Source organism: Vitis riparia, chromosome 4 (genome assembly GCF_004353265.1).
Source record: "Vitis riparia cultivar Riparia Gloire de Montpellier isolate 1030 chromosome 4, EGFV_Vit.rip_1.0, whole genome shotgun sequence".
Classification (NCBI taxonomy): Eukaryota; Viridiplantae; Streptophyta; class Magnoliopsida; order Vitales; family Vitaceae; genus Vitis; species Vitis riparia.
Window position 1 is genome coordinate 19,697,022 of NC_048434.1, and position 70,031 is coordinate 19,767,052.

Consider the following 70,031-nt stretch of genomic DNA (forward strand, 5'->3'; position numbering starts at 1 on the left):
TGCAAACGTGGGTCCCAATGGATGTTTATGAGGAACAAGTGCGAGAGTATTTTCAAACATGAATATTTTTTGAAAATATGGTCTTAAAGTGAACAAATAGAATATGTAGGAGAGAGATGGAGACTAAATCGAATATGAATAAATAGTTATATTTTTGTATTTATTTTTTTAAATAACCATTTTTAATAATATTTTAAAAAAATGATATTTCAAAAAGCAAAAAAACATCTACTTTTATGAGGATATTTGAGTCAATAATTTTGAGATGGTCGTGTTTGTCAACACCTGCTCCAATGGTGGCGGTCGATCTCCTGCGCCTGACCCCATTTATTTGATTCACGAGAAAGAAAAAGATTAGGTGGGACTCATTTAATGACTTCGATGCTAAAATTTGATTTCCAACACAAAAGGCTAAAGCGTTTTCGACCCAGTAAAAAAGTAGACTTCCAGAAGCAAAAAATGAAAATAGCATCATTAAATAATTTCCAAAAATTACTCTTAAAATTCAAAACTGTTTTTCATCACTGTTTTCGAAAGCATTTTTCGAAAACATTTCATTCCCAAACAGTAGCGTGGGTTTTAAGGGCTAGTTTGAGCCTTAGAGCCTGGAGGGTGTGTCAAGCCTTAGCTTCAAGGCAAAGCAGTCAAAAATAATTGTTTTTCGTCATTTAGGATACCTGGCCTACTCTTCACTGTAATCCATACAGAGCCTCTTATGGATTGGTTGACTTGTCTACTCACTGTCATGGAAAACTACTAATAAGCTTAAAGCTGCCGACACCGACTCCATATATTATAGGGGCCCCCTCCCCTTTTTTCCGACTCTATAAGTACCCATAGTCCATCTCCACTTCGATCATAACAAATCTAGACAACTTTTCTAGAAAAGACAAAAGGAAACAAAAGATATGGCTCGGTTCATGAGCTTTCTCCTCGCTCTTTCTCTTCTTGCCTTTGTTCCCCTTAGCTTGTCTCACAAGACCAATGGTGGTTACCTCTATCCACAATTCTACGACCACTCATGCCCCAAAGCTCAACAAATCGTGAAGTCGGTGATGGCCAAGGCTGTTGCAAGAGAAGTTCGCATGGCTGCTTCAATCATGAGGCTTCACTTTCATGATTGTTTTGTAAAGGTTCATGTTGTGTGACTGCCTGACTGGCCCATAAACCATACACCATACACCATCCTGCCTTCTCAACATTGCATTACAGTCCAAAGGTCATTGTCCTTGTGGGCTTGGTGTGTTTTTTCCACTACTAACATACTTTTCCATACAGGGCTGCGATGCATCAATCCTGCTAGACAGCAGTGGTGGCATAATCTCTGAGAAGAATTCCGTCCCTAACCGTAATTCTGCTCGAGGGTTTGAAGTTATTGACGATATCAAGTCTGCAGTAGAGAAGGAATGCCCCCATACTGTATCTTGCTCTGATATCTTGGCTATTGCTGCTAGAGACTCAAGCGTCCTAGTAAGTATTATTATCAGTTGTCACATTTTTCAGTCTTGTTCTTGACATGGCACGGCTACCATATTTAACCAGCATGGTGATATTTACTTCTTTTTGAGTGTACAGACTGGGGGGCCTAGCTGGGAGGTGCCACTGGGGAGAAGGGACTCCAGAGGTGCCAGCTTGAGTGGTTCCAACAACAACATTCCTGCTCCAAACAACACCTTCCAGACCATTCTCACCAAGTTCAAGCTACACGGGCTTAACGTCGTGGATCTTGTTGCTCTATCTGGTAAAATTGATGAAAATTTTTAACTACTTTTTTACAGGAACTCCCTGATGATTGTAAGAAGCAGATATGGTTAATTTTCTTCTGATAATTGAGTGCAGGGAGCCACACAATTGGGAATTCCCGGTGCACAAGCTTCAGACAGAGGCTCTACAACCAATCTGGCAATGGCCGGCCGGACTATTCGCTGGACCAGTCATATGCTGCTCAATTGCGCGCCCGCTGCCCAAGATCAGGTGGTGACCAGAACCTGTTTTTCTTGGACTTTGTCAGCCCTACAAAGTTTGATAACAGCTACTTCAAGAACATATTAGCATCAAAAGGCCTGTTGAGTTCTGATCAACTTCTCTTCACAAAGAACCAAGCCTCCATGGATTTAGTAAAGCAATATGCAGCGAACAACAAGATTTTCTTTGAGCAATTTGCTCAATCCATGATTAAGATGGCAAATATATCTCCATTGACAGGTTCCAGGGGAGAGATCAGGAAAAACTGCAGGAGGGTCAATGGACATTAGAATGGGATCATTGCAGTAGATTCAAGTAAAATAATTGATGTAATGTGTGTGCATTTTCTTTCTTCATTTTCATTTTCATGAAGTAACTTGTATCTGTTTAACTCTCATGTATGCAGTGGCTGTTGAAATGTGTTGGGCGTTGATGCCATACTGGTGGGTGCTTATGGCAAGTTTTTTTTTTTTTAGATAAGTGGGTGCTTATGGCAAGTTTTGTATTACTTTTGTATAATAAATGAAGAAGTATGCCAATTTGATTGGCATTTTCATTTGGATTCTCTTTCCACCAGTCCAGGGTTCCTGAAGTATTTTGGGATTGTTCTTTTCAAATTGATTAGTCAAGGGAGAGAGAGCATTAATGTAATTCAAAGGCTTAGTTGATTAGTCAAGGGAAAAAGAGAGCATTAATGTAACTCAAAGGCTTCCTCACACTCAGAAGCTTGCAACAGTTTTGTTCCCTACTCCATTGAGAAATTATAATGGAATAACTAATCCTTTTGTTGACTAACTAAACAAAGCTTCAGCTAGAAGAAAATAAACTACGAATCTTGCCTGAGGTTCGTGGAAATGAAATGAAACTTAGTAACTCATATAACATGCAGTACATGCTCAACATGCTCGAATATTGCAGGGTATTTTTCCCACTTACTGTCTTCTAGGTAATCAAACAGACTGTCAACCCCAATAATTACAGGAATCTGGAGATCCAAAGGAACGTATTTCAAAATTTTCTCAACAACAACCACAAATTTCTAAGGTATAGATCATAAGTGAGGATCTTACAAGAAACATAAAATAATTTTTGGCCCAGATGGAAGCATTGGCATATGAAATATCTATATTGATGCATGTTTTGATATTGGAGAAAGAGGACATTAGTTGCCTCCGATCTTTAAAGAGGACATTGATGTTTTGATGCATTTTTTTTTTTTTCCCTTTTTCTTTTTTGTTTTTCTAAATAGGCAAGAAGGTATATAGAGAGAGTTTTATGGAGTGCCTTCCATTGGTAAAGTTCTATGCAGTGCCTAAGGTTATACATTGGCCAAGGTTTCAAGTTAATTTACAGAGAGTTCTACCCTGAATGGAAGAGTTCCATGCAGTACCTTACTCGCTTGACTTCCAACATAATGTGTGAGAGATATGAGAAAGGTGGGAGGGAAAATCAAAGCAGGTCAGCAAGTAAGGGCCTTTGGTACAAGTGCGCCACCTTGATCTTGGCATCTGAGATGGTTTCACTAAATTTGTAAGCCTCGGCCTTCATTGCCGCCAGCTTATCCTCAGTCAAATGAACCTTTTCTTGTAGTGCTTCCAACTCTTTCTTGGTCTCCTCCATGAGGTAATGTTTTTTCTTTTGTTCCTCTTTCAAGGTGGTAAAATGCTTGACCAGATGCATTGCATCAAGAATCTCTTTCAGCCTCTGATGAAGCCAGCCAACTTCTATCCTTACAAGTTCAAGATCCACAACAATTGCAAGCATGCAATTGATCTCAACTCGTGTGAGATATGGGAGGCTGGTCGTTTGCAATTTGTGGACAATGGCACAGACAATCTCTAAGAAAGATGAACGGGATTGCATAGTTTGCAAGGAGCAGTTTGCAGCAATGTCACCATGCTTCAAAAGAACAGCCCTGAGAATAGGCGCAAATTCTTCCTTCACTCTATATTCACCCACCATTACTGAAGAAGAATCAACTGCAAGAAATCCCACCCCACTGTCACCAGATGTGCCATCATCCCACAAACCAGCCATCTCTGACAGGCTAAGGGTGAGAGATTGGCTTAGATGCACATTCTCTTGCTCCTGATTGTGGGTACTCTCTTCTGGCCTGTTCTCAAAGATATTTGATGCTGTGGTCACCTCCCCTAATGGAATATGCTCTCTGCCATTTGTGGTAGCAGCAAAAGGTACAGGACCTATGGGCGCTGGGTTGCCAATTGCAGCTTCAAGAAGTAAAGAGGCAGGACCACCTGGGTGTTTTTCCCCTGACCCCTGAGTAGAGACTGAGCTTAAGTTGGCATGCTTGTGAAGAACCGTTGTTGCATGTCGTCTGTAGTACGTTGAGGGGGCATGAGAGGAATCCCTTGGCATCTGAGAGAACACCAATGCAATTAATATGGAAGGCAATATAATCAAATATTACAGCATGTCTACATCTTTGACCTTGATTAATACTTGAATGCTGAGAATACTGAGAAAACTAAGAAAACTTTAACAAAATAATGTGAGATACTAAAGTGAATTACAGCTTCAAGGGGTTCCATGGGAGAAGCAGATAAGTGGTTCCCTTCAAACTCCTGAGAAATGATGTGCCTTAAGGAAGCACGCTGGCGGGCAACCATTTTTGCATGTCGAGTAGTGTATCTTGAGGGTGTCACTGGAGAAACCATTGGTGGTTTAGAAAACACCTGTAGAAAAAATACAAATGCATAGATTGTAGTCGCATATTAGGAAATAACTTTAAAGAACTTCCTCTTCCTTAAAAATATATCCCATAGAAACTAAATGATAGCACATGATCAGAGCCAAGAAGTGGAGTACAAGAAAAGAGACAACTTCCACCGATGAAGGAGGCAATGGATGTCTTAGCAAGTGACAAGGATTGATTTTCCTACCGACAGAAGGAAATCATCTCTTAATGTTTGGATGGGTACTGAGTGAGCAGCAGTAGAGTGAATTTCTGTTCCCTGAATGTGAGGAAGGGGTTTTGAAGTAGTACGCTTCAAGGAGTTTTGAATATCCTCAGAAGCTGGAGTGGACCCTTCTACTGTCTTGGCAAGCATATCAACAATGTGGATTTCCGCTTCTCTAAGCGCCTTCGCTTGCATCAAGGAGGCACAGGAATATGGGACTGTCTTGGCATGGCTACTTGGGCCCTTCAAGGGGAAAGCATGAGAATCCATTGAGAGGCAAGAAAAGATACGTACAAGAAGTACTAAAAAAGCACACTGCTTGTTGCATATCAAGACATGTAAGTAATCACAAACATAATGAGAACGAAACAGGAAATCAGAAAAAAGCGAAAAGAAAAGGATTCATGTTCCTACCAACATCGACTTATAACAGGCATCTAACTATTACATGAAAACGCATAAGGTCCATGATATTTCCTGTTTGTGTGAAGGGTGTCACTTGATTTCTAGGAGATCTAAAGATCTGTCATCCCAGTGCATGAGTCAGCAGCAAAGTAGGCCTCTTGCTTCTTAAATGCACATTCACTGCAACCATATGACCTAGTTAATTAATTAGATTCAACAAAAAATGAAGAAGAGTTTTCTCCCATGTTTGCCAACAGACCAACCCTACAAATGGACGTGTGACATGAACTAATGTTGACAGAATACTCAGAAAAGGATTAACAACATTCTATCGCTATCAATAAAAAAATTACTTTTTGTAGCCAAACTTCTCAAACAATAATTAGTCCTTTAAAAACAATAGCATACAAAATAGGAGCAGTCTTTTGTTCAGCAATATAGAACCCACATACCGTAGTCCAAAGCAAATAGGACATCAGTCCTCAGCTGCTGTTTGGATGATGAGAATATAATGAGGAAAAAGAAGAATTAAAGAAAATTTGAGATTGATTCCTTCAAATTTTTTTCTTTACCTTCTGCTTTCCTAGATGTGAAAGTAAATCACACGGTTATGGTGATTAGAGCTGTTGGGTATGGGGAATTTGATGGGGTTGTTTTGGGTTGATAAAGGCAGATGATGGCGGTGGCTCTCTAGTGTGTCCTAATGATTTCTTATAAAATTTCCTAAAAGAAGAAATAAATAACGAGTTCGAACCTAAGCGCTACACATTCTGGTCTTACACGTATTTGGAAGCACTATTTGACTCAGTTTTGGTTGTACTTCCTTTCCCGGAAACCAAACAAAAAAAAAATGACGTAAGGTCCAGATCTTATTTTCCTTTTGTTTTCCTTCCTTTTCTGAGGCCAAACAGAGGAGGCTATATGTTGTCTGTAGTCTCCTTTCTGAAACCCAACTTAACACACAAAATCCCCATTGAGTTTCTGCATAGCCACAGAGCATCAAACCCATTAGAGAAAGACATGCAATTGAATTTTCATCCCTTTTCCTCAGTCATTATTCCACCTTCCTCACCCCCTCTCTTATATCCATCCACACAAGCAAAGGAACAACCATTTTTTCCTTATCACCTTCTCCTTTTACCTTCCGTACAATAAGCAGTGCCTCATTTCTCGTGCATACTTTCTCCACAACCAGCCACACAAAAAGAAAAGCAAAAGGCTTTATTCCTCACTTCCACTCTTTTCTCGAGAACCAAACAGAGGAAAACGTCAAAGCCTTCTCCTTTTCTTGAGGCATTTTAAAAGCTTTGTCCTTTTCCATTCCAAAACCAAGCAGGGGTCCATTCCGATAACAAAGAAAGAGAAAGGTGGGGTGGGTACCTGAGAAAAAGAGTTTGTAAGCAGCTGAGAGTCGTTCTCCTCCTTGATCTTTCCCCCTCCTTGTTCCTTTCTCTTCCTTGCTCTTCTCCCACTCAGCCTACTCCGTTTCATGCTGGTATCGGTCCCGTCTTCCTCTACCTCTTCGCTTGTCTCTTCGTCAAGCATGGGATGAAAACCCAGTGTCTGGCTCTTTGATCCAAGCGTTCCTTGCTTTCCTTTCAGTTTTGAATGTTTACACTTTACAATTAAAACCTTGATAATTTTCTACAAATCCCAAGGCTGGTGAGCACCATGGCTAGATGTCTCATGATCTCATCTCTCAATTTATGTGAATCAATACTTTTACGTTTCCCAAAAAAGAGTTGTAATTGTAAATACATTGGATTCAAAACAATATTAACAGAGAGACCCTCCACATCCGTGGTGGCAGTCCTCGGCAGCCGGCGCGTGTTCATCTCGTATCAAAATTTAGACAATCGTCTGAAAAAACTACTAAAGAGGACGAGATTATCTTTTATCATATCTTCGACATGAATTGATTTTTAATATTATAATCTTGGTTGGTCCTATACTTTCGACATGGGCTTGAAGCCCGAAGTCTAAAGGCCCAAGACTGTAAGGGACGCACCATGGGGCCACACAACCATGGACCATACGCATTGTTCTATAAAAGGTCCAAGGTCCAAGGTTCAAGGTTCAAGGTTCAAAGTTCCAAGGCTCAGGCTGGTTCGAAGGCCTGAGAGGACTAGACTTCACTAGGGTTTATGATGGTCCTCCTTTCTTCACTCTGAGAGTTCAGTCATGGCTTTCCTCCGCCTAGCATTCTCCACATAGTTTTCCCAATATATTCTTACAATAATGAGGTATTTTGGAAGCATTGTCCCTCAGCTGTCAAGGAATCTCAAGCTCCGCATCACTCAGAACCCTACCTTTTGTGATTCGTTAAACCCTAATTCTCATTTATGGAACCGTTTGAATTTTGTACTGAAATACACTTCCTCTGCGCAAGTCCCCTCCGAGAGGGTTTCGTCCATCGTAGACGAGATCTCCGGTCTCACCTTATTAGAGGTTTCTGATCTGACGGAACTTTTGCGCAAAAAATTGGATATAAATGAAATGCCGGTGATGGCGGTGATGATGCCGGGCATGGGGTTCGGGGTGAGAGGGGCCGGTGGAGCGGCGCCAAAGGCGGCAGAGGCGAAGGCGGCTGAGAAGACGGCGTTCGATTTGAAGCTAGAGGCGTTCGATGCGGCAGCGAAGATTAAGATTATTAAGGAAGTGAGGACGTTTACGGATTTGGGATTGAAGGAGGCAAAAGATTTGGTGGAGCATGCGCCGACACTTTTGAAGAAGGGGGTGCCAAAGGAGGAGGCGGAGAATATCATTGAGAAGATGAAGGCGGTGGGCGCCAAGGTCACCATGGAATAAGGCAATCCACTCTCTGTTTTGCGATTTGATTATTTAATACTTGTTCTCTAGGTGATGGATTTGGATTTATGGTGTGGGATTTTGACTGCTATGTGCAGTTGTGCAAAACGAATTTGGCTATAGGACCCACAAATTTATATGAACATTTCTTTTCTCCAGCTCAAATAATTTTCATGTCTCTTCATTAATGGCTATTTATCAGTTATGGACACAGTGACAGACCATATAGGCTTCCTGGTCTCTGTTGTTTGTTGTTTGTTCTACCACATTTCCATGAACCTGTTAACCACTTTATTATGTGGCCAAACTTCTCACCCACAAAAAAGATATAGAAATTGTGTCGAGCACATCGTGTGCATTATTCCTACATTCACTAACACGATACGGGATGGGTTCCATAGCTATGACGAGAAATGTACATGGGGTTCCAGGGCCTACAGAGATAAGCTAAAGAGGCTTTGGATGTCTGCTCAAGGTACTGATTCATGAAAGCCTGTTTGAAATAACTTTGAATTGTCAAAACAATGGATACTTCTTAGCTTATAATTTAGCAAGAGCTTAAGAAGGGACTAAACTCTGCAATACATTCTCTGTAGACTTGCAAAGAGCTTAAGAATTAATATACCTCCGCATACTCTGTATGAAGTCGATTGAAAAAATTATGTAGTTTAATAAAGGGGATAGCAAAACATTTTGACAATAATCTTTTCCTGGTGGCCAATTAGCCAGTCACATATTGGCCTAGAGGCTGTTAACTGTGTGAATGGTCAGTAAGCTCACCTACACTAGCATTGTGTTTGTGGCCTTCTAAGTGTAGCTCACTGGTTTCACTCAAAGGCTGCTAACGACATTCCTATGATTTGTTATTCTTGATTAAAAAAACGATTATGATAAAATGATTTCAAGATCATTAATGTGACATGGGTTGCCTAGTGTGCTTTGATGGTTTTGTAGATTCAAAAGGTAACAATGCCTCATATACACATATCTCTGCCCTGCTGACTTACATACATGCATGTGTAGACACATATATCTACATATTTATTTTACTTTTCTATAAAACTTATCAATTTGAGGAAGTTGTGGTCTCCTGTTTGTTAATTGTTGTCGTGTTTGGGTGCACATTACTTAATGTGTGTTCTTGAGAGAAATTGGATTATTGTAAATTTCTTAATTGAAATTTATTCTATTCTAATCAATTGTTGTTCAACTCAATACAAGAAAACCGAACCACTCCTAGTTGGTCATGGAATTTGCTTGGGCTTTATCTTGAAATGAACTGATGCATCTAACAAATCTTAAAAGAGTTAAAAAAAGGTTTCTTTGTGTCTGCTCTTTACTTTTCTTCTTTAGGTCTTCTACTGGTAAATGGATTGTTTAAAAATATATTTTTTTGATGGGTAAGCTACTCTTTCTTTATATGATTGATTTGCTTAATGAAAATACTGCAAAAATAGTATCTTGTATGTACTTTTATTTTTTGGTTTCTGCAGCTGGGGAATGACTGGCAACCTGATTACCTGAAGCAACCTTAACACCTCTGAATGATACTCTCAAGGGATGGAGAAAATAACTCATTGTTAAGATGATATTGTCTGCTCTAAAGTACCACCATCGGGCCTCCAACATATTGAACCCTTCATGATTGATCTAATCAACAGTTCAATTGGGAAACCTGGGCTTTGTTAGTTGTGATGATATGTGAAAGAATGAGGGAGCTTTTTGGCCGGAGGGCTATTTGTCACTTGTTGGAGAGCCTGTGGCTATTCATTGTTGCATGTTTTAATGGTTAAGATGTTCAAATTCAAATGCCACCTTGAATGGATTTAATAGCCTGTTATGTAACTTTGCACAAAATTAGGGTCGTTAGTGACTTCTCCAGGAGCAAAGCAAGTTTTGGTGGCAATGGCATGTACTTGGCGTTACACTTGAAGAATTGATCCTTTTTCCTCGATCATATAGAATTCCACCGGCAGTTTCTCACCTTGGATGAAGCCAGATATGCTTTGCAGGGGTCATGTTATTCTATTGGGAAGCAATGCATTCCTCTTCTCACACTTAGTACAGAATATGAAATAATTTGCAAATAAAGAATTCACTAAGAATAAGATGATACACATAAGATCATTAATTTAGGCACATAACACAAGATCCATGTTAAAAAGACCCTCCTAATAAAAGGGGAAAACTATAGGGCAGTGGAAGTGTTAATCAATAGTTGAGTATAACGAACAGAGAAATGGTCTTCAACCCAACAAAAGCTGGGTTGACAAAACAATCCCTGAGGTATATCACTCAAGCTTGCATGAAGTTTTGCCAATTTGTAGGATTTCCATGCCTCTTTTGAGGGTGTGACTAAAGCTACCAAGGAGTGGAAGCACCCAAATAACCAAGCAAATCATAGCCAGAAGTGGGGTGTCCACGATGGATAATTGGAAGGTGTATGTCTCAGTGGCAATGGGATGCTGCATTTGCATTGATGGAGATAAGATTTTTAATAGATCAGCATTTGTTGCAGAGATGAGAAGATGGGGCTTAAGTGCTTTGGAAGTAGGGAACACAATAGGGCGGATTTGGGATGGGTAGCTCCTATCCTAATCCCATCATGTTTATATAAATTAATTCTCATCCCGTTTTTATATAAAAATTAAAAAGAACGAGTCGTATCCAAAATAGGTTTGCCCCATCCCATATATATAAAATAATTTTTATTTCCATTTTAATAAAAAAATAAAATGGGCTATTTAGGTGTGATTTATTCATATATATATATATATATATATATATATATATGCCCCCACTTAGTTTATTTTTTTAGGTTTTTAATTAAATTTTAAAGATTTTAATTACATTAAAAATAAATATATTTTATAAATAAATAAAATATTATAAATTTTTACAACTTATTTATAAAAATTCGGAGCCACAATGCGCTTATGTCCTATAGAAATGTCATATGAATGGCTACTTAGAAAAATGCGAGGAATTACGGGAATTTGCAATGATATAAAAAAATAGCCTAAATTGAACAAGAGGTCGACAAATTGACTTGGATGATATTTAATTAGGCTGAATTATTGCAATCTTGATTTGGTCGATTAGTTTAGAGTTTCTTTGGATGGAAGATGGTGGCGCAGACGAAGGGTCCTCTTATGTTTCTTATAAATTCTGATTTCTGCATCTCGTGCGAAAAGCTCAACAGTGAATTGGGAAAATTCGCGCCACATCACTGTTTAGGATCCTGCGAAACGACACCGTTTTCTTTTCTTTTAGAACCTTGAGAGCTACTCTGCAAGCAATTGCCCAGCGCGTCTTCCGGCCCAACAGAATCAAATGTCGGCGTTGGATAGAAGGAAGTGGGAATGGGAGAATGCCACCGCCGGCGCCATCGCCGGATTCGCGACGGTCGCTGCTATGCACCCTCTGGATGTCGTCCGTACTAGATTTGCAGGCATCCATTTGTCTTTTTATATATGCACTCTCTTTATCTTTTACATTTTCCTTTTCGATATGGAGATGCATAATGGTCGATGTTCATATTGGTTTTGAATTGATTTGATTTGATTTGAACAGTAAACGATGGCCGATTGACTAATCTTCCAACCTACAAGAACACTGCACACGCTATCTTCACGATCACTCGGCTGGAGGTTTGGTCTACTTCTATTTTCTGATTCTAGGGTTTTTTTCCCCTTTGTAGCGCAAAACCATGTTCATTTTTCTCTTTCTTTGCTATATAGCTACGTTTATTGAAGTGTGGTGCTTTGCAATAGCCATTTCTGTGAATTCATTTTACCTTGTGATTATCAAACTATACAGGAACTATACCAGATCAATTTCTTGAATAGAGTGATTCTTTCTTCCTCTTTTAATTAATTCTAAAATTTCACACAGCATAAGATATAAGGAATGGAAATAAAAGAGAATTTCACTATTCTATAGATCATGACTATTGCAGAGGAGAAAAAGTACATTCATTTATCATTCTAAGAAAATTCTTTCTTTTTTTCTCTAGGCATTTTTGTGTTGTATATCTCGTGTCCAGGAGAGAATGTTGCTAGCAACCACATCATTCCTTGTTTCAGGGATTGAGAGGGCTTTATGCTGGCTTCTATCCTGCAGTTCTAGGTTCAACTGTGTCATGGGGTCTATATTTTTTCTTGTAAGTGTTAATTTAAGAAGTTTGTGCATTCGGTTATTACTGCCCTTCAATATGTTTTGCTTAATTTTACAAACTAGTGCTAGAGTTTCAATTAAGTGCAGAATGCACACTGGCTTTGAAATTTCAGTTAATCCATGGGTAATCTTGTTCCTCTCCGTTACTCTTATTCTCTTTTATGGTATATTTGGTGTGGGTAACAGGAATGAGAATGGAAATAGGAACGAAAGTGAATCATGATGTCATATAAAAGAGAGGAATCAAAATCCTGATAATATGGTTTTGGTTTATACAAGAATGAGCTTTAATTCATATTCCCATTTCTGATAAGTAATTTAAACATCATAAAGAATGGAAATGAAATGGATTTTCCATTCCCATTTCCTGTTCCAACACTTCAAAAGTGCCCTTAAAGTTGTTTTGTCTTTTGTTTGGTGGAGGGAAGTGTCAAGTACTATGAGTATTATGATTATTATATATGACATCACTGATAAAGATGGGGATCAAATATGGTTTTCAATATTCTTCAAATTGTGATTCTATGAATGTTACATAAATGATATGTTGATTATAATGTGTCATGGTGACATAAATGTCTTTTTTTTTTTCCTTTTCATATTTATTCTCTTGCATATCATTAGGTTTATGTTTGGTTCCTAGAAAGTATAAGGAAAAAAAAAAAAAAAGTTTGGAAAAATGATTTTCTTATGTTTGTTTGTCCTATGAAAAATACTAAAGAAAATAAGATATAATTAAAATTAATTAGAAATTTATACATTTTCAAATTATTTAATTTATATATTGAAGAGTTAAAATAAATGAAATGAGTTTGAAATAGCATATAAAAATAATTTATTGACTTTAAATATATTTTTTATTTTCGTTCACTTTTTCTTTCCCTCACATTTTTCCTCAAATTTTCTGAGAACCAAACATGGCCTAGAGGACAGTTATAGAATTTTACTTTTAGGATGCAATTATCTTTCATTGCTTTGCTTGGATTTTTTTGTTAATATTTGTTACATCGAATGACGTGATTAGCTCTTTTATAAACATAAAATCTTATTATTTTTGTAGCTATGGGAGAGCCAAACAAAGGTATTCTAAAAATGGGACACAGAAGCTAAGCCCTGGTCTTCATCTTGCTTCAGCTGCAGAAGCAGGAGCTTTGGTCAGTACTTGCGCCTATAATGATCTTATTTGGAAGAATACCATAGTTCCAGCTGTTTAGATGGATTCTATTTCATAATGTTGTCTTAAAAGTGTCATATAAGTTGCCCTGTTGTCCTTACCTGTGTTATCAGTGCTCAGCACAGATACCCACAGGCCTGGTGGCCCCAACCACAGGTGTGCAATATGACCACCTCTAAAGATCATGGCCAAAGGGCATGGTCATATTTGGATATCAAATGCACAACTTACTTAAAGATTTTACACATGAAAGTTATGATCTAAAAGAACTGTATAAAAAAAAAAAATAAAAAAAAAAAGAGGGAAAAAAGAAACCAAAATTGTGGTAAAAACTTTTTAGATGTGTCATTTATCCTGACTATCTGTGAGGGAGTACCAAGTGATGGCATTTGATTGATAATTAACTTGGAGCATCATCAGTATGTCACAAGAAGTATTGTGCCAATCAAAAGGTTTGGTATTATTAGAACCTTTGTTATTAAGGTGTAACTGTGATCATTTTCATTCCTTTTAGTTTCTGAGTATTTTCAAGAAAGAATATTCCAGTAGGTTTCATGAGTGTTACAACCCAATATCCTATTGACAATACAACTTTTTGGCATTCTCAGGTTTCTTTGTGCACTAATCCTATTTGGGTTATAAAAACAAGGCTGCAGCTTGAGACTCCTCTTCATCAAACCCGACCATACTCTGGGCTTTATGGTCTGCTCCACATCTTACATTAACTTGCTAATCAGATATCCATTTTCCTAGTGAGTCATTAACTTTGGCTCCTAGTATGAGAAGTCAAATCAAGATCAATATTTCTTTCATGTTCTAAGATTTGTGATGCATGAATTTTGTTTAATGTTTGGTTCTTAGAATTTGGTCATCGCATTGGCTACTAGTGAGCATTTCATTTCTTTAGATGAGAATTTTTTGGTTTTAATGGAAATGTCCAGTTGAGGACAACTCAACATACTTGTTCTAACATGGTGTTTTGCTACTACTCCTTTTGATTTTAATTCTCCAAATTTTGAATCTCGTTAATATTTTGGTTGGACAAATTTTGTTTCTTTTTTTTTTTTTTTTTTTGGTCTCCTTAAATTGCTTTCGATTGTTACTCATCAATCACTTCTTGTTCATGTGATATCAGATGCTTTAAGAACCATACTTAAAGAGGAAGGATGGAGTGCACTTTATAGAGGGATTGCTCCTAGTCTTTTTCTCGTAAGTTACTGTTATATTTTAATCCTTTTTTTTCCTTCCACTTCTCTATTTTGTTTAGTTTTATTTTTTATTCTGAGCAGTGGTGATGTTTGTTGAATTTTAGAATATGTACATTCTACTCTATAGAGTTTTTTCTCATTTTGACTTTGTTGTTCTACAACCATTTCCTTTGTAGTTGAGCTTTAGTCTTCTTCCAAAATTTTATTTCTCGTTGTTTGGAGTTCTATTCTCGTCTGAATCATTCACTACCTTGTTGCCATGAAGGGATTTAGTCATAAAAAAAATCCTTTAGGGCCTATTTGGAAACTATTTTTGAAATAGTTTTATGTTCTTTTGAATAGAAAATGGTTTTCTAACTTGGAAAACGCCATTTGGAAAACTTTGACAAAAAACAATTTTTTTAAAAATTGTTCTGAAGACAAGTTGTTTTTTAGAACAAATTTGTGGTGCTCTTAGTTTTCTATGGAGTGTTCTGAGCAATCATTGAAAATATGAAGAATAATATTGCGAATTTTTGCATTGTATATAAATGTACAGTACTTTCATGGAAAATAAGTTGAGAAAATTGTTTTTTTATATCTGAACTTGTACATAAAATTTTGTTCTTGAAAACAATTAAGAACTATCCTCTAAAGCCATTTTTGAAAACATTGCCAAATAGGTCCTTAATTTTGTTTCTTTTCTTCTTACCAATCAAAAAGAAAAAGAAATAATTTTTTTTTCTTCTTATTTAAATGGTATTTCACTGGATGAATTGTTCTCTACCGTTTTGTTTTAGAAATAACAAGCTTTTAACCGTGATATGATTATATATGTGTGAAGACAATTATTTATTAAAACTCAGTGTTCCGATCATTTATTAAAAATCAGTGTTTCCTTAGTCTCATAACAGGGGGGATCCATCTTGCTCCACATAGATTTTTATCCCAAGCCTCTTATTCTTGTATCTCAATTATCATATCATGGTAGAAGTTTTGAAGATGAAGTAATTGTAATACATGTGGATGCTGACAATAATAACCAGAACTTGTGGATCTAGCCTAACTATTCCTTGACAGTGCAGACCAGAGAGCGATTGTCATTTAGAGTCACAATTATGTATTTTCTAATTTTGCCTACATATCAAGATTATAGTGCTAAGTTATGAATCTGTGTCAGATATGCAAGCTAAGATAGGATTCAGCATGCTTTCCATTTATGTGAATTCTGTTGTTTGTGTTGCTTCAGCAGGTTTCTCATGGTGCTGTTCAGTTCATGGTGTATGAGGAACTTCGTAAATTTGTTGTTGAATTTAAGTGTAAAGAAAGTAACAAGAATCTTGGAAGTGATGCTAAATTGTTGGTAAGTCTCTACAATCAATACTCATCCCACAGAAGCAGGCTAATCACTAACATGAATGTGTTGGTGTGCGTGTGCGCTTGTGTGTGTTTGAGATTACATAAGTCTGGATTTATATACTACTTCCTCATATGTAAGAAAGTGTGGGCTTATATACTTCTTCTCATGTGTAATAATGACTAGAAGGATGGATTCTTGCCTCAATAAAAAGTGTTCAAATCACTGAGTATGTAGAATGTAGATTGTGAGCATGCAAGAGATGACAGAGTGTGGGTTTACCCACTGCTTCCTCGTATGTAAGATGGATTAGGAGGATGGGCCCTTGCCTCAATAGAAATGATCAAATCACTGGAACACAGAGTAGTAACGAGTGAAAGATGACAAAACTATTGGTTTGTACACTGCATGCTTGTAAGTAAGAATGAATAGGAGGATGGACCCTTGCCTCAATAGTTGTCAAATCACTGGGAACACAGAATCTACAGTGGTAGCATAGATGGGTTGTTTCATATTTGATACATTTAATTTGAATGCAAATCAGTTGAATCCTAGTTCACATCTGTTGTGAATTACTTGGCTTATGTATGTAATTATGTGTACATGTGACCAGTGATGTGTAGCCTTCTAAGTGCATCTATAGGAGTTATAAGAAGGCAGGGTCCTTGCCTTGATACAAATGATCAAATTTTTGGGGACATAGATGTAATGCAGTCCCATTGATTGGTTTTTCGTATTCCATTTATTTAACACAAATCAAAGAGTGTTGAATCCCAGTTTGAATCCCAGGATCCCAGTCTAGTTTCCTGCTTAGTCATAGTGCACTTTTCTGCCTTTCTTTCGTGAATAAACCTAACCAAAATGATATATTAGTTATATGAGTATGCAATGTTTCTTTCACAGGATTCAGTTGATTATGCTGTACTAGGAGCATCCTCTAAACTTGCTGCCATTCTCATGACATACCCATTTCAGGTAGGCATTCCTTTTGGGGCAGTGTCTTATTTGTGGCTTCCCAAAACAAAAATGAAAAATAATAATAATCTAAAGGAGCCTTGTATATGTTTATGTCATCTGTTAGCTGATAGTTGCTTCTCATGCTGTTGGGTTTTGTTTTCTTTTCAGGTTATTCGAGCTCGATTGCAGGTACAACAATGTTCTATACTTTAATTCTTTTACCTCTGTATCAAATCTTTGCAAAATCCAAGGTGGAAAGAAACCAAGCAACATTATTGGTGTTTGTGGAGTTTAGGACAATAATTGAATTTCTGCAGCACCAACTATTAAAGCTATTCCTTGAGATTAACATTAGCATGTCGCTTCTCATCTTCCTTGTTATTGTCAAAATTTGGTAATTTCTCTTTTCATCTGCAGCAAAGACCTAATCGTGATGGAATTCCAAGATATATGGATAGTTGGCATGTTGTGAAGGAAACTGCACGGTGAGAATGAATTTTGGCTGGAAATTTAACCTGCATCTTCTTATCGCCATTGAATGACAGATAAAATGGGTTAGGTCACTTACTTCCGTGCTCTTTCTTAAAATGCTGGGCATGCTTGACAACTTTGGCTGTATGTTTTGTCCTTGGACTCTTTGTACATGAAGGAGCCAAGTTTCTCGAGGCATACAAAATTATAAGCTACATGATTTTGATCATTCTCTTTTGTTTGCAAGCAAGCTAGGCAAAGATAAGGAAGGCTCCCAAGAGTCTTGGGGATCCCAAAGGACCAGAGAAACCTCTTCAAAAAAAAAAAAAAAAAAAAAACATTTCTCTTTGCAAAATTAGATTTATTTGATCACAAATGGTAAAAGAGATTGAATAGCCATTGATCTCAAGTTTTCAGAATTACAATTATGGGACAGACTAGGTTTGCTGTTTAGGGAGTTGAGACAGTTCTCCTTTTAGACCTTTATGTTACTCTCCTTTCCCCTTAATTTTTTGTCTTTTCTTTCTGGGCTTTGCAGTTTTGAAGGTTTTCGAGGCTTTTACAAGGGTATAACTCCAAGCATTCTGAAAAATCTACCCGCTGCTTCAATAACATTTGTTGTGTATGAGAATGTCCTGAACCTGCTGAGACTAAAAAGAAGGAATGACTGAAAGTTGTCTCTCCCGCTCTCTCTCTCTCTGTGTCTCTCTTGTTCTTTGGTCTAATTCTTTGGTAGTGGTTGCCGACTGTTATTCTTTGAGGTTGTGAAGAGGGAAAGATACAGGGTTTTAGCATATTTGGGGCGGTTTTACGAATAGCAACATCAAATTTGGTGTAGGATGCAATTTATCCACGGAAATCTTCAGTAACCGACGTAACAAAAGCACAAGTAGCAGGTTTTGAAATTGTATAGCAGCATATACTGAGGAAACTGGTTAAAGGATCAGTAACAGCCAAATAAACTATGTTGGTGGCTCAGTTTTCCATTTCTCTCATTCAATGGATTCAACGCAGCCATCACAGATTGAGGTCATTTGTTTTACCTTTTACTGCATATTCAAGGAAAGTTGATTGGGTTTCTGAACAAAGCTATTATTTTAACCCTCTTGGTTTCCTCTCTCTTTATTGCATCAGAAAGTGGGGAGATGTTGGAACTTTTGGAATTCTTGTTTTAGTTTTATGGTGTCTCGTCATTTCCTTTAGATGGGAAAATTACTTTTTTTTCCTTCTTCATTTGAGGCGAGAGTGAATGGATGTTTGGCATGGACATCAAAATTCAAGTCATTTGAGGATTTCTGTTATGTGGTAGCTTGCAAGCACTGAGTCTCCCCGCTCTTGGAAGGACCAAAGTTCTGTGTTCAGCATTAAAAGAGGTTTACATCTCACTTCCTACTCCCTAATAAGCTCCTCCATTATCCATCACCTCTCAGCACTTCCCAAAACTCAAAATTACACCCATATAGACATCCTCCCTAACCAAACTGCCTTTTCATTTCTTTCAACAGCCACATGAGACTGGGCTCCTGACTTCTCCTTAGTGATTTCCACTGAGAAACGAGAAACATGCTTTTTCAAGTTCCAATATGGAAGCTTTTTACAGCAAAAAAAATTGAAGGACTGAATTATTATATAATAAGCACAGACACTAGCCGCATGGATGACGGTGTAAGTCCAAGATCATACATGATAAACAGGAAAATTACAAACCAGATTCAAATGCAAGGAAGATTCACTAATCACAAGAAAATTTAGCGAGGAAGGACAGAATTTCAGCAGAGACCTGTTGAGGTTTCTCTTCTTGGATGAAATGGTGGCCATCAAGAATAACGACTTCATGGTCGGGAACAAGTGTCTTGAAGGTATTTCCTTCTATGTATTCCTTTGTACCACCGTCTTTAAAACCAATATCTTTGTCACCAATTATCAACTTGGATGGAATTGTGATTTTTGATCCTTGCCACGGTGCAAGAAGCTCCCAACTCCTGTAGTAGGATTCAATATGCATTCAAAAACACAGTAGAGGCCTTGGTCAATAGAAAATCAGTTGAAAGTTGAAAGAAAAACTTAAAAAGCGGATGGGAGAGTCAGTTTGTGGAGGTCTTATTGTGCTTACAGGTCCATAGCACGATAGTAGTTGAGACCACCGGTGAAGCCAGACTCCTGAAATTTGTCCGCATAGACCCCTAGCTCTTCTTCAGTTATCCATGTTGGTAACAGAGATGGTGTCTCCAGATAATCAATAATCTCCATGCCGGGCGGAGCTATTAGTAGATCTGTCTTGTTGATCAGGAGGAACTTCTTCATCACTGCCAGATAATCATATCTTGCAAATGCCCTCTCTGCTCTTCCCGGTTCCTATCGACAGAACAATCCCATATAAGTGTACTGCATATGCATCACAAGCGTGTATGGAGAGGGACAGAAAGGAAACCTGGAACTGAGTCAGGTAGAGCCCATCTCCAAAAGTTTGTGTGAAGAATTCAGTAGGTTTGGCTGGGTGTCTGGACTTGAATGGAACACAAAGACATACCAAACCCTTAATTCTATCAGGCCTGAACAGACCGAGATGCCATGCAGCTACAGCTCCCCAGTCAGCTCCCACCACAACCACCTTGTCAAATTGCACAAGCCAAACAGTTTTAAAGAGAGAGAGAGAGAGAGAGAGAGAGAGAGAGAGAGAAGAAAAGAATAGAGAGGGTAGAGGACCTTTTGTTCACCAAAATGGTCGATAAGGCCGATGATGTCGCCAACAAGATGAAAAACAGTATAGGAAGTAGGACTAACAGGAGAATCAGTATCACCGTAGCCTCTCATATCAGGTGCAAGAACATGGTAACCTTTGTTGGCCAAGCAACCCATCTGATGACGCCATGAATACCAGAATTGTGGGAAACCATGAAGGAGCAGTACAAGTGGTCCTGTCCCCTGCTCAGCTATGTGCATCCATATACCGTTGATTTTGATTCTTTGGTGTCTCACCTGGTCACTCATGCTTCCTCTCTCCTTTCTCGACTCTCCCTTTCCCAAACTTCCAACCCTTTATGCCTGCTTTCTTCTGTTGTTTGTGGGAGACAAGTTCTGTTCAGGTGTCATTATATGTTCACTGTATTTTATTGAAGTTGGTCATGACTTTCATTGCAGATAAGTCTAAAATTAGGAATTCAACTCATAAGTTTGACCAAGAAGAATCAGTTTTATTCTGAGTTGCTTGGGATGGAGGTTATCCAAGTTCTTATTTACTAGGGAACACCCAGGAAAATCACTTTTATGGGAAAATGATCCTTCTATTAACGATATACATGGTAACGGAAACTTGGAAAAAAAACGACTACTTTGATCTGAGACGCTGGACAATTATACTGTATTTTGAATGTGATTTTGTTAGTATAAAATTATTAGTTGATGCCCATGTCAATTCTAGGCAACTGCTATATATCAAGTGTGATCCGCAGAAGGCTTTCTGTTTACAGTTTGTCATGCAAATGGCTATCTAGGCCTAACCAATGACTCCCTGGAACCTTTGGATCATTCTTAGGGACTAAATGGGAAACCCAAAGCAAAGTTGCACTAGATAATTACCAAGAAACAAGGCCAAATCATGAGACATGCAATATAGAGGTGTTATGTCCTGTTCTACTGAGCAGAAGAACTTGGATATGAAATTTCAAGTCCTTGCAAAGGGGGCGAAAATGTTGGGAGTTGAGAAATTACGATAGGAGTAACAGAACAAGGACGAAAAGGGTTCACGAGCTTACAGTGTAGCAGGCATCACTTATCAGAAGTAACCACAAAGAGTTGAGTGAGTTTTGCTTCCCTTACACATAGCTAAAAGCACAAATTGTTCTCTTCCTTTACAAATACCAGGCATTGCCAATTTACACCAGAGCTATTGTGTGTTTGCACTGAATCCCAGTCCTTCAGAATGCCCTTTTGTTTTTAGGGTTTTTTTTAAGACTCAAGAAGCGTAAGCCACCTAAGCTGTGTTCTTGAACAACTACCGAAGGAAAATATGCTCTGCAAATTAGACTTTATCGTCATGGAACCACCACCTGGTCTCCTTGGGGGATCTGCCATTCCTGCAGTTCCTCACATAACGGTCATTATCTTCAGGACGTTGCTGCACACAAGTTTAAAATGCATCAGGCTGAATCCATTGCCATTTAAAGAATAAAACAGAAAAAAGTAAAAAAAGAAAACTCATTGCCTCTCTGATATTCACAGATTATTTGGTTCACACTTATAAAAAAGGCGAGTTCAACTGTTCAACTACTTTTTCTCTAAAAGAAAATATCACTGAATTTCTGGTGTGATAAAAGCTTTGCCCCAGAGAATTGAACCATAGCACAAGGAAAACCAAGTTGAATTGTGAACTGAGAAGGATATGAAAGTGCTAGTAAGAAAGATGGACAAGAACCTTCACAGTTGAGCTTGATAGCATGGAGAGAATGCTGATGCAGATAGAACTAACTGTCATGGCTGGGGACCAAGAATCATACAAAATATCTGCACATCACATGAGTCAATAAATATAAAATTTCAGATTGAAAGGTTCATAAGTTAGTTTTAGACATCATAATCAAACTAACATATTTGGATCCATAAAAATATAACTGAACCATCCAAACAAATCATAAAGAGACTATGAAAAGGAAGTGATGTTTCAGGTCTATCAATATTGTTATTGGCCAGTGTTCAACTTTTATTCCATTTTAAACCATAGGCCCCTCCACAGGATCTGCACCCCAAGTAAACAATGACCATATCACATTTGCCTGCTCCCTACTCAGCCCATTTAAAAATAGTACCTCTTGATACCACAAAAAGTTGTGGCAATCAACCAGCACATGCATCATATTTTGATAATCATTGCCAAGCTACAGCAACAGCATTGTTATAAGATGAAAGTGGCTCCTATGAGAAGCCAAATCATCAAATTCAGCTCTACCCCTCTGCAGAAAAGAACTTCTGCGGGAGACATGTTCAATAATACTATGACAATAGATGCTTCCATGTAAAAGCTTCTCTGATGCCAGGAAGAAGATTGTTGCACCAGAGTGGAAGGTCCATCATGTGCCCTCCTACATAGGCCGGACACCCTCAAGGCATGGAAGGTTTTAAAGCAGGTTTTTACCTAATTTAGGCAGGTTGGAGAACTTCTAGACATCTACAACTACATTTACAATGACAGGAAAAAGCACAAAATTTTTGAAATATTCTTCACTCAGTAAGCAAAGGTCCTTCACAAATCGCCATTAGTTGGAATTCTAGGGCTCAATCACTCTCCTGAGTGACAGATTGTTGTGTGGTTTTGAGGGGAAGAAAAGTTTATACCAGAAAAAATAAAAATCAGAAGAAGAAACAGAATTAATAAAGTGGTCAAAAGAGATGTTCACAAATTTCTCGAAGCTGACACAACGGTATTTCAAGGCTACGGTGGAGAACTCAAAATCTCAAAGTAAAGTACTTTTGCAAAAAACCTTCAACTTCTTCCTTTCATGCATACACACACAAGCAACATGAAACTGCCACCCTCTAGAACTAGGCAGGTCCATTATTAGAATGGTCAACTGTCCTAACAAAAGATCCTCCATTTACATGGGAAATGCCAAACTAAAATCTGACAAGATAAAACACAGAAAGTCACATGCCACAGAGCAATGAGAATAAGATGATCAACTAGATCTTGTGCTCCCTTAGACGTGCAACAACTATTAGTTATCCTTCAATTTCTATTAGTAATATGACTGGAGTAAGAATTTTGTCACAAAGCCATCCAAAGCATGAAGAACTCCACCTTGGATAGTCACCAAACTCCAACTTGTTTAACTGAGAGTTGTCCACACAGTTCCCATCTAAAAACAGGACACTGCTCTGTAAATAGGGGGCAAGAAAGCTCTATGGAAAAATGGTGGTTCAATTCGATGTTGTCTAACGAGAAGTTAGAATACAGGTGTGGGCTAAGTAAATCAACGGACAGTCCTGATCCTATTGAAAATACCAGTGGAAGTGAAGACCGGGTTATAAATAATACGGATAAAAACATTAATAATTGGAGTCAAATTAAGAGTTCTAGTTATAGTAATGTTGATCATTTATTCGGCATCAGGGACATTCGGAATTTCATCTCTGATGACACTTTTTTAGTTAGGGATAGGAATGGGGTGAGAAGAGATATATTTTACATCCCATCCCTTTGGAAATGGAAACCAAAAAGAATAATTTATTCGAGAGGGAAATGAGAGATATTTTGTTCCACCACAGAGAATTATTTGATTCTTGCAGTTCAAAGAATTTCCATGATACATCAGAACAATCATTTATGGGATTTAATGATTCCTAAGAGCAGATTCATTCTTTTAACTATCTGTATTTGGTCTGGTATTTGATTTGGTAATAGTAATAAAGATAAAAACGAATAGAAAAGAATTAATGGCTTGGATCGTGTATCAACGGCCAATCTCCGGTATAAGAGAAGGTTCCATCGGAACAATTATTTATTTCGGGGTACCTCGTCTCTTTTTTTTTTATTTTAAAAAAAAGAGAAAGTGTGTGGAGAAATGACAAGAAGATATTGGAACATCAATTTGGAAGAGATGATGGAAGCAGGAGTTCATTTTGGTCATGGTACTAGGAAATGGAATCCTCATTCATCCACATGAAACTACAACTAATCTAGCAAAGATTCCATTGCCGTAAAATTCCCAATCATTTAGAGCCTATGAGACATGATACGCCAACAAACCTCATCCGGCCATCCCTTCTCCCCATTACCTCCTATAACTTCATTTCCTCATCTGATGCAATAGCAACAATGTCCAGGATGCTTTAAGAGATAACTTAGCAAAACATCATATCAGTAACTTACTGTGTACTATTCCATAGTTACAAAAGGTGCCACATGTCTGACATAACACCTTGCCTAGAGCCAGGTGCCTTCAATAAGGCATCACTTTAGGCACTCAGGTTTCTGCCTGAAGCTGGGGGGAGGCAAGGTTTTGAAATTTTTTTTAAAACCCAGGCTGAAACAACATTGCTTTTGGCCATAGTTAAAATAAAATAAAAGAAGAAGGAAAGAAATAACAAAATGGTGTTGTTTTGTCTCTGCTTTCCTTAAAACCCAAGGCAGAATGATGTTGTACTTGAGGTAGAATGACACCATTTCATTTGACCCTTTTAACCCCTATCCAGTCCTATTTGAAGAAGAAGATGACGAGGCATCTCTCACTTTGCTAAAGCTCATGAAGTTCTCATCCTCATAGTTCAAAGTCATAGTATTATCACTGATTCAGGAGGTCCTGAGGTGTATCTTAACATCTCGGATTGGTATAAGAGATATACATAACATGCAAGTAAAAAAAAAATGTAAAATCGGAAAAATAAATATACTTGACTCCAACAAATAATAAAGTAAACTTCTATCACATCTAACATTCTTTAAATAGTCACAAGGCACAACCCTAAGGGGTAGCTCAGTTGGTCCGGCCTTGGGTTTGCTCCCCAATGGTCACCAGTTCGAGTCCCCTCAGGGCCACTGGAGGTTTACCCGGTCGTTAACTTCAGGGCCCCGTGGGATTAGTCGAGGTACGTGTAAGCTGGCCCGGACATCCACGGTTATCCAAAAAAAAAAAATAGTCACAAGGCACACATTTAGACTGATTTATAATAATATTAAACATTAAGAACTCTTTTCTTTCAAATACAATAATATTTTTACTAAAAGAGACACAATTCAACAGTCAATTCCACATAGATCAATTGATTGATTACATAATATATAATTTATGGAGTAAAATTGAATAATAATATTTTAGAATATTTGGAGTATATTATTTACATTTATAATTAAAATATTTATTAATTATTAATTATATTTAAATTAATAATTAAAATTATATAGGAAACTATATCTATAATTTCATATAATAAAATTGAATAAAGGGCACCATTCCTTGTGAAATATATACATTGATAACTCTTCCAAATTTTCAATTTGCCATGCTACTTTTAATTCATCATATGACGATATTCAATCAATATAATAACTAAATGGTTACATATTAGGAATACAACCCAATCTATCATGCTGATTTTAATTCATTATATATGGATATTTAATTTATATTATGACTAACATTTTAGGAACATAATAAAATGTTGTTGTTTAAATGTTGGATAATACTTTCCCAGCCCCCAAACACCTATTTCCCAAATGTAGAGCAAAAGAGACCATTCCCATTTCTAAATACAAAGGAGACTTGAGATAGATGACTACCACGGCAGCACCTTCAACCAAGGAATCCAGAGAAAAAGTCAACCAGCAACAAAGACGGGGAACAGAAGATTGAAGAAGCGGGTCATCACCAGCATCAGCCAACCGCTAGTCACCCAAGCTAAGTCAGACTGGTTTCAATGAAAGGACTGGTTCAGCTGATTTGTCTTGGGGGCACGGCCGTGACAATTGAATCACGCCGATTCAGAGTTGTCACTGCCTAAGGATGAATCAGGTATCAGACTCGTGCACACCTCGCTGAAGTGGATAAGACTCAGTGGAGTTGTATCAGACTCGACAGCTACTTCCAACCTTTGCTCATCCAGGTTTGTGCAAACACAACGAGCCATTTTCTTTTGCTAGGGCTCGCAAAGAGGAAGAAGAAGAAACCCAGCTGGCAGGCTGACTCCATAGCCCTAGGTGCCCATGACTCCAAAAGTGAATCCCTTGGCATTTTTTTCTCCATTTCCCCTACACACACGCGCGCGCACACACACACACACACATGTTTTCCTTTCCTTTTATATTTTATTTATTTGGGTTTTATTTTTTATAATGAGACACGTTTTCCTTTCCTTTTATATTTTATTTATTTGGGTTTTATTTTTTATAATGAGACACGTTTTCCTTTCCTTCTATATTTTATTTATTTGGGTTTTATTTTTTATAATGAGAAATATTTTAAAATTCTTTAGACACACACACACATGTTTTCCTTTCCTTTTATATTTTATTTATTTGGGTTTTATTTTTTAGAATGAGAAATATTGTAAAATTCTTTTAGGTATTTCAGCAACTCGTAAACTGATACTTGTGTGTGTATGTGTGTGTGTGTGTGTATATGCTGTATTTTGTGTATATTTTTAAAAAATCTGAAGATACACAGTTCCACTGACAATGTGTGTATGATATTATAATAGTAATACAATATAAATAGAATAATATATATTAATCAATTATCTGCTTTATAAACATGCAACAGTAACTATATATGTGCATATCCAAATTTTCAATACTTCATAAGACTGCACAGGTGCCTTAAAGGTGCATCTCACTTTCCTCAGACAATGTGCCTTGTTTTGCACCTTAAGTGTGCCTTGTGCCTCTCAAAACTATGAGCCATCTTGCCAAGAAACATATAAACTTAAGTTGCTAAACCAATAATGTTCTGTATAGCCCTGACGAGCTCAAGCCTAAAGCAACTCACAGTTCCTAGTGTGAAATTAGAGATGTCAGGATTTGACTTAACAGTGTCACTAAACCTTAAAATGTATTGCGCTATCAGATCACATTAAACTCTTTAGCACAGCTTAAGAGGCTTAAACAATTGCCACAAACAAGGATAACCACTGAATTTGGTAGTACTCTTTTGGCCAGCTTGTCCTGGGCAACATCCCTATAAATATACATTGTATAAAGTAGCAAATAATCAACACAAATTACAAATAATTTATGCATACAAATACATATAAATTATATTTGCATAAAGTAATCATAAAATTTAACATTAATCAATCAGCACAAAGCCAAGGTAGACTGCATCTAGCAGGAACTCCACTGTGAGGCCCAATCCAGACTTATGACATCGATATGCTCAAGTGCAAATAAAAATAAATCATGCTGGAGCCTGGAACCCAAAATTTTGCATGAAGACAGCAATCTCAAGTACAAATTATTTTGAGCTAAGTCCGTGCTAGACCCTAACATATTTTCTAGACAAAGACAAAAGGAAAGGTTTAAAATCAGAGAACCTTCAAAGGCAAATATAAAGTGCAATAGAAACCCAAATTAAAGTATCTTCAAAGGCTCAAACTGATGACATTAAGCTTGTAAACTACATGATTTTTGAAAATAAATAACACTGAGAAATTTTAAGCTGATATGAACCATAAAAGGTAAAATCTAAGAACAGGAAAATGCAGAATCATTTCACAGAAACTAGATACCATTCCAGGAAGAACATTACAAGAACCAAATAACAAATGGAGCAGAACTCCCTAAGCAAATATAATAAGAGGAAAACAATAAAGAGCCATAGAAATTACCTAGACAAATATGACCATTGCTATAAATATGAGGGTGCAGAGGAGCCGGCTGGAGAAAAATAACCTGTCCAATGACACCAACCAAATCAGAAAGCATAAAAACAAATGGAAATTTAAAGCATGCAAAAAAAAAAAAAAAAAAGAAGAAGAAGAAATGCAAATTTTGATAATGTTTTTGGCTACCTGTGGAGCTTCCATGGGGTAATGCTCAGGAAAATCAACCTGAAGCTGGTAAGATTCGTTAGCGTAGAGAGTTCCTGGAGCTCCATGCACTTCTATGACCCACCTTTGAAGATTATCAAAACCAACTCCCAATAAATAGACGAATAAGATGAAGATCAAACCCCAATTTCTCAAAGGTCAAAATTGACATTATTAATCTTCAGGAAGTGGACAAGGAAAAGAATTCCCTTAACCATCCGTTCGGTTACCAGGAAAAGTTTGAACCATGTAGTTTTCACCATCTGAGGCTAAAATACACATTTTACATAATTCTCCCCTTTTATGAAGCCAAAAAGATACAAAATTGAGGTTGATTTTTGTTCGCCCTCCATACTTCTCTCAGCAATCAAAAGAGTAAATAAAAAGATACAAAATTTAGATCATGTCTTTTTTTTCTTCGTCCGTTTTCCACGTTTCTCCCAGAAACCAAACGGAGGTAAAAAGATAATTGATCTAAAAAGAGAAGACCTTTGAAGATTGTCGGTGACTTTGTGTTTGAAACCAGCGGGTGGATTGACCTGCCACTCAACAAGCTCTTTCTGGAGCCGATTGCAAGCGATTTTGCTAAGTGCCTTGAAAACACCACAAATCACAATACAACCAGATGAGAAAAATCAATTTGCAAGCAATCTTGCCAAGTGCCTGAAAATCACCAGAGCAAAATTTCCTAGAAAACACCACAAATCACAAAGACAAAACAAAAATTAGGGCTGGACATCAGGAGAGAGGAACAGACCTTGCGAGAGGTGGCGGAGGAGCTGGTCATGCTTGCTTCAATGGCTACGGTGGTGGCTGACGACGGAGACAAAAAACAAGCCGGCGTCGCTTTGTTCCCGTCCTCACTTTATATCTGATTTATTTATGGAGCTCGTTTTGACAAAGGCATCTTTTCACTAGGACAAGGCATTGCCCTAAACGGCATCGTTTAATTGCAATTCCCATTTCCCACCCCTAATCTTCCCTGCCTTTGTATGCTTCCCTCATTATTAGTTATTTCCTCTTAATAATAATAATAATAATATTTTTTTTTTAAATAATAAATTATTTTATAGTAATAACGTTATCCGTTATTTCCACTATTATCTTCCAAAGTTGAAGTCATTTACAGATATGGCGCAAAATATGGAATGCTTTATTCATATTACAATGATTAAACTATGGAAATTATTAAAATACCTGCCAAGTCTTTAAAATTTTCTCTCTTAGAAATTATTAACACATCTGCCAATATCAATATCAACGTATATTTTGATGACCCATTTGCCAAAACTTTTCACTTCACTAATCTAAATCTTAATGGATTTTCAAAAAATTATGCCCACATTTTTCTACATTTTCCAATATTAACTAAACCGAACCTACCTAATCTCAATCCATTCTTTAATGGGCTCCATCAAGGGCACATGGTTCTTGGACAAGCCAACATATTCCGCCCTAGCATTGTGGATCCCTTCGCCATGGTCTCCCCATTATTGTTGTTTCTGCAATGATGATGGTATAAAAAAGGATATGTTTAAGAAATTTTTTTTTCAATAGATTAAATTAATAATATCGATATAATTAGAGATGACAATGAGACGGGTTTCAATTTTAAGTAAACGGGTTTGAGACGTGTTTGAAATTTTTTTTGAAACTCGGGGTGGATTCGAGTATTGTCTTATTATATCACACTCTCTGCTCTAATTATATATAAAATTAATTTTTATTTTTATTTTATTATTTTTAATATATAGATAATAATAAAATATTTTTTAATAAAATAAGTTATAAAATATAATAATTTAATTATTTATTTAAATATAAAAAAATTTAAAGTAATTTGTTTTAAAAATTCAAAAAAATGTTAAATAGGACGAGTATGGGAAATACCTATCTTGTTTCGCATCGTTTAATTTTTTAAATGAGACAATGATGATAATTATTTTGAATTAATGAGACAGGATTTGGATGAGGGATCATGTAGAAAGTCAATCGTTTTGAATGCATTCAGACAGAAAAGCTCATGGTACTACTTTGTTATTGATCACTCAGGGGTATTTAGCTTTGCAAGGTGGTCCTTATTGATTCACACGGGATTCCACGTGCCTCATGCTACTCAGGTCATAGCGTAAGCTAGTGATTTTTTCAGTTATAACTCGTCCTAAACTTGTCTCATTGTCATCCCTAGATATAATGTGTATTGAAAAGTATCTCTAGATATAATGTGTATTGAAAAGTTGATATGATGCTTTTACTAATGAGAAAGAAAAGGTGATGTGGGATTCCACGGCGCATGCAACCCAATCCTAATAAATATAACAATACCTTGTTTGCCCTGTAATTTGATTCTTCAACTTGTACCATCAATTTGAGGGGGACCCAAATATAAACGAGAGTCAAATTCAAAAGGAGCTGGTAGATAGAATAGAAAGTAAAAGTCGAAAACACTTTCCTCCCTCTGAATTCTTCTCCAAGTATATACTTTTAAGACCGAAAGTTGAAAAACTAAAATAAAGTCACTGTCCCTATGATATCAGGATTAACATATGCTTGCCTTAAATTAATGAATTTGTCCCTTGGAAAATCCCGTAAGGCCTGTAGATGAAAAAGAATTGGGGGTTTTGCAAGACATTTCTTACGTGGGATTGATGCCTTACAATTCGTTTAAGTCAATACCTAACGAGAACACATATTAATTCATTAGGAAGAAACTACAGGCACGCAATAAATGCAGTCTGTTTGTGCCCAAATGCGTGTTTATCGGATGACAAGAACTTTGCGGAGGTAGACATCGTAAATCGGAGAAACTCAAAAGTAGCTTCGTATTGGTGAAATTTGGAGTGCTTTTCAATAGTTTTTATCCTTGTGAGAAAGGTGATCAAGCAATATCAGGGGAAAGGCATCTTCAGAGTTGGATGACAAGAGAGTTATTCTTTTCAGATTGCTTGGATTTTAGCTTTAAATCCGATGCTTCAAACGAGTGCATCGTTATTGGGTAGCATGGGGCCCCGGGGAGAGAGTGGGAATATATTGCCAAAAGTTAGCATTGGCTTTCCGTAAATTACAGAATAATATGTATCAGGAGACGTGGAAGGGAGAACCACCATCAATAATCTTTTAAGTCAAATCATATTCATGAAGCTAATAGTGTAGATATAAAAGCAGAAGCTAGAGAGCTATTGGTATGATACACAATCTAGGTCGAAGGGAAAATAGTATGGCATAGATTTCAGATCAAAAGAACAGTGTGACACAAAGTGTAGAATTTAATCAAAATAGCGCGACAAAAACAAAGGACTCTACGGAGTGGTAGTGCTATTGATAGTGATGCATCTGACAACAACTGTTTCTTTTTGCAGTAAAGGTCAAAAAAGGCGATTCCATGAAAATTTTCCTCTTTATATGTTCTTTTTTGTTTTCTTTCCTTGATGCAAGCCTTTTGGGATCACAACTTAGCATATGGCTTTTGAGAGGCAGATGTTTTTATCCTCTTAAGTTCCTGCAACTATTTTATTTCCATGCTCTGCTGCACTTTCTCCCTTAATTTTCACATTTTTCCATGACATCCAGAAATAAGAAAATCATTTTCCTTGATATTTTTGCTTCTTCTCTTAGTACTTTTCCTAGAACCAAACATAGTCTTAGCACTCTACCACGTTATGGAACTTGGTTTCTGCCCTATATGTTCAACTTGCTCTTTATCTAATGCTGAATGCCTTAATTTTAAGCATCTCTGGATATATTATATTTTCACTCAGTCAAAACAAGATTATGCTTTTTAAGTCAAATGTGTGACAATCTCAAAATTGTGTGCAGAGATAGAACCATTGTGTTTTCACAACCTTCAGAGGATCCAGGAAGCAAGAAAGATGAAAACCTGAAATGGGAGTGCAATGAAGAACAGGAAAGGTGAGAAACTGGAACAAAGAACCACAATGGTAATGACAGAAGTGAAACATGAAGAGTATGGAGAAAATAGTGGGAAACCTAAAAAGGAAAGCTCAATAAGAACCAGCACAAAATACACAATATACTAATGCTTAAATTTAAGCCAAGATATGTTGTACCATGAGTTTCAGCTGCATTAAGTAACACTAAGGGACTTTGACTTGATACAGACAGATCATCACCCCTTAAAATACTGCAGTTAGTACCTTAAACAATAATATTATTTAATCATAGCAATTCCAATGAAGAAAATATGAGTACATCTGCCTCTTGCACTATTATTTCTTCGTCATATATCAAAGTCACATTTAATCCTGACAGAATGTCTCAAACTATCCTTTTCCTTATGTTTCAACACATTCTAAATTTCACAAGCTCCTGTGAAATCTCTCTTTAGAGAGTAATATTATTTAACATAATGAATGAGAAGAGGCGTCTTGGGTTATGTTCTGTACCTCAGCTGGAAGAAGCAAGGGAGCCTGGAAGAACTTTATATGGGTTGAGGATCCCATTAGGATCTAGCAACTTCTTGATGGAAGCCATTAGTTGCACCTGGCCACATGATTCAATGCATTTGAATAAAATGACCATATATTCTTGGAAAACCAACTAGAAAATAGAATATCTACTGTTTGGGAATCGCAAAAATACTACTTAAGTCAACAACATAAAATTCTAATATAGTCCCTTCAACCTCATTTAACAGACTGCATTTTCTAGCTTAAAATTCTGACAGATGAATAACCTAAATTTTATCAACCAAACAATACCAAAATCTAAATTTTATGGCAATATTACATAATTTCTATTCTTGGAAACCCTATAGAATTCAAAAGGAAATTAGAAATTGTACACTAGAAATCTAGAAATTTCCTTGAGCAATTTATTCAAAGAAACTACGCAAATCCTAATATGCCAACGATTTGGGTTCAGCTGCATGACTCCAGATTTACCTTGCACTCTACTGTGATAGTATTTTCTCCGAAATCTCAAGACATAATGCCTTTTATAACTACCTCAAAAGACAACCTTTTTTTTTTATCTCCCTTGTCCCTGTGATGATTTTCAACTGAAGTATATCACCCCACTGGGCACAGTAATTAGTCTTCTTATCATATTGTCTAATCATTTCAACTGGAATTACATTTTAAATCTAAGAAAATTCATTTTTCTTGTTTTTTATTTGGCCTTCAGTTAGTAGTCTAAAAGATATTGAACTTAGAGCAGTACCAAAGAAAATAACCATGCTTGTCAGCAGAGGAAATTCAATCTATTAGGCTATGTTTGGTTCCTAGAAAATTTGAGGGAAAATATGAGGGAAAGAAAATAGAAAGGAAAAACGGAAGGAAAGAAAAAGTTAAAATATATTTAAATTCAATAAATTACTTTTATATGCCACTTCAAACTCATTTCACTTATTTTAACTCTTTTATATAAATATTAAATAATTTAAAAAGTCATAAGTTTCTAATTAATTTTAGCCATATATAATTTTCTTTGATATTTTCTATAGTAAAACCATATATAAGAAAATAATTCTTTTTTTAACATTTTTTTCATTTCCTTAGTATTTTCCTAGAACCAAACATAATGTTAGGAAAAAGTTCCATCATGTCAAAAGTACATAATGCTTCTCTAGAAGTTAGCAAAGTATAAAGGGGAACACTGTATTATTAGCAAAAATAAAAATAAAAATGCAATAACGTTTTAGTAAACCATACGAGACTTGCCGTTTCAGCTGACTTGCTGTAGTGTATCTTATTAGCTTTCATCAGTCCCATGCCATGCTCTGCACTAATACTCCCATGATGTTTAGATGTCCATTCATAGACAAAGGGTTCAATTTGTGCTAAAATCTGCATTGTTTCCATCCCAATAAGAAGGCAAATAATTCAAAATACATAAATTGACCCTGAACAAAGTAGGAACAGAGATATTACAGCATCATCATACTGTGGTGTTGAAATATTGAGATGCAAGTTGGAATCTCCAAGATGACCATAGCCCATTACTTTGGCTGAATGACCTAGAAATAGCAATTACAGGTTGAGATAGGGTGAGAAGTTATGAACATATCATACAAATAACAGCTTCTTCAAACTCCACAGGAAGAATATAGTTTACAAGAATGAAATACATTAACTATAAACTGGTTATTCTTGACAAGTTGGCAACACATTCAATGTGTCTTTCCTTTTCTCATTTCCTCTGTTGGAATAGACGACTCCACAAGGGCCAACTTCTGCATTCAAACTTCACATTCCACTCTGTCCAGCCTCTGAACAGGGAATGTCTAACCATTTTGCCAAGATGGAGTAATACATCAAAGAAAAAAAAAGATCATTAGTTTGATTACCAAGCCGTACTCGCATTTCCTCAACAAGATCATACATCTTTTCAACAGGTATTGACAAATCATATTTGTATACAGCCCCTGCTTTCATTATTGATTCAGGTATACCCTGTGACACGTAAGTAAAATTCACAAAGGAAAACTATTAAAAGGATGTTTCAAAAAGTAATATAAAAATATATTTTTTCTCCATTTGATTTTAAATCACTAGTTGGAATAATAAAGTGCAACAGAATAATAGATTTATCAATATGGTCATCAGAAAATGACTTTCCACCTACCAAAGGATTCAAAAGACAACTAAATGGTTTAAACAGGGATTGAAATATTCTAGTGCTTCTATTTTATTTATTTATTTGGTCAATGATATGCCTGACACCCATGTCACTGTTTATTTTCTTCAAGGATTACAATGCAGATATTACTGTACATAGTGGTTAAAAAATTGCAAACTTTCAATCCCATATGGTGTATACTTCAAAAATGATTGAGCTGTGTCAGATAAGACAAAGGTGTCATTATTTAATTTATTTCACAAGTAATGAGGGAGAGAGTGAATAACGTAAATACATCTGGAACAAAAACAATAAAAGAATAACACGAAACAAAAATCTATAGCCTACATTGGGGACTTAAAATTCTGAACTAGCAGATCCTATCCTAGAAAAAGTTCTTAAAAATCACTCTGCAGCTCACAGCTTCATAGGAATGACATTAGGGAGATGAACTTAGCCTTGAAGAAGTTAGCTGGATGCATTGTACATAAGTATGCAATTAACAAAAATTCTTTTTCTTCTTTTTGGTCTTCATAGGTAACGTTTTTTTTCTTATTTGTTTATTTATTTTTGTTGCAAACATAATGTAATAGATTTAGAATGATACAAACTCACCATACATCTAATCATATTGGACATAAGAATACAGACCTTTAGAAATCTTCACCATAATCTTACATCTAAAAAGCTAGCCATAATTCACTTGTAGAAGTGAATCTACTAAGCAACTCTCCAATCAACACCTGAACACCTCTCCACTAGGTGATTGTATTAGTGATGTAATAAAACCACAACACAAAGGTAAAGCATTCCTATATGAATATTAAGCATTATGTCATCATGACTCCAAAATTATCCTGCAAGAGATATCTCTCTAAGTTCAATCTTTAAAATGTGAAGGACTTGCCAATATAGAGATTTACAAAATGGAAATGTGAACCTCACGAATATGCCAGAATGAGGATGCTTGGTTTATATCTTGTGCCAGAACACCATCAGATACCAAACCACCTTCCATTGAGTGAAGTAAGAAGGCTTCAAGTTTCTCTCTGGAAGAATTAACATAAAATCTTAGATTAAGAAATGAGCAGACCATCCTTGTGAAGTGATTGAATAGTACAGCACATATTGCAGTATAAATACACAAAATAAACATCCACAAGGAATGAATGTCATGGACTAAATGAAACCAAGGTAGTTGTGATTGTCCATTATTATTGTTCTACTGTTAATTCTAGTCGTACTTGCCTCCTCAGTCACATGTTTTCTGTTGAATTTTATATTATTTTGATCTTCTTACAGCTTTATAGTCAGTTTCTCAGGGAATTTCTCTTTTCATCTGGATCACATAGGTAGCCTAATATTAACAGGCCACTATTATTCTGAATGTGGTAGAACTTAAATTTATATGACAAAAAACTCAAGCATCAACTCATGAAAACAGTCTCGGGTTTCAGGTGGAAAATTAGTTCAATTATAATTTTGAACTTGAAGGTAGGAAAACTATGCCTCTTAAAAGATGAACATTCTAAAATGACAGTTCCATTGATGTAACTTTCCTTTTTGGGGTTAATTTAATTTCAGTAAACATGGGAAACAAGAGATTTATAGTGAAGGGCGACATTAATCCTGCACTATAATAAACATATTCCACAAGTTCAATCACAAGAAATTCTCAACTGGACCCAAAAAGAGGCCTGAGAAAAAGGGTGAGCCCCAGAAATAGAGAGAGAATTGTGAAAGAAATGCCTGAGCTTGCAAAAGACCTGACAGTCGTATAATCTTCACATGACCACCACATCAGCATATGTAAATAATTGTTAGCCTTTTCTTAGCCTGGTATACATTATAGGCCCATATCTTAACAGTTGAAGGTTTTAGGGAAGTTTGTAGCTTAACATGGTAGTAGATTCGAGTGTCTCGTATTGTTACAATGAGTTTAAGCTTTTAGAAAAATTTGTAGTTTAATAATTATGGATTGCAAAATCTAAAAAATTATTATTTTGTGTTAAATCTCAATAAGGCCATGAACCAAACAATTTATGTTTCATTCAAGACCATGGAACAAGAACATAAACCTAGATACCAAAGATAATTAATTTATAGAATAAAAATAAATAATTCATCAAGAACTTGAAAAACTCACATTCTGTAGATAAATAATGACAAATTGGCAAGAAGATTACTTATCATAAGATTCATCACTTCCTGTTGTCTCAATCAGAACATAAAAGTTATGCATCGAGGGAGGTAATGGGTTCCGGGCTCCTTCTAAATGATTCAGAACCTGTGACATAAATATCTCTTGATAATGATACAAATAATCCAAAATTAAATGCCAATCACTTTTCCTTAGACAAAGCAAAGTCATTCTGCATGACAGACTTACAAGAGCAATTGCTTAAGAATTAGTCGCCTAAGGAAATACTATGTGCGTCAATCTCCCAGGCAAGCATCCAAAGTTAATTTTATAAACCCTTGGTTCATAATGTAGTCTTTGCTCACTCACTCTCTTGAAAAATAGGGTTGCAAAATAATTTCTAGCATTAATGATCCTTAAGTGATAGATGATGTGAAGCAGATAAAGAAGTACTATTTGATGAAAGCATCATTATTGGCTATAGAAATGTGAAAAATCATGGAAATGTATTTCTTGTCGTGATGGAGGAATTTACAATGAATACATATCGAGTTTAGAGGGAAAACGATTGAGGAAAATAATCCTAAAATATATTGAATGGATACAGCATTAGTCAACTATATAAACAAGGAAGGAATCCCTCATTTATAACCCTAATTTTATCACTGATTTACAGCCCTAATTTGCAGCTTGTACAAGCTGTAAATTTCAATCACAATCAGAAAAATCAATCAAAATTATTCAAGCTCTCAATTTGAATAATCAGCCAACGAAAAAACTCACCACATTGAATGACTGGTTGTCTATAAATTCAAATGCAGAGAGAATTTCCCCAAGTTTCCTCTTGGCTTCCAGTAGAAGTTTCTGACAAAACAGAAGGGAGTAGACTTATAAGCTTAAAAATTAACATGAAAAAAAAACGTATGAAGGGATCATGAAGTCACAATACAAGTTGAAAACTTTTTGTTCATATTATTGTAGAAGATAGGTTAATTCACTTTAAGTTAATGTAATTTTAAGGGAATATATAACTAAAGTGTTAAGTAATGAGATATAAGAAACTTTCAGCCAAAGCATCAAGTATAAGATGGTACAAAAAAAGTTATTTGAAGAAAAATTTGTGGCCAAATTGAAAATTTTTATTAATTTGAGGAATGGGTAAAATCCCTATCTTGTCATTCTTACAAAAAGAAATAACTCCGATGAGGGCCTGGATGCTTAATCTCATATCAAAAGCATTTCAGGCCTGAATTTCGAAAGACTTCAAATTTGTTCTTCACAGACTTCAAACTTTCAAACTTTTATTCTTTAAGAATCTTTGAATTTGAATTTGAAGAATTTTCAAACTTGGATTTGAATATCGAAGGTGAGGCTTGAAGAGCTCTTGAAACTTTGAGGCAATCTCTCCAACTTCATTCTTTTGTTGTCTTAAAAGCTTTGAGGACCCCCTATTTATAGTTTGAGAGGGACATATTGGCATAGTTTTCTTATTCTATGTAAATATTATTTCTTAATTAAAGTTAAATTTAGGGAGATACACCTTCATATAGTATTTATGATGTAAAAACAACATATGATAGGGTTCTTAACAGGAATATTGCAATTGGTTTTAGCAAGGCAGGTGTATTAGCCTGATGTATTGATATGTCTGGAGGGCTATAAAGGAATTAAATCAAGTATAAGAACAGGAGGAGAGTTAAAGATAGAGGAGAGTGTGTATTACCCTAATATATTGACATGATTGGAGCGCTATGATGAAACTATATCAAACCTAGGAACAAATAGAGGGGCAAAACTAAAGGGGGGTTTATAAAGAGATGCTTAAGAATCTAAAGGTTTTAGGGTAAGTAGGTCTAAAGTAGGAGTTTTCAGTAGACCCTCATTTAAGTTGTTTTAGTCCTACTTCCGGTTTTACTTGGACAATAATCCTAGTTTACTTTATGGTACAAGTAAAACCAGAAGTAGGAGTAAAATAACTTAAATGAGGGTCTACTGAAAATCGATTGCTAAAGAATCTCTGAAAGTGATTGTTAGTGTTGTCTTGGTTTGATCATCTACAGGAAGAGAGATTGAGTGGGATATGACATACAGAATAGATGAATGAAGAGAATAAGCATGTCTGCAGTGTTGTGTGACTGAAATACCTATCAAGTTAGAGAGGTTTTGTAATATAGACATCGCCAAACACACATTATGGTATGGAATGCTTGGCAATGAAGACAAGACCCATCCAATAATCAAGCATAACTGAGACAAGGATTATTGAGATGGATGGGTAACAAATAAATCAAAAGACAGAATAAGAAACCATGAGCCAAGCAAAGAATTTTAGGATGAGGGAACTTATCATACCTGGCAACTTAGATAATCTTTACAAGCAAGGAATGCTACATTTACTGAAGAAAGCTTTGGAGGGGTAAGTATGGAAACTTTAGTTACAACTCCTAAGGATCCTTCACTTCCTACACCAATCACAGTAGCGAAGCATGTAATTGCATCCTTTAGTGGAAGAACCTTTTAACACTGAAATATCAATAAAATGTTTACTAGCACAAACCTATAAACAAATGCTTTAGGTCATAACCAGTATTATCTTTTCGTAAAGTCCCAAGCATGTCGAGCACAGTGCCATTTGCTAACACAGCTTCAAGACCTGCAAGGATGGCCTAAAATGTTCTTCAGAATACAAACAAATGCTAGAAAAAGAAATTAACCAAGTATCTAAACTCAAATAATAGGAAAATAAGCTAATAAAGCTCTTAATATTATTGAACTAAATTAAGCAGAGATCGGATCATCAATAAAGCCATGCTTTCACTCCAGCTTCATAATAGATATGAGCAACACGGATTTCTAATGTTTTTCTCAAGATGCAGAAGATTAGCACATCATGTTAACAAGGTCCACAGATGATGCATATCATGCAAATAGAAATACTCAATAACTTGGAGGGGGAAATTATGTACACACATTTTATTGTGATGTGAATTATATATACCTATATGATTGCAGTTGTCCCTTTTCTTAAGTAGGGTTACCCATCCCCGTACTGAATGTACATAATCCAAAGTATGAGAATGTATATTCTCCGAATTTTTACAGCATGTTAACATACATGAACATTGGATAAACTAGAAGAGTATAGATGTTACAACATGACTCAACCTCACACAATTGCATATATACCGCTAAACTAACTTTTTTCCAACGAGATGCTGGAATAGTATTAGAACTTCACATATTTCCATTTTTTTTTTTTTTTTTTTGAGAAAACTTACAAATATCCCCGAAACGTCCATTTTCCATAAGCTTCAAATGTTGAGCTACTGATATATAAGTAACTGTGACATTTAAAATTTATAAACAAGTGGATAGGAATTTTCTTTTTCTCATACTTAGGATCATAGAAATATCATATTTAGAAGCCATTAGCTTGTTTCATTTACTTCCAAGTTGGAGAGTCAAGACTGTAAAACCATCCCATGGTTGAGCGTAACACTCAAAGCCATTAGCATCCAAACTTCTTATGCATGTAACATATTTACTTCTTAAGATAACATGGATGAGCAATTAGTTAGCTGATTGACTAAGGTAATAGTTAGTATTGTTGTGCCAACGGAAGCATTAATATAAACAATGTTAGATAAAACATAAAGATAAAACAATTATATACACGGTACACGAGGTTTTAACGTGGTTCAACCAATAATGCCTACATCCACGAATGAGAGAGAATCATTCCACTATGCCATAGAGAATATTATGGAGGACAAAACCAAATACAACTATTAGGTTCCCGAAGCATCCCATGCTTCCTCATTCCTTGTATCCACATCCTAAACCACAAGCCTCCTCACTCCACCGGGTATCTCCCTTTTTTCCTCACATCTTTGACCATTTTTTCTCACATCTCTATCCGCCTTGTATAGTATCTACAGCCCCATCTCCATCTCATAACTTTTTCCCCTTATGACCTAGAATATTTATAGAGATATTTCCAATAACTTTCCTTATTCTATAAGGAAATCTAATATTACAATAATACATCAACTTTGGAAATATTCTATGCAATATTCTTTACAAAAAGGAATCTTTACTAATTAGGAATTTGGGACACTTCCCAACACTATCCGACCTATGTTATATAATTTCACAATGTTATATAATTTCAGGTAGGAGCATATAAAAAATATTTTCCCCTCTTCCCTGCTATGCCATGCCTGTCCTGAATGTATCCAACGGGCCACATGAAATGATACAGGATATTGTGTTTCTACAATTTATTAAGAGCGAAATAATAGATATCAGCTTATCTACTTTCTTTATGGAAAACTTAACTGCTTTTGGATACCAATCATGAACATTCCTATGAGGTTATTACACGTGTTTGAACATTGCAAGATCAGTACTCAGAAACCATAATTGATCCAACTGCAAGCAAATTAAATGTAGCAATATACATATAACAATTATGGAAAACCTGAAACTACAAGCAAATTATTATCTACTTCACTCAAAACTGATTTGAATATATCTCAACAATCCTCACCGAGAACATTCCCATGAAGTGATCCATAACGAACCAAGCGCAGGCCTCCAGCATTAGTTGAAATATTTCCACCAATTTGGCAGCTTCCTTTTGCACCTAAGTCTAGTGGCATAATAAATCTGAATGGAAGCATAATCTACTTAAATATTACAAGAATTGATTTTTCAAATTCCTCTTCTACAAAAGGAAAGGAGCAGTTGCAGAAATATTTAGAATAAAACTAAATTAAAACCATAAGTGCAATGAACACAGAAATAAATCCAACTTAGAAAATATTCAATTAATCACATCTACGAATAAATAGATGAATCCAATGATAGTCAAATCCTATAAATGCCTAGAAAAAAAAATGACGTCCAATAAATAATAATATATTATCTATTTTTAGATGTAGACTGCTCTTGGAATGAATCAAGATTGTCCAACTAAATCTCTGGGAAGGAAAATGTATGGTGAAATTGTGAGCTTGAGCTTGCACAGCACAAGTCGATGAAGTTTGTAAAACATGATCAGTTAAAGGATTGTTTACGGGGGTCTATGGCCCTTTCTCTAGAGAAGAAAGGGAGAGCTTGTGGGAGGAGATTAGGGCAATTAGAGGATTGTGGGAGGAGTCTTGCTGTTTAGGGAGCGATTTCAATACGATCCTGTACCATTCTGAAAGGAGTAGAAATGGGAGGATTACCTCAGCTATGAGGAGATTTGCCTAGATCATAGATGATTTGGGGCTAGTTGATTTCCCATTGCAAGGGGGATCTTTTACTTGGAGTGGGGGGCTCAACAATCAATCATGGGCTAGGTTGGATAGATTTCTAGCGACTCCCAGTTGGCTCGACCAGTACAGCAGGGTATCTCAAAGAAGACTTCCCTGCCCAACCTCAGATCATTTCTCGGTTCTGCTAGAGGGGGAAGGGCTAAGAAGAGGTCCTTCCCCTTTCAAATTTGAAAATATGTGGCTCAAAGCTAAGGGGTTCAAAGACCTGATAGGGGGGTGGTGGCAAGGGATAGTGGTTAGAGGCAGCCTTAGCTACAGGTTGGCTGTTAAACTGAAGGGATTGAAACAAAATCTAAAAATCTGGAATAAGGAGGTGTTCGGAAGCTTGGAGAGAAATAAAGTTGAAGCCCTTCAACAGGTGGAGCGTTGGGATTTAGTGGAAGGAGAGAGAAGCTTATCAGAGGAGGAATTATGCCGCAAAAAGGAAGCCAAGGAGGATTATGCAAAGTGGGTGTCGCTGGAAGAAATACACTGGAGACAGTTATCAAGGGAATTATGGCTGAAGGAAGGGGATAGGAACACGGGGTTTTTCCACTGTATGGCCAATGCCCTGGATAAAATAAAGATAAACGGGGTGAGGCTTACAGAGGAACAAGAAGTGAGGGAAGGGATTGCAAATGCCTATGAGCAGCTTCTCTCTGAAAGCTCGGGTTGGAAGACAAATATAGGGGGTCTGTTTTTGAAGCAGATTAGTCGTTCAGAAGCGAAAACCCTAGAGCTCCCATTTTCTGAGGTAGAGATTCATGCAACCTTAATGGGGATGAATGGGGACAAAGCCCCGGGTTCGGACGGATTCACGGTGGCTTTTTGGCAAAGCTGTTGGGAGACTGTTAAGAAGGATGTTTTGGATATGTTCAAGGAGTTCCATGAACAGAATTCCTTCATTAAGAGCCTAAACCATACTTTTCTGGTCTTGTTACCGAAGAAAGGAGGGGCGGAGGACATGGGTGACTATAGGCCTATCAGCTTGCTTGGGGGATTGTATAAATTGTTGGCTAAGGTGCTGGCCAACAGGCTTAAAAAAGTGATAGAAAAGGTGGTATCTTCCGATCAGAATGCTTTTATTAAGTGGAGACAGATTCTTGACGCCTCCCTAATTGCAAACGAGGTAATAGATTCTTGGCAAAAAAGGGGAGAGAAAGACCTAATCTGTAAATTGGACATTGAGAAGGCGTATGATAGCATCAATTGGCAATTTTTGTTAAAGGTTATGCAAAAGATGGGATTTGGGCCAAAATGGATGGGATGGATGTGGAGTTGCATATCCACTACCAAGTTCTCAGTGTTGGTGAACGGTGTGCCATCTGGGTTTTTCTCAAGTTCGAAGGGGTTATGTCAAGGGGACCCTCTCTCCCCCTACTTGTTTGTCATGGGAATGGAAGTGCTAAGTGTGCTTATCACGAGGGCCGTTGAAGGGGGCTTTATTTCTGGGTGTAGCATCTGGAGAGGAAGAGGGCAGGCTGTCAATATATCTCACTTACTTTTTGCTGATGATACAATAGTTTTTTGTGAGGCAAAGAAAGAGTTCTTAACGTATTTGAGTTGGATTCTCTTTTGGTTTGAAGCGGCCTCAAGGTTAAAGATTAATCTGGACAAAAGTGAGGTCATTCCGATAGGGGAGGTGGAAGGGGTGAACGAGATGGCTGTTGAAATAGGGTGTAGGGTGGGACAGTTGTCTGCTGTATACTTGGGGCTGCCTCTAAGGGCGTCTAATAAGGCCATTTCCGTGTGGGATGGGATGGAGGAGAAGGTGAGGAGGAGGCTTACCCTTTGGAAACGCCAATACATCTCCAAAGGAGGGAGAATCACTCTTATAAAGAGTACGCTGGCCAGCATTCCCTTGTATCAAATGTTGTTGTTCCGTATGCCAAAATCAATGGCAAGGGGACTTGAAAAGCTACAAATAGATTTTTTGTGGGGAGGGGCCAATGGGGGGAAAAAAGCACACTTAGTCAAGTGGGAGGTGGTGTGCGCGGATAAAGAAAAGGGAGGGTTGAGATTAAGAAAGCTTGCTTGTTTGAACAAAGCTCTTCTAGGCAAATGGATTTGGAGGTTTGCGCGTGCTAAGGAGGATCTTTGGAAGAAGGTGTTTGAGGCAAAGTATGGGGAAGAGGACTTTGGATGGAGGACAAGGAAGGCAAATGGGGTGGTTGGAGTAGGAGTTTGGAAGGAGATTTTGAAGGAGTCCGCTTGGTGTTGGGAAAATATGGTGTTCAAGGTGGGAAAAGGCAATAAAATCAGATTTTGGATAGATCCTTGGTGCGGGAATAATGTGCTGTCCCAAAGTTTCCCGAACCTCTTTTCCATGGCTGCCCAAAGGAATGTCATAGTGGAGGAAACATGGGATCAGAATTTTGGTCAAGGAGGGTGAAATTTAAGGTTTTTAAGGGCCTTTAATGACTGGGAGTTGGATATGGTGGGCAATTTGTTGGTTGAGTTGAGGGAGTTTAGAGTAACTTTGGAGGAAGACTCGGTGATTTGGAAGGAAGGAGGAGACGGGCTGTTTAAAGTCAGGAAAGCGAACAGTGTGTTGGCAAGCCCTATTGTCGTCGAGTTCCCTTATAGCAATGTTTGGGTGGACAAAGTTCCAACCAAAATTGCTTTTTTTGCATGGGAAGCCGCATGGGGGAAGGTCCTCACTCTTGATAGGCTTCAGAGAAAAGTGTGGCAATTTCCTAACCGTTGTTTCTTGTGTGGGTGTGAAGAGGAAACGATTAATCATATTTTAATTTATTGTACAGTGGTAAGAGGTTTGTGGGATATCATTCTTGTGTTGTGTGGTGTTTAGTGGGTCTTTCCAGAATCTGTAAAGGAGGTTCTATGTAGCTGGAAGGGCTCTTTTGTGGGGAAAAAAAAAAGAAAAAATTGTGGAAGTCCATTCCACTGTACATTTTTTGGACAATTTGGAAGGAGAGGCATAGGCTAGCTTTTAAGGGGGGGGGGGGGGGGGGGGTGTTAGCAGTTCAGAAGTTAAAAACTTCGTTTGTGTGTAATATTTGGGGTTGGGCTAAAGTGTACATTGGTATGGAGTCGAACTCCCTAATAGGATTCTTGGAGTGGTTAGCCTCCAATTAGGGGTTGGGGTGTTTTGTTTTTTGGTTGGGAGGCCATAGTCACCTCGTATACTCCCTATATGCTTTGCAGCTTTTTAGGCTTCTGTTAATATATGTGCTTACTTATCAAAAATAAATTCTGACCAGAAGTTCATTTGATATGTTTCAATTTTGGAACAGTGAAGAAAGGGGTTCTTGTGCCAGAGAGGTGTCAAAAATACCATACAAAATGGCTAGGTAGCTAAGGCACTTCACATTCTTCAGATTCTCATGGCAAAACCATTCACCCATAGTGCCTAATTGATGATAATCACTAAATAGGCAGGTAACACCAATTTTCAATTCCAAAGGCCTTGATGAATTGTGAATGAGTATGATTTGAAAGTTTTTCTTTTAAAAATGGAAAGAAAAGAAAAGGGTGCATGCAACTGATAATGAAATTAAGCATTGCAAATTGCACAGCCAGTATCATCAGCATAGAAGGCTTTTTCTCCATGAAAGGGGAGGAGCATAGGACTCACAATTCTGTATATAGTGCTATTTTAAAACATGATCCTATCATTTTGATGAACTATGACAGGTAGACCAAGGAAAGAAAAGTGACAATGCAATAGATAATTACCCTTGATTATCCAAGAAAGAAATCAGGTTTTCCAATATGCATCCTGCTTCGCATACCAGTATACTACTGACCTAAAAAAATGCATAAAGTAATCACTTCATGAATAAACAGTGTAAGGTAGTTGCATCGCAGAAAAGAGAGCAGCTATACTGATGGGACTTTGTTTAGCATTGACTTTAGGGAACATTCAGTAATTGGAACAGCAAATTGAAAAATAAGAATTTTGATTATAAGTTGTCAACTGAAAGCTAATAATTTACAGAGATGAAAAGGAATGAGAGACAAAAAACCTGCAAGAACTCTAAGAACTAAGCAATAGATGGAAAATCTTCTTGATAGGAAAAAAATGCTATGAAACTCACAAATACAATTAAACCATGTATATGTGACTGTAACGTTACAAAACAAAAATCCTAAGGGGAAAAGTATTGTTGCTTATATATATTATGGAGACAAAGGGGGAAATCTTGAGACAAATATACCAAGAAGTGCATCATGCCCACCTTGTCAAAAGATATGATGTTATTCATTGAGCCAATATTAATAATCACCTGCATAATAAATTCACCAAAAGAAAAAAGACATAAAAGAGAATCAGAAATTAACAGATTATCTAAAATTATGCCTATCAAAAAAAAAAAAAAAAAAAATCAAATCAAATCAAATAAAAAGATCATCTAAAATTATTGTAAGAGATAAATGTATGTCGATGTGTAATCATTCATGCTCATATTTGTATCAATATGGACATCCACATGGATGTACTCTTGTACATAGAGATTGAATTTGTGTTGATTGGCCCAAATTCAGCACATTGTACCTGAAATTAGGGCAGACAGAGGCATGTGGTAAGTCTACGATGGGCACCTGAGACATGGCCCAACCCAAAGTGCATATATATTAAAGTACACACACATCATATACATATATACATAATACACACATGCATACATATATACACTGAATAATATATGTATATACATTGAATAATACGTAGTGTATTTTAAACAATGCATTCCTAGTTCAAATCCCATTTTTTTAATAAATATTTTATATTGAATTAGACAAAACATTTTAGTTGGACCACCAATTTCAAGGCAGGCCAAACTGAGCCTGAACTTGAATACACCATTTTCTTGTAATCTGAGTAAGACTGAGTAAGCTCCAGTAACCTGGTTTCTTTTCATGCATAAATCAGAAGTGAGTAGTAAAATGATACAAAGAAAAAGGACAACACTAAATTTTCTTGAGCACATAACAGGTTTAGTTTGTTGTGTATAGATTGTAGGGTGGCCCATTGGTCAGTGATATGTTGGTACAAATAAAGCTCTCATCCAAAAAAAGATTGACTAAATCAATACACGATAGCAGTGACCACTCCCATGCACTATAAAGTACCTAAGAAAAATAGTCATTAATCAAGAAGGGAACAACCATATTACCTCATCAAAAACAGGAACACTTCCACCTACAAGACCAGTATTTCCACCTTGGGGAACAACAGCCAAACATCTGGAATTACAATATTTGAGGATTTGAGAGACCTGCAATGACAATAAAAAAAATTAAAAAATTAAAAAAATCTTCAGTTTATGATAAATCTTAAAACAAGAGCCACCATTTGTGGCAGCATGCTAACAATAACAAAAAATGGGCAGACATCAACAACATAGCATTCCGGAATGCTTGCTAGTTTTGGTGAAGAGAAACACAGTTGAGTAAGTGAGTGAGGAGAGAGAGAGAGAGAGAGAGAGAGAGAGAGCAGTGTAATGCCTCAGTTGTATTTAACATAGATGAGTGTATTTTCCATTTTAACTGAATGGCTCCATTGTGTTAAAAATAGAATTCATATTTTAAATGAAGAAATTGTGGAAATTGCCGGCCTTACCCTGAATGAGGTAAATTATTGAAATCAAATCATTTAGAGAAAACATGAAATTGGTACAATATTACACATTGTAGCAAGGGTTCTCATTCCCTTTAATGGATCCATCCTTGATGATGGTTTGTGCCTTTAAATGCTATGTAATGCATGATGAAGCCAGTCAATTTTCACAGAACATCCAAACAAGCCCTAGCCCAAAGAAGTCATAACATATGCTAAATGCTCTAATAATTTAAGACTGGTAAAATAGGATACAATCCAAAGAACTTACAAAAATTTTGCAACAAGATATGGAAAAAGACCATAAGTTTTTAGCATGGAGTAAATCCAGTCTCGTTTCAATCTTCAACAAGTTCAGATTATAGGTTCAGGTGCACATGAGATTGTAAAAGTTAGTTCCAAACAATTCAAATTTAATTTACCTTGTTGATAAAAATAAATAAAAAAAAGATAAATGGAAACCTCACTTTTCTCTGATTTACTGTGGCTTAAGGTCATTAGATCACACCAATGTTGAATAACACTTTCTGAAAGATGGACATCCAAATCCTAAAGGCGAAACAGATGAAACCTGGGCAACAGAGAGCTTTTGGGGTCTGGATCTTCCACAATGTTTTTATTAACTTGGTTCTATTAACTGATTCCTATTTTTCAAGCAAATTAAGCAAATTCTATGAACTCTAGTAACATGACCTAATACCCCTATACCATCTGACATCTTTTAATCAAACTAAGACCTAGTCGATTATTATTAATGAGCAACTGAAATTCTAGTGACTCCAGTAATTGCCAGTTTCCAATTTGAACCTCAGGTCATAAATTTGCTTAAACATCCATCTGCCAATTTTAGTTTGCACTTACTATGCTTTTTTTAAGGCATCTAGAATTGAAATCCCAAGAAAATTAACAGGCACAAACTATATAGTAAACTTTTTGTAAAAGAGACAAGATGCAAACCTCCTTAGTGCTCCTAGGTTGAAGCAGAAGCTTACTTGAGCCTTTGTATTTCCCCAGCCAATCCATATTTGCAGCAGACAGCCTATCTTCATCCTGAATAACATTTTTCTCTCCTAGTATCTCCCTAAAATGATTAATATCATCAGAATTTATTGTTGAAAAGATGGGGTTCCTCTGTATTTTTGTAGTGGCTGAACCATAAAATCTGTTCTGGATTCTGAAAGATTTTCCATAACACAGTTCAGTAGAGCCATGAAGATTTTCAATGTAATCTCTTGTGGGATAGATACATATCTGAACATCGCTCCCCTGACGTCTAAGATATGGGTTAAATGGCTTACAGGTTCTACCAAAATTATATGTAAACCCTGAAAATAAAATGTTCTGGATGAGCATATACAAAAATAAACAATTTTAAGTGGCATTCAATATACCACATGAGAGGTTTTCAATAACAGTTTTGGTAATGCCCATATACGTATGTGTGTGTGTGTATATATATATACATAAATTGGAACCTTGTTCTGTTTGGTTGCCGAGAAAAAGCAGTAAAATAACTATAACTATATATAGTATGGTATAGCAAGCTGTTTAGCTACTTGTATCGATTTGCCACAGTAGCTATAGTTATAGTTATTTTACTGCTTTTTCTCGGCAACCAAACAGAACAAGGTTCTAAAATTAGAACACCGTCATTGTCACTTTTGTTACACGCCATTCACGATTCCAAAACGATTACATTAAAGCGAATTTATGAACAGATTGTGCAAATGAACGAATGATATCTCGAGACAAAGAGACCTTGAGCTGAACTAAAATTTAGATCAAGGAATAAAAAATTACAAATAGCTATACTACCAGAAGAGTAGCTGTGAATTGCATTGTGAAAATTAGGGTTCCACCGAGGATCACAGAGGTTCTTGGAACGATGGCTGATAAGTCGATGAGCGGCTCTCCACATTTCCGTTCTCATTTTGTCGGTGGTTCTGAAATTGATTGGGAACTGGCGACTGGTGAGCATACATGTAAAACGAAATATATATATATATATATGGAAAATTCTATGGTGCCGAGGGAGGTAGCATGCCTCGGATTCCTACATGGAAAATTCTATGGTGCTGAGGAAGGTAGCATGCCTCGGATTTTTTTGGAAAATTCTATGGTGCTGAGGGAGGTAACATGCCTCGGATTTTTTGTAACCGTTGGATGAAAGATATTAAATCTCAGCCATTCAAAAGAAAAAGAAAAAATGAAAAAAAAAAATTGGCTACTTGTTGTCTCCCCCTCTCAGCCCATTTTCTCGTTTGTTCCCTCTCTTCCCTCTTGTTCTCTCCCCCTCTCAGCCCTCATTTTCCTGTTTTTCCCCTATCTTCTCCTTCATAGCCGAGTGTCTTCTCCTCCATAGTTGGTTGTGTCCCGTGCTCTCATCTCTACACTCCTCCATAGGCGACTGTCTTCTCCTCCATAGTCGGCTGTGTCCCCGTGCTCTGATCTCCACTCATCCTCGACAGCTGGGTCGAGTTTATGTTTTCTCTCTTTTTTACCGAGTTTCCCGATATTTTCCTCTCTTCATTCAAGGAGTGTCCGGTGCCAAATTCATCACTGGCCCGCTTCCACAATCACAACCCTCTCTCAATCTTCGCTCACAATCTCATCATCTTCCAAAACCCACCTCAAACAACTTTGGAATAAACTTAAAACCAACCTAAAAACCAAAGTCTACTCCAGAGGCAAAGGAACCATGTCACGCCCCAAGACCCACTCCAAGGGCGTGATGGTCATTTCACACTTCAAACCCGAAGACTTACAGTGTAACCTGACCCAAACACTTATCTTGTAATCGGAAGTTACCAATTACCAAGTACCTGTTCAGAGTAGCGGAACCAATCTAAAATCCTCAAAATTCAATTTCAAAACTAAAACATCCACTATCCAAAATCCATTGTCCAAATATTTGCAAACTTAAACAATTCAAGTACTAGAACAAATTTCAAAATCTCCAAAACTCAACTTTGATCTAACATAAAATTTGAAGGATCAATATCCAAATAACTTCCAAATACCAAAAGATCCAAATAAACACAACTAACAGTTAAACAAAATCTAATATAAAATCCTAAGTCAAATTCTAATGATGATTATTCCTCAGCCTAGCTATCACTCCTCACCCGAACTAAGAGTACCTGAAAAATTTTCAACAATTGAGAATGAGCTCACAACCCAATAAGGAATATTAATGCAGTTCATGGATCAAATATTTTCATTTCAAATAGGAGATATATATATTTTTTTTTCTCATCAAATATCAGAGTTTCAAAGATACTAATATATTCAAAATTCAACCAACCATTTTCATATCAAATTCAAACACTTTCATATAAGATTCAATCAAATCCATTCAATTTTCATTACTCTGATTATTAAATATCAAATGCCCAGTTAGGTGGGACTTTTCAAATGGGTGGCTAGCCTCAAATTGTTCCTGGTGGAAGGAACCAAACACTATTAGTACTAGTAACCTCTAACCAAACCCCTAGAGGCTGGGTCCAAATCAATTACATTCCCACCATGAAATGTAAAGGTCAACTATTATATCCCGTTGACAGGGCCGAATAGTCAACTATTATATCCCATTGACAAGGGCCAAATAAACCAGAGTGATGTTTTTGTTCAAGTATTCAAATTTACACAACATAATATCTTCATATTTTGTGTCATAAATAAAACAAAATATTCCAACATAATATTTAATGCAAAACAGTTTGATCCATGCATGGTAACAAAATATCATTTTCTTTTCCACAATTCAAAATAACATATAAAATAATTTAATTTTATAAATATTGCATTAACTTCCCTTACCTCAAAATATGCAAAGACCTTGAAGGAAAAATAACCCTGAAAAGTCTACTCCTCACCTAACACAATAAAAAGACAACTATTACTATTTACCTCAAAATATAAATCTGATAATCCTAAAATTTCTATATATTAAGATTAATATTTCTGATTAACAAAGTAATAATTTAATTACCCTATTCCTTATTTAATTAAATTTTTTTTTCTAATTTAAGTCAAAGAACGCCTCATAACTTAACTATTTACTATTTATTTTACTAATTAAATTTTATTCTATTTATTAGCTTATACTCATCATTAGTATAATTATAATACCAAAAACTTTACTTTCTTTTATTTAAAACTTCTATTCTCTAGTAGTTTTTTTTTTTTTTTTCAAACATAAACTTTATCCATTATTGTCAATATAATAATATGTATACATATATATATATATATATATATATATATATATATATATATATATACATTAACTACACACCATCCATCCCTCCATTCGTACACACACCCACACCCCATATATATATATATATTTTTCGTTCTTCAATTCCAGTGTGCACACACGTCCTTTTTTTTTTTTTTTTTAATTCTTAAGCCATTCTCCAATTCCACAGTGTGCACACGCCTCTTCCAATTTTTTTTTTCCCTAAAAGCCTAAGAATTTCCAATTTCCAACAATAAATCAAAATCTTAAATTTTCACTATTTTGATATTAAAACGAAATAAAAAATATATATATAATAAACTAACCCTAATCTAAATCGAAATCTTCACAGGAATCTTTTTTTTTTTTTTAATAAAAAAAACTTAAGATCTCCCCAAAATCAAAATCTTAAATTTTCACTATTTGATATTAAAGCGAATTTAAAAAAAAAAATAATCTAACCCTAATCTAGATTTGGGGTTTTCCAAAAAAATATATCTAATGTGTTTGAAATTAATCAATGAATCTAAAATATTAAACTAGGGGTTAGAATCTTACCTATTGAGATTTGTTCTTCAACCCTGAAATCTAACTCCAACATATTGTGGACCTGCATTTTTCACGTGCGTCCCCACTCGATCGGCAAGACTCGCTTTTTATTTGTGAAAAATTAATTTTTGGAAAAAGTTGGAGTTGCCACTTATTTTATTTTTATTTTAAAGGGAAAATAAAACAAGAAAGAAAAACCCTAAAATGTGACTCCATAATTTTTGGAAAAACGTATCTTTGGAAAACCCGAGTCTAAGTCCGGGGATCAGGTTACTTATTGGGAAGGTACCTCTAGGAGGTAGCACCCCTCTAAGCCCTAAAAAGGTCTCTACTAACTAAGTTGAGGAAAACGTGGCAATTAAATGGTTAATCATGGATACTTAAGTGAGCTAGGGTGATTTTGAAAAATAGCATGCTTAGTAGGAAAACTAATCACAATCATGAAAAAAAAGATTTAGGGTACATACCTGGACTGCTTCTTAAGCGCTATCACAAGACATCAAAGGTTAATTTAAACAGTATATCATCCAGCATGTATTTTATTAGAAATAATCAAACAATGAAACATGTATATCAGAACACTCAAGCGTTATTAGACATAAGCATTATTTCACAATGACAAGCATATTCACATAATTCAGAAAGTAGGTGATAGAGGACATACCTGGATAACATAGATAACTTACAATGCGCTTCCATAAGACATGAGGGATTAGATAATAATAAAATAAAGAAACCCTAGCATGCTTGTTATCTAATTAGCATAACAAAAATTATCAAAGTATATGAAAACATTAATTATCACACACATCTTGTATACAATTCCTAAGAAAGATAGACATAATTTCAACAAGTGACAAAGGTGGCAACAAAAATAATTTTTGAAAAGATTTTCTTATGTAGGGGTTTCACCAATTCCCCAAATTAATATACACAAATTTAGCCCAGAATTATCCCATTATTTGGGACCACAAGTTTTGATTCGTGTTTTTGTTCAAAACCAAACTTTTTGTTAAAAACCGAGAAGGATGCAAACCGAACAAGATATGGTTGCATATTATTATTTTTAAATAAATTAAAAAAAAATTTTGATCATGAGGACTCTAAACGAGTTTTTGAAAATGATTTTTTGAGAAAAAGTATTTTATTTTAAAATAAAAGGAATTAATTTGGAAAAAATAAAATATAAGAAATAAAATACCAAACAAAACATAAAAAGAAACCTCAAAGTAAAATTTTTTTAGTAATTAACAAAAATGATAAAGGTGATGGTAGAGGCCAATCTTCATGATTTTCCAATGGCCTTAAAAAAAAAAAAAGATTTTACCAACAATTACTAAAGCAACAAACTAATGGTTTCCTAGTCAAACTAACTAACACAAATATTATCCAAGACTAACATCTAGATTTCAAGAAACACATGAATTAAAATAAAAAAAACCAACCAAAGATTAAAAGTCAACAAACTTAGCATATAAAGATAATAACAGAGATTTAATAAGATTATTGGAATTAAAAACGCAAACTTTATTCAATATGATTATTTAAACTAAAGAACTAAGATCAATGAATGTATTCAGGCTAAAAATAAATTAATATCAAACTAATTGGAATTAAAAACACAAACTTTATTCAATATGATTATTTAAACTAAAGAATTAAGATCAACAAAATGCATTTAAATTACAAACAAATTAAAATCAAATTAATTGGGATTAAAAACACAAACTTTATTAACGTGATTATTTAAACTTAAGAATTAAGATCAACTAATGCATTTAAACTAAAAACGAATTGAAATCAAACTAATTGAGATTAAAAAACACAAACTTTATTTAACGTGATTATTTAAAAGTAAAGAATTAAAATCAACAAAATACATTTAAACTAAAAACAAATTAAAATCAAATTAATTGGGATTAAAAAAAACAAAATTTATTCGATATGATTATTTAAACTTAAGAATTAAGATCAACAAAATGTATTTAAACTAAAAACGAATTGAAATCAAACTAATTGAGATTAAAAACACAAACTTTATTTAAAGTGATTATTAAAAGTCAAGAATTAAGATCAACAAAATATATTTAAACTAAAAAACGAATTGAAATCAAATTAATTGGGATTAAAAATACAAGCTTTATTTAACATGATTATTTAAAACAAATAATTAAGATCAACTAATACATTTAAATTGAAAATGAATTGAAATCAAACTAATTGGGATTAAAAATACAAACTTTATTCAATATGATTATTTAAACTTAAGAATTAAAATCAATAAAATACATTTAAACAAAAAAAAAACAAGTTAAAATCAAACTAATTGGGATTAAAAATACAAACTTTATTCGATATGATTATTTAAACTTAAGAATTAAGATCAATAAAATGTATTTAAACTAAAAACGAATTGAAATCAAACTAATTGAGATTAAAAACATAAACTTTATTTAACGTGATTATTTAAAGTAAAGAATTAAGATCAACAAAATACATTTAAACTAAAAAACAAATTCAAATCAAACTAATTGGGATTAAAAATACAAACTTTATTTAACGTGATTATATAAAACAAAGAATTGAGATCAACTAATGCATTTAAATTGAAAATGAATTGAAATCAAACTAACTAGGATTAAAAATACAAACTTTATTCAATATGATTATTTAAACTTAAGAACTAATATCAATAAAATACATTTAAACTAAAAAACAAGTTAAAATCAAACTAATTGGGATTAAAAATACAAACTTTATTCGATATGATTATTTAAACTTAAGAATTAAGATCAATAAAATGTATTTAAACTAAAAACGAATTGAAATCAAACTAATTGAGATTAAAAACATAAACTTTATTTAACGTGATTATTTAAAGTAAAGAATTAGGATCAACAAAATACATTTAAACTAAAAAACAAATTAAAATCAAACTAATTGGGATTAAAAATACAAACTTTATTCGATATGATTATTTAAACTAAAGAATTAAGATAAGCAAAATGTATTTAAACTAAAAACGAATTGAAATCAAACTAATTGAGATTAAAAACACAAACTTTATTTAACATGATTATTTAAAGTCAAGAATTAAGACCAACAAATTACATTTAAACTAAAAAACGAATTGAAATCAAATTAATTGGGATTAAAAATATAAACTTTATTTAACGTGATTATTTAAAACAAAGAATTAAGATCAACTAATGCATTTAAATTAAAAACGAATTGAAATCAAACTAATTGGGATTAAAAATACAAACTTTATTCAATATGATTATTTAAACTTAAGAATTAAAATCATTAACAAACTTAAACTAAAAGATAGATTGGAATTAAACTAATTAGGGATTTAAAAGAAAATAAATAAACTTTAACGCAAAGAATTAATCAAAAACTAAAATTTCCAAAAAAAAAAAAAAAAATCTAGGCTAAATAAAAGTACTATATAGAAAACTAACCTTTGAAGTGAAAGAGAAAATCCTCTCTTGATGATTAAATGACAGCCCGATCTCCGTCCGAAGTCCCTTGCTTTTTTTCCAAAATTCTGTGTGCTCTCTTTTAAAAAAAATTCTGCTTTATGCTTCAATTTCTCAAAAAAACCCCTTCTAAAAAAATTCCTATTGTTCTCTCCATCCCCCTGAAAATAAAAAATCTCTCACCCTCTTCTTTTCTTCCTCTCTCGCGTATCATCTCCCATTTTTCCTAAAACCCCTTAAAAAAGACGAAATCCCCTATTTTTTCTCTTCTTTTCTCCTTATCCTTTTTTAAATCTTCCAATTCAAAAGCAATCTTCCCAATTTCAAATTCCTCTCCAAAACCTTCCAAAGAGAGTCCCATCTTCCTTAAACTCCAATAGTTAGTTTCCTTGCAAAAACATGAAATTTTTGAAGTTAAATAATTGAATGAACGGATAAGCAAGTAAATAAATTAGGAAACGGTAAAAAATAAATAAATAAACAAAAATAAATAATAAATAAATAAACAAGTTAAGGAAAATAATATAAAGAGGAAGATAACCAATAAAAAGTGAATGATAATCATAAAACTAAAACTAAAAATAAAATAAAATAAAATAAAATAAAATAAAAAATAAACCAATAAACAAAAGCCGAGCCCAAAAACCATGTAACCATGCAAGTCAAACAAATCACACTAAAAATATCCAAATGGGCCAGGTGTGCCTAAACGGGCCTATGATGAGACTAAGTGGGCCTAGGGTGGTGCCTAATGGGTCAAGTGTATCTAAAAGCTATCCTAAAAAAAAACAAGAAAAGCCTAAGTCTAAATCAAATCTGCCAAGGGTCACAATAAAGGGGTTAGGCAATCCCTTAACCAGAGTCTCCACGGTGACAGAAAAGGTAAGTAGTATGAGTAGCAATGGGCCACCAAGGGACTACTGTGGAGCACTGAAAACGAATTTAAAGACATGTGCTAAAGGGGCAAAATTGAGGGTCTACACCTACGTTCTCTGAAATTCTGCGAACAGGAACTCTATTCAGAAAAGAACAAGAAGAAATAGAATTTCTAATTTATACCTAGGGTATTTATTCGTAAAATTACACTTTTACCCATCTTCCATTTTATTAAATTAATTAATTAACTAATTTAATTATTAATACAAATTTCCTAAATTACCCTTAGAAGAAAATGCTTGGGCGTTACATTCTCCCCTCCTTAACAAAAGTTTAGTCCTCTAAACTTGACATACTTGAGTCTTGAAATAATTGAGAATGTTTTTCTCTCATCTCTTCTTCTAACTCCCAAGTAGCTTCACGAACACTATGGTTGCTCCATTGAACCTTTACCAATTTGACAACAGCATGACGTAGTACTTTATCCATTACATCTACAATCTGAACGGGCACTTCCTCATATGTCAAGTCCTCAGAAATTTGAATAGGCTCCAACTCCACAACATGAGAGGGATCATAATTATACTTCCTCAAGGTTGAAACATGGAAAACATTATGAATCTTAGATAGACTTGGGGGCAAGGCTACTTTATATGCCAAAGTGCCTACTCTTTCTAATATTTCAAACGGACCCACAAAACGAGGACTAAGATTTCCTTTTCTCCCAAATCTCATCACATACTTCATAGGTGAAACTTTCAAGAACACATGATCACCCACCTCAAACTCCAAATCTCGCCTACGATTATCAGCATAACTCTTATGTCTACTTTGAGCTACTTTTAATCTTTCTTTAATCAAAGCAACTTTTTTAACAGTCAACTACACAAGTTCAGGCCCCAAAAGTTTCCTTTCTCCAACATCATTCCAACAGAGCTTGAAAACTATTGTTATAAGCAAACTCTACTAAAAGTAAATGATCATCCTAATTACCTTGCAGGTCCAAAATACAAGCTCTCAACAAGTCTTCCAAAACCTGAATTACCCTTTCTGATTGGCCATCAGTTTGAGGATGGAAAGTAGTACTAAAACTCAACTTAGTGTCCAAAGCTTTTTGTAGACTATGCCAGAATCTAGAAGTGAAACGAGGATCTCTGTCAGACACTATAGAAACTGGTACTCCATGCATTCTCACAATCTCCTTCACATAAAGAGAAGCTAAACAATTTAAAGAAAAGTTGACTTTGTCAACTGATCAACAATCACCCAAATAGCATTATTACCCCCTAAGGTTCTTGGAAATCCTATCACAAAATCCATGGTAATATGCTTCCACTTCCACTCAGGAATAGCAAGTGGCTGCAAAGACCCTGCTGGTCACTGATGCTCAGCCTTCACCTGTTGACACACTAAACATTGAGCCACAAATTGTGCAATATCACGCTTCATACCTGACCACCAATAGTTTTGCCTCAAATCCTTGTACATCTTTGTACCTCCTGAGTGGATTGCAAACTTGGAACAATGAGCTTCTTCTAAAAGCTCCCTCCTTAAGTCTTCATCATTTGGGACACAAAGTCTAGTCCCAAATCTCAAGATCTCATCATCTGAAAAAACAAAATCAGGCTTACTGCCCCTCTTAACTTCCTCCATAACTTGTACTAATCGGGAATCATTCTTTTGTAGGGTCTTAATTCTCCCAACTAAATCTGGTTGTACTCTGAAATTTGCTACAAGTGCTCCTAAGCCCATAACTCGAAAGTGGACTTGTAGACTCCTCAACTCTTCAAGTAACTGCTTTTGACAGCCTCTAATAGTTGCTAGAGAACCAACTGACTTCCTACTTAAGGCATCAGTTACAACATTCGCCTTCCCAGGATGATACTGAATAATACAATCATAGTCCTTAAGTAGTTCTATCCATCTTCTCTGTCTCATGTTCAACTCCTTTTGGGAAAATAGATACTTCAAACTCTTATGATCTGTGAATATCTCACAAGTTTCACCAAAAAGAAAATGTCTCCAAATCTTAAGTGCAAAAACCACAGCAGCAAACTCCAAATCATGAGTATGGTAGTTCCTTTCATAAGGCTTTAACTGTCTAGAAGCATAAGCTACAACTCTCCCATGCTGCATAAGAACACAACCCAAACCCTGATTAGAGGCGTCACTATACACCACAAATCCTCTTGAACTTGAAGGGATAGTCAAAATAGGAGCTGACACTAATCTATTCTTCAACTCTTGGAAGCTACATTCACAATCATCAGACCACTCAAACTTAACTCCCTTCTGTGTCAACTTAGTTAAAGGTAGGGTAATCTTAGAGAACCCTTCTATAAACCGCCTATAGTAACCAGCAAGTCCCAAGAAACTTCGAATCTCAGTCACAGTACTAGGTCTTCTCCAATTAGCTACAACATCTACCTTTCTAGGGTCAACTGAGATGTCATCATTGCTTACCACATGCCTAAGGAAAGAAATTAGGTCTAACCAAAACTCACACTTCTTCAGCTTAGCATACAACTGCTTATCTCTAAGGGTCATTAATACAATACTCAAATGACCCTCATGCTCCTCTCTACTTCTTGAGTATACCAAGATGTCATCTATAAAAACCACCACAAACTGATCTAGATAGGGCTTGAATACCCTATTCCTTAAGTCCATAAAAGCAACAGGTGCATTAGTCAAACCAAAAGGCATAATCAAAAACTCATAATGCCCGTATCTAGTTCGAAAAGCAGTCTTGGGTACATCTTCACTTCTAACCCTTAACTGATGATAACCAGACCGAAGATCAATCTTAGAGAACACACAAGCACCTTATAGCTGATCAAACAAATCATCAATCCGAGGAAGGGGATACTTGTTCCTCACTGTCACCTTATTCAACTCCCTATAGTCAATGCAAAGTCTCATTGAGCCATCTTTCTTTTTCACAAATAGAACAGGAGCTCCCCAAGGTGAAACACTAGGCCTGATAAAACCCTTGTCTAATAACTCCTGAAGCTGAACTTTCAACTCCTTAAGCCCACAGGTGCCATCCTGTATGGGGCCTTAGACATAGGACCTGTTCCTGGTACCAGATTGATGGTGAACTCCACCTCTCACTCTGGTGGCAAGCTAGACAAATCCTCTAGAAAGACATCAGGATACTCCCTTACTATGGGTATGTCTTCCAACTTCAAATCACTTTCATTACTCATCACACTAGCCAAAAATCCTTGGCAACCCTTCTTGAGCAAGCTACTAGCTCGCAAGGCTGAGATCATACGCAGTGGTCTGTCCACATGCTTCCCTTCAAAGCTAAACTTAGGCTGACCAGGAATACTAAACGTCACCCTTTTCTCAAAACAGTCAACAGAGGCATGGTAGGAAGCTAACCAATCCATCCCCAAAATAACATCAAAATCCTGAAGGTCAAGGAGTACTAAGTCAACTGGCATTTCCCTATAACCAATCATCACAATACAATTTCTAAGCATTCTACTGGCCACAACAGAATCTCCCACAGGAGTAGCAACAATCAAATCAAAGTCTATGCTAGCAACAGGCAAACCCAACAAACCAGCAAAAGATACTGAAACAAAAGAGTGTGTTGATCCAGGATCAATCAAGACTCTAGCAAATAAGGTGTGGATTCGGAGAGTACCTGTCACCACATCAGAAGTGGCCTGAGCATCTCGATGAGTCATAGCAAACACCCGTCCTTGGGCTTTGGGTTTCTGTTTATCCTCCTTATTTTCCTCTTTAGGCTTCCCAGTGATGAACTTCCTATTCTCTAGACAATCTCTGATTAAATGTCCTTGTTTCCTACAACCAAAGCAAGCTCCAGTCTCTCTATAGCATGGCCTACCCCCATGCTTCTTACCACAAGTAGAACAAGCCCCATCTAAATTCTGCGCTGTCTTCCCTTTATTCTGATTTCTTCCTGATGTAGACCTTCGTTGTGCTTGATTACCATGAGCACCATCACTCCTATTTCACTTCCTTTGTTGTTCCCTATATTGATGAAGCTCCTCATTATCTTTCTCTGCTATAAGGGCTCTGTCAACAACCTTGAATAGACACCAAGCTTCAAAATAGATATCTTCTTCTTCAAATAAGGCTTCAATCCATCCTGAAACTTTAATGCCTTTTCCTCCTCTGTAGCAATCAACTGTGGGGAAAAACGTGATAACTCTGTAAATTTGGCCTCATACTGAGCCACAGTCATATCCCCCTTGTTCCAAACGAATAAACTCTCCCACCTTCTGCCGCCTAACACTGTCAGGGAAATACTTTTTGTAGAAAGCCTCCCTAAATTGTCTCCATGTTATGGGTCCCTGATCCTCCAAAAGTCTCCTAGTCATACACCACCAATGATTTGCCTCTTTATCTAACATAAAAGCTGCATAAGAGGCTTTTTGCTCCTCAGAGCAATCTATTACACCAAAGAATTTCTCCATTTTACGGATCCAAGCCTCTGCCTCTGTGGGATCTGTAGCACCAGAAAAGTAAGGAGGACTCAATTTCTTGAAGTCATCAAAAGAGCTACCTCTAGAAGATGAAGACTGTCCCTGAACATTAGTCCCATCAGCTCGAGCTTGGCGTTCAACTAAACCAGCTAGTGTCCCAAGATACCTATATATCCCTCCTACACTCATAGGAGGCAAACCCTCAACTGGAGGTACATCATCATTAGCCTGACTGTTTTGTGAAGAAGCTGCTCTTCTTGGTGGCATGATGTCCTAAAATAATAAAACATAACTAAATTAGTCACTAAAGAACCAATTAGAAAATTTCCAAATAAAGAAAGAATTGGAATTTATACTAAATGAAACTAAAACTTAAACAAATGCATCACTCATCTATCCTCAATCTAAACCAATTCAAATTCCCATCAAAATCAAAACCTAGTGCTCTGATACCATTCTGTCACGCCCTAAGACCCACTCCAAGGGCGTGATGGTCATTTCACACTTCAAATCCGAAGACTTACAGTGTAACCTGACCCAAACACTTATCTTGTAATCGGAAGTTACCAATTACCAAGTACCTGTTCAGAGTAGCGGAACCAATCTAAAATCCTCAAAATTCAATTTCAAAACTAAAACATCCACTATCCAAAATCCATTGTCCAAATATTTGCAAACTTAAACAATTCAAGTACTAGAACAAATTTCAAAATCTCCAAAACTCAACTTTGATCTAACATAAAATTTGAAGGATCAATATCCAAATAACTTCCAAATACCAAAAGATCCAAATAACACAACTAACAGTTAAACAAAATCTAATATAAAATCCTAAGTCAAATTCTAATGATGATTATTCCTCAGCCTAGCCATCACTCCTCACCCGAACTAAGAGTACCTGAAAAATTTTCAACAATTGGAATGAGCTCACAACCCAATAAGGAATATTAATGCAGTTCATGGATCAAATATTTTCATTTCAAATAGGAGATATATATTTTTTTTCTCATCAAATATCAGAGTTTCAAAGATACTAATATATTCAAAATTCAACCAACCATTTTCATATCAAATTCAAACACTTTCATATAAGATTCAATCAAATCCATTCAATTTTCATTACTCTGATTATTAAATATCAAATGCCCAGTTAGGTGGGACTTTTCAAATGGGTGGCTAGCCTCAAATTGTTCCTGGTGGAAGGAACCAAACACTATTAGTACTAGTAACCTCTAACCAAACCCCTAGAGGCCGGGTTCAAATCAATTACATTCCCACCATGAAATGTAAAGGTCAACTATTATATCCCGTTGACAGGGCCGAATAGTCAACTATTATATCCCATTGACAAGGGCCAAATAAACCAGAGTGATGTTTTTGTTCAAGTATTCAAATTTACACAACATAATATCTTCATATTTTGTGTCATAAATAAAACAAAATATTCCAACATAATATTTAATGCAAAACAGTTTGATCCATGCATGGTAACAAAATATCATTTTCTTTTCCACAATTCAAAATAACATATAAAATAATTTAATTTTATAAATATTGCATTAACTTCCCTTACCTCAAAATATGCAAAGACTTTGAAGGAAAAATAACCCTGAAAAGTCTACTCCTCACCTAACACAATAAAAAGACAACTATTACTATTTACCTCAAAATATAAATCTGATAATCCTAAAATTTCTATATATTAAGATTAATATTTCTTATTAACAAAGTAATAATTTAATTACCCTATTCCTTATTTAATTAAATTTTTTTTTCTAATTTAAGTCAAAGAACGCCTCATAACTTAACTATTTACTATTTATTTTACTAATTAAATTTTATTCTATTATTAGCTTATACTCATCATTAGTATAATTATAATACCAAAAACTTTACTTTCTTTTATTTAAAACTTCTATTCTCTAGTAGTTTTTTTTTTTTTTTCAAACATAAACTTTATCCATTATTGTCAATATAATAATATGTATACATATATATATATATATTTCGTTCTCCAATTCCAGTGTGCACACGCGTCCTCTTTTTTTTTTTTTTTTTTTAATTCTTAAGCCATTCTCCAATTCCACAGTGTGCACATGCCTCTTCCAATTTTTTTTTTCCCTAAAAGCCTAAGAATTTCCAATTTCCAACAATAAATCAAAATATTAAATTTTCACTATTTTGATATTAAAACGAAATAAAAAAAAAAATAATAAACTAACCCTAATCTAAATCGAAATCTTCATAGGAATCTTTTTTTTTTTTTAATAAAAAAAAAACTTAAGATCTTCCCAATTCCAATAATAAATCAAAATCTTAAATTTTCACTATTTGATATTAAAACGAATTTAAAAAAAAAAATAATCTAACCCTAATCTAGATTTGGGGTTTTCCAAAAAAATATATCTAATGTGTTTGAAATTAATCAATGAATCTAAAATATTAAACTAGGGGTTAGAATCTTACCTATAGAGATCTGTTCTTCAACCCTGAAATCTGACTCCAACCTACGTTCTCTGAAATTCTGCGAACAGAAACTCTATTAAGAAAAGAACAAGAAGAAATAGAATTTCTAATTTATACCTAGGGTATTTATTCGTAAAATTACACTTTTACCCCTCTTCCACTTTATTAAATTAATTAATTAACTAATTTAATTATTAATACAAATTTCCTAAATTACCCTTAGAAGAAAATGCTTGGGCGTTACAAACCATACGCCGAATACAAAGAACGATTACATAAGAAACCCAACATTACCATAACTTTGTCTCCGAAACCCATATCCGAAACAAACAGCCCATATCCAAAAACCTCAGAGAATCACCGACCATGGTTTCAAAAGAGAGAAATCAGAAGATAAAAAAAAAAAAAAAAATCCTATTTTCGGAAGAAACCTAAGAGCCAAATGCGAGACAATGAAGAAATGGGGGAAAGAAAGCACTGAAGAAGGAGATAGAGACCTCTCTCACCATTAATCTTCAGTCGGGTTTCCTGTTTTCTCCATTTTTTACTGAGTTTCCCGATATTTTCCTCTCTTTTCATCTCTTCATTCAAGGAGTGTCCAGTGCCAAATTCATCAATGGCCCGCCTCCACAATCACAACCCTCTCTCAATCTTCGCTGACAATCTCATCATCTTCCAAAACCCACCTCAAACAACTCCGGAATAAACTTAAAACCAACCTAAAAACCAAAGTCTACTCTAGAGGTAAAGGAACCATACGTTGAATACAAAGAGCGATTACATAAGAAACCCAACATTACCATAACTTTGTCTCCGAAACCAATATCCGAAACAAACAGCCCATATCCAAAAACCTCAGAGAATCACCGGCCATGGTTTCAAAAGAGAGAAATCAGAAGATAAAAAAAAAAAAAAATCCGATTTTCGGAAGAAACCTAAGAGCCAAATGCGAGACAATGAAGAAATGGGGAAAAGAAAGCACTGAAGAAGGAGATAGAGACCCCCCTCACCATTAATCTTCAGTCAAGTTTCTGTTTTTTCCATTTTTTACCCAGTTTCCCGATATTTTCCTCTCTTTTCCTCTCTTCATTCAAGGAGTGTCCAGTGCCAAATTCATCACCAGCCCGCCTCCACAACCACAAACCTCTCTCAATCTTCGCTCACAATCTCATCTTCTTCCAAAACCCACCTCAAAAAACTCCGGAATAAACTCAAAACCAACCTAAAAACCAGAGTCTACTCTAGAGGCAAATGAACCATACGCCAAATACAAAAGGCAATTACAACAGAAACCCAACATTACCATAACTTTGTCTCTGAAACCCATATCCGAAACAAATAGCCCATATCCAAAAACCTCAAAGAATCATCGACCGTGGTTTCAAAATAGAGAAATCAGAAGATAAAAAAAAAAAAAAAATCCTATCCTAGGAAGAAACCTAAGAGCCAAATGCGAGACAATGAAGAAATGAGGGAAAGAAAGCACTGAAGAAGGAAATAGAGACCCCTCTCACCATTAATCTTCAATCGAGTTTCTGTTTTCTCTCTTTCTTACCGAGTTTCCCGATATTTTCCTCTCTTCTCCATACTCGGCTCTTCTCCAAGTAATTGTGTTTTCTGCTCATCTCCATCGACTGTTATTTTCAAGTGCTTTCAATTATCTTCGTGTATTGTTGGATGTTTTCGTGTTATTGGGTGTTTTCGGGTGAGATATTGTAGCCGTTTCGGGTGGCATCTTTTCAAGTTCTGTCTTTTTTCGTATCCTCTCTGTTTATGTCCATATTTAGTTTTCATATTTGGGGTTTTTTCGGGTTTTGAAGTAAAGAGTACGATATTTCCGTCCCCCCCCCCCCCTCCCCCTCCCTCTTGTCCATAACCCTTGTATTTTCTTCATATTTTATATTTTGTTTAAGGGGTGTTTTCGGCTTTTGAATTTCGTGGTTTGAAGACCCGAATTGAAGACATAGTTGGAAGAAGAAGAAGAAGATGTGTAGTACTAAGAGAAAGAAAGCTAAAAAGGACACAATTTTTTGTTAATCGAAAAGCGGTTGTGTTGTAATTATTTATCGAGTTCTATATCAAGGAAAAAAAATGTGAGTATTGATAATGTGTTTTACAATATTGTAGCCATTATATTTCATGTTTTTTTTGTGAGATTTATGGATTGATGACATTAATGAAAAATAATGTGGTTAGATCCATAATTGGAGATTGAAAATAATTGATATGCTAATTTTGTGACCATTTAAAATGTACATAGATTTAGGGAGGATTTTGTAGTGGTGGTGAAAGTATGTTTGATTTATTATATTTGAAATCATATTATAAAATTTGACTTAAATGATTTGATTTAATTTATAGGAGCGAACGCAATGTTGTTGAAGTTGTTTGAAATCTAAAGAGGCCTATTGGAGCTTGGATACATTACTAGTAAGGAAAAATAGAAATATGTAAAATAATATGTTTTTTAATGTATTTTTTTGTGGTTGTTATAGTTGAATTTGTTTGAAATTGTTTTGTAGTAACAATCAATTGGCCATGATCAAAGAGAATGATAAAGAGTTAAGATAAATGATGATGTAAGGAGTAATGTTGTTCTGTCTAATATAATTATATTTTAAAATTAGAATTTAAAGTATGTGACCAATTAATGTAGTTGAGGAAAAAATTGGGCAAGAAGTGGAATGAACTTTCAAAAGTGGTAAAAGAAGATTTCATGGCAAAGTCCAAAGAAAGTTCAAAACAATATTCACTTCAAAAGGGTGTGGTTCTAAAGGTAATTTTTTTGTAATGAATATTTAATTTCATTACTTATGTATTTGTTGGAAATTATATTAATTTAAACATGTTTGATGTTTGTGTATTTTTTCAGTTATATCTTCAGACTCGATGCTCACCCGAGCGAGTGATTAAAATTATTGAAGAATTAGAACCAAAGCAAAGAGCACCCATAGAAGAAATAGGTTTTGGTAGCCTCTTGTAACTTCGATGTAGGAAAATTGATCATGGGTTATGTTTTTTGTCGATAAATAGTTTCAACCCGTTCACACTTATATGTTAGAGTTGTATAATACTTGTATCAAATTATCCTCCGTTAATGTTGAATTTATTATGGGATTGAGGGTAAGAGGGTTGAAGATTGGCATGAACAAAAATGTTAGCCATACCAATGATTTATGTAAAAAATATTGTGATAAAAATGGGTGATTGCCATTAGTGATGTTAGAAAATCAAATTAGGGAGGATAAAGAAGGTGGAAACGATTTCAAAGTTTGTTTTGTATTATTTGTGTTGGGTGCATTATTGTGCCCAATAATGAAGCTTTTTGTGAAACAATCTTTCTTACATCTTGTAGAAGACATCGATTCAATAAAGAAGATGAATTTGGCTGAATTTGTGTTGTCTTATCTTGTGCATGAGATTGAAGAGTTTAAGATGAAACAACAAAGTGGGGTTTGCGGTTGCTTATTGTTTTTTATGGTAATGTCTTTGTAATTAATCGACATCATAGTGAATTTCGAATTTGTTTATAATAAATTTTTTTAACTAACTATATATCTATGTCAAATATAATCGCAGTTATTCTACCACGAGCATATATCGTTCGAAGAGAAATTTCTACCATTATATACTTGACCTTGTCCTCGGATTACTGCTTGGGGAGATGATGAAGTACTGGACATGAAACGAAGATTGAAAAAAATCGGTGGATATGCAAATGACAATGTAAGTCATAGTTTCAAAAGTCTTTTAATATTGGTTTAAGTTTTTAGTGATTTTTAATTTGATGTGTTATATTTTGATGAATATATTGTAGGTCAAAATATGGGTGATACAAAATGAGATAAGGGATTGTGTTGATAGAAATGCGATGACAATGGAGAGGGAGAATGAAGAGGAGCAGAAATTTGAAATCAATCCAAATAAAGATGTTATTAAATGAGTACGTTTTACAATATTCATCGTGAGTATCAATATTAGTAGTGAACCCTTGTATTATTATGTTATTAATGAAGTTCCTATATATCACTAGGAACACGGTGAGAGCTTAATGGAGATGGATAAAACCTTTGAACAATTAAAGATACATCTAATTGATTTGTGTCATGGTGCAAGTAGTAGGTGTGAAAAAGTTTTGACTGAATTTGAGGAGAAATATACTACATTGAAAGGTCTCTTCGTTGGATCAAGCGGAAAACCTTTGAGAATGCACGATGATGGAATGAAGAATGACATTCTCTCATGTGAGAGAAGTTTGGAAGATAAGGACAATAAGAAAGGAAATGAACATTATGTTCGCACTTTGTCAATTAAGAAGTTCTCCAATGAGGACTTGAATGGAAAGAATGAAGATGCATGTGCTACATCAATTGAAGTGCATATCATTTCGGACGAAAATGTAGATATTTTATCACTTCCAATCAAAAGGAGTAGAAGAGATTATGGAAAAGTATGTATCATAGAAAAGAAAAAAATATTTTCTTTACAACTACTTAACCATTACATAGTAAATAGATGTATATTAATGGTATTTTCCATATTAGGAACCATTACGAGCACTATGTGGTTATCCCGATCATGTCATGAAAACACGTACATCAAGGGAGTGGAAACCAAGTAAATTCAAGGTCTCCCCGTTTGTACACAATTTAAGGAAGATGGGAAAACGTCAAGCATCAGAGGTTTAATACAAATAGTTTAATATCATGTTCTTATTTTGGATATTCAACATATATAGGTAATAATTATGTCATGTTTTCGATTTAGTCAATTCCCACGTCCATTTGTGAAGACGTGGTGGATGGTCAATCATTCAATGTACTTCAATCTCTTGTTGCTGATTATGTTTTCAATAAATCATTGTCAAAAAGGTTTGTAGTGTCTAAAACATTAATAGATGTGTTGTTACAATTTTAGCCTTCATATGCTTTCAATTTAGTCAAGAATGTTTTAACATATTGTTATTTTAGTGAGCTTCTTGTTGACTTTGATCATGAACATGGAGTTCGTGGAGATTTTGAGTGCTTACACCCTAGGCAAAATTTGATGGATGTTGTAAGTACCTACTTCATTTATTTCAATTGCGTGCTAAATTAATTAAATTAATTTATTGAAGTTATTGTTTAACAACAGGTAATAAATATAAAAGCGTCAAAGCTAAATTATTTTCAGAGGCAATTTATAGGCATTACAAGTATAAGATGCTATCTTCCCACGACATTTTCAGTAAGCTCATATTTCTCTTCTTGTTTACTTATGTATTAAGTACAATATACTAATGTTTGTATTATGTTTTATTATTAGCAAATGATTTTGTGCAGGACTCCTCATCCTTTTTTTGATAGAAAAACATTCATCGTGAGTAAGTACATTAGCGAATTGGATGATTGTGAGAAGGTTAGTAATTATTTCTAATGTTTAATTGCATATATGAAATTTAGAATAGATATTGTTTTCACCTATAATATAGTAGATTTTTTGTGCCCCAACTCATATATATTGTTTTTCTAACTTTACAGCTATTTATTCCAATGCATGACGAATGCCCCAGTCATTGGTATCTGTGCATCATTAACTTCAAAAACTCTCATATCCAAATTTTGGATTCATTACGATCGAAGAATCGAGACGAGTTCCGGTTTCAGAGTGTCAAAACAGTGGTATGCTTTCATGTTTATATTTTCCTTTTATTTTTATTTTTTTTTCTCTTCCATATTTATTAACACTTTCATAATAAATTAGGTTGAATTTTTTCAAATGTTCTTCAAACTGTATGACATAGGGAAAAATGTCTTCCAATTCTCCATTAATTGGGCTCCTTCGATTCCGACCCAAGAGAATGGGTTAGTATGAATACATAACTCACATTACTATTGTTTATCTGAGATATAATTATACAACCATTCAATAAGTTGTTTTTATTTTATTTTATTTTTCTTAGGTGGGACTGTGGAGTGCATGTCATTAAACATATGCAGACATTCAAAAATGGTGATTCCATGACGGTCTCCGACTTATGTAATTCTGTTAAACTACGTCGGGAAATAGCAAGTGATTTAGTTTTACACGAAGGTAATAGAGAAAAACAAACCATCGTCGCTATTGTTTGTACAAAGACGTCGACACGAGCAATGGAAAAATTATTATTATGATATTTGTTGTTTTTCTAATATTTATAATTTCCATCTCCACATATCGTCATGTTTATTGGGAAGTTGTTACCTTGGATGACCATACATTGTTCATCATTAAGTCCGTTTTATTTTGATTTGCTATACTCTTCTATCAATATTGTCGGCAAATTGAAATTGTAATATATAGGCATCATTCATGTTCGACATATTTGGTTTTCTACGATCTTTTAGATAATTAGATTTTTTTTTTTGTCCCTATATAGTTGGGGCTGCTTTTCAAATATATTTATATAT

General features: G+C 35.3%; 7 protein-coding genes across 15 annotated transcripts; 3 read left to right on the top strand and 4 right to left on the bottom strand.

The window, feature by feature from the left end:
- The first annotated feature begins 871 nt into the window (after positions 1 to 871).
- LOC117913649 (peroxidase 72) lies at positions 872 to 2,527 on the top strand. Of its 3 annotated transcripts, none has more exons than XM_034828684.1 (5): positions 872 to 1,133; positions 1,279 to 1,470; positions 1,576 to 1,741; positions 1,840 to 2,294; positions 2,372 to 2,527. In XM_034828684.1, exons 1-4 carry the CDS (start codon positions 909 to 911, stop codon positions 2,253 to 2,255), a joined length of 999 nt encoding a protein of 332 aa, XP_034684575.1. In that variant the 5' UTR covers positions 872 to 908; the 3' UTR covers positions 2,256 to 2,294; positions 2,372 to 2,527. The 3 variants fall into 3 exon arrangements, with proteins under 3 accessions (XP_034684575.1, XP_034684574.1, XP_034684573.1); XM_034828683.1 differs by having other exon boundaries at positions 1,840 to 2,280; XM_034828682.1 differs by having other exon boundaries at positions 1,840 to 2,527.
- Positions 2,528 to 2,820: 293 nt separating this feature from the next.
- On the bottom strand, positions 2,821 to 7,055 carry LOC117912361. 4 transcript variants are annotated; one of them, XM_034826917.1, is made up of 5 exons: positions 6,669 to 6,748; positions 5,298 to 5,468; positions 4,866 to 5,126; positions 4,497 to 4,658; positions 2,821 to 4,341 (listed from the first exon to the last, which is right to left on the bottom strand). In XM_034826917.1, the coding sequence occupies exons 2-5, from the start codon at positions 5,301 to 5,303 to the stop codon at positions 3,415 to 3,417; spliced, it is 1,356 nt and encodes a 451-aa protein (XP_034682808.1). In that variant the 5' UTR covers positions 5,304 to 5,468; positions 6,669 to 6,748; the 3' UTR covers positions 2,821 to 3,414. The 4 variants fall into 4 exon arrangements, with proteins under 4 accessions (XP_034682808.1, XP_034682806.1, XP_034682807.1 ...); XM_034826915.1 differs by lacking the exon at positions 5,298 to 5,468 and having other exon boundaries at positions 6,669 to 7,055; XM_034826916.1 differs by lacking the exon at positions 5,298 to 5,468 and having other exon boundaries at positions 5,741 to 6,747.
- A 310-nt stretch (positions 7,056 to 7,365) lies between these two features.
- On the top strand, positions 7,366 to 9,905 carry LOC117912107 (50S ribosomal protein L7/L12). Its single transcript, XM_034826573.1, has one exon. It carries the CDS (start codon positions 7,527 to 7,529, stop codon positions 8,094 to 8,096), a length of 570 nt encoding a protein of 189 aa, XP_034682464.1. The 5' UTR covers positions 7,366 to 7,526; the 3' UTR covers positions 8,097 to 9,905.
- Positions 9,906 to 11,159: 1,254 nt separating this feature from the next.
- LOC117913413 (folate transporter 1, chloroplastic) lies at positions 11,160 to 18,735 on the top strand. Of its 2 annotated transcripts, none has more exons than XM_034828385.1 (11): positions 11,160 to 11,547; positions 11,670 to 11,746; positions 12,182 to 12,258; positions 13,333 to 13,426; positions 14,055 to 14,148; positions 14,582 to 14,655; positions 15,883 to 15,996; positions 16,894 to 16,965; positions 17,116 to 17,136; positions 17,365 to 17,432; positions 17,957 to 18,735. In XM_034828385.1, exons 1-11 carry the CDS (start codon positions 11,430 to 11,432, stop codon positions 18,087 to 18,089), a joined length of 942 nt encoding a protein of 313 aa, XP_034684276.1. In that variant the 5' UTR covers positions 11,160 to 11,429; the 3' UTR covers positions 18,090 to 18,735. The 2 variants fall into 2 exon arrangements, with proteins under 2 accessions (XP_034684276.1, XP_034684277.1); XM_034828386.1 differs by having other exon boundaries at positions 11,161 to 11,547; positions 15,886 to 15,996.
- A 289-nt stretch (positions 18,736 to 19,024) lies between these two features.
- Positions 19,025 to 20,423, bottom strand: LOC117913412 (epoxide hydrolase A). The gene is made up of 4 exons (XM_034828384.1): positions 20,125 to 20,423; positions 19,850 to 20,029; positions 19,532 to 19,773; positions 19,025 to 19,400 (listed from the first exon to the last, which is right to left on the bottom strand). Exons 1-4 carry the CDS (start codon positions 20,407 to 20,409, stop codon positions 19,151 to 19,153), a joined length of 957 nt encoding a protein of 318 aa, XP_034684275.1. The 5' UTR covers positions 20,410 to 20,423; the 3' UTR covers positions 19,025 to 19,150.
- A 675-nt stretch (positions 20,424 to 21,098) lies between these two features.
- Positions 21,099 to 28,825, bottom strand: LOC117913414 (probable ubiquitin-conjugating enzyme E2 16). 2 transcript variants are annotated; one of them, XM_034828387.1, is made up of 6 exons: positions 28,691 to 28,813; positions 28,423 to 28,526; positions 27,916 to 28,018; positions 27,733 to 27,796; positions 21,833 to 21,921; positions 21,099 to 21,535 (listed from the first exon to the last, which is right to left on the bottom strand). In XM_034828387.1, exons 1-6 carry the CDS (start codon positions 28,718 to 28,720, stop codon positions 21,440 to 21,442), a joined length of 486 nt encoding a protein of 161 aa, XP_034684278.1. In that variant the 5' UTR covers positions 28,721 to 28,813; the 3' UTR covers positions 21,099 to 21,439. The 2 variants fall into 2 exon arrangements, with proteins under 2 accessions (XP_034684278.1, XP_034684280.1); XM_034828389.1 differs by lacking the exons at positions 21,099 to 21,535; positions 21,833 to 21,921 and adding an exon at positions 26,421 to 27,399 and having other exon boundaries at positions 28,691 to 28,825.
- Positions 28,826 to 32,072: 3,247 nt separating this feature from the next.
- Positions 32,073 to 49,579, bottom strand: LOC117912768 (D-2-hydroxyglutarate dehydrogenase, mitochondrial). Of its 2 annotated transcripts, none has more exons than XM_034827469.1 (15): positions 49,346 to 49,579; positions 48,488 to 48,855; positions 47,088 to 47,189; positions 46,149 to 46,196; positions 45,646 to 45,716; positions 41,199 to 41,317; positions 39,207 to 39,302; positions 39,002 to 39,111; positions 37,433 to 37,513; positions 36,696 to 36,796; positions 35,450 to 35,558; positions 34,238 to 34,343; positions 33,822 to 33,907; positions 33,603 to 33,737; positions 32,073 to 32,433 (listed from the first exon to the last, which is right to left on the bottom strand). In XM_034827469.1, the coding sequence occupies exons 1-15, from the start codon at positions 49,506 to 49,508 to the stop codon at positions 32,338 to 32,340; spliced, it is 1,791 nt and encodes a 596-aa protein (XP_034683360.1). In that variant the 5' UTR covers positions 49,509 to 49,579; the 3' UTR covers positions 32,073 to 32,337. The 2 variants fall into 2 exon arrangements, with proteins under 2 accessions (XP_034683360.1, XP_034683361.1); XM_034827470.1 differs by having other exon boundaries at positions 33,612 to 33,737; positions 49,346 to 49,576.
- Between the last annotated feature and the right edge of the window lie 20,452 nt (positions 49,580 to 70,031).

Bases quoted from the DNA above. Each gene is read 5' to 3' on its own strand.
- LOC117912107 (XM_034826573.1), top strand. From the start codon at position 7,527: ATGAGGTATTTTGGAAGCATTGTCCCTCAGCTGTCAAGGAATCTCAAG.
- LOC117913649 (XM_034828682.1), top strand. From the start codon at position 909: ATGGCTCGGTTCATGAGCTTTCTCCTCGCTCTTTCTCTTCTTGCCTTT. The intron at 1,471-1,575 runs GTAAGTATTATT...TTGAGTGTACAG, and splicing joins CTAGAGACTCAAGCGTCCTA to ACTGGGGGGCCTAGCTGGGA. The intron at 1,742-1,839 runs GTAAAATTGATG...AATTGAGTGCAG, and splicing joins GGATCTTGTTGCTCTATCTG to GGAGCCACACAATTGGGAAT.
- LOC117913414 (XM_034828387.1), bottom strand. From the start codon at position 28,720: ATGACCAGCTCCTCCGCCACCTCTCGCAAG. The intron at 28,527-28,690 runs GTCTGTTCCTCT...GGTGTTTTCAAG, and splicing joins CCTCCGCCACCTCTCGCAAG to GCACTTAGCAAAATCGCTTG. The intron at 21,536-21,832 runs GTTCTTGTCCAT...ACTTGTGTGCAG, and splicing joins TATCAAGCTCAACTGTGAAG to CAACGTCCTGAAGATAATGA.
- LOC117913413 (XM_034828385.1), top strand. From the start codon at position 11,430: ATGTCGGCGTTGGATAGAAGGAAGTGGGAATGGGAGAATGCCACCGCC. The intron at 17,137-17,364 runs GTACAACAATGT...TTTCATCTGCAG, and splicing joins TTATTCGAGCTCGATTGCAG to CAAAGACCTAATCGTGATGG. The intron at 17,433-17,956 runs GTGAGAATGAAT...TGGGCTTTGCAG, and splicing joins GTTGTGAAGGAAACTGCACG to TTTTGAAGGTTTTCGAGGCT.
- LOC117912361 (XM_034826915.1), bottom strand. From the start codon at position 6,833: ATGCTTGACGAAGAGACAAGCGAAGAGGTAGAGGAAGACGGGACCGAT. The intron at 5,127-6,668 runs GTACCCACCCCA...TTCCCCTTGAAG, and splicing joins TTACAAACTCTTTTTCTCAG to GGCCCAAGTAGCCATGCCAA. The intron at 4,659-4,865 runs GTAGGAAAATCA...TTTTTTCTACAG, and splicing joins GAGATGATTTCCTTCTGTCG to GTGTTTTCTAAACCACCAAT.
- LOC117912768 (XM_034827469.1), bottom strand. From the start codon at position 49,508: ATGCTCACCAGTCGCCAGTTCCCAATCAATTTCAGAACCACCGACAAA. The intron at 48,856-49,345 runs GTAGTATAGCTA...TTTTATTTTCAG, and splicing joins AATTCACAGCTACTCTTCTG to GGTTTACATATAATTTTGGT. The intron at 36,797-37,432 runs GTGAGTTTTTTC...TTTATGTCACAG, and splicing joins ACAACCAGTCATTCAATGTG to GTTCTGAATCATTTAGAAGG.
- LOC117913412 (XM_034828384.1), bottom strand. From the start codon at position 20,409: ATGAGTGACCAGGTGAGACACCAAAGAATCAAAATCAACGGTATATGG. The intron at 20,030-20,124 runs GTCCTCTACCCT...CAATTTGACAAG, and splicing joins ACCATTTTGGTGAACAAAAG to GTGGTTGTGGTGGGAGCTGA. The intron at 19,401-19,531 runs GTAAGCACAATA...ATCCTACTACAG, and splicing joins TACTATCGTGCTATGGACCT to GAGTTGGGAGCTTCTTGCAC.